The 58,857-nt window shown below is 51.0% G+C and overlaps 1 protein-coding gene across 1 annotated transcript; it reads right to left on the bottom strand.

Moving 5' to 3' along the window:
* Positions 1 to 2,138: 2,138 nt before the first annotated feature.
* Positions 2,139 to 44,587, bottom strand: ALDH1L1 (aldehyde dehydrogenase 1 family member L1). The gene is made up of 23 exons (XM_036323007.1): positions 44,354 to 44,587; positions 38,582 to 38,733; positions 36,589 to 36,823; positions 35,618 to 35,783; positions 33,465 to 33,566; positions 32,546 to 32,635; positions 31,584 to 31,721; positions 29,545 to 29,670; positions 28,656 to 28,747; positions 25,914 to 26,061; positions 24,060 to 24,179; positions 22,727 to 22,854; positions 20,116 to 20,266; positions 19,754 to 19,824; positions 18,732 to 18,837; positions 16,679 to 16,766; positions 14,513 to 14,606; positions 12,836 to 12,935; positions 11,368 to 11,466; positions 8,377 to 8,542; positions 5,630 to 5,735; positions 4,241 to 4,440; positions 2,139 to 2,442 (listed from the first exon to the last, which is right to left on the bottom strand). The coding sequence occupies exons 2-23, from the start codon at positions 38,706 to 38,708 to the stop codon at positions 2,387 to 2,389; spliced, it is 2,709 nt and encodes a 902-aa protein (XP_036178900.1). The 5' UTR covers positions 38,709 to 38,733; positions 44,354 to 44,587; the 3' UTR covers positions 2,139 to 2,386.
* Positions 44,588 to 58,857: the final 14,270 nt, after the last annotated feature.

Genomic DNA, 58,857 nt, shown 5'->3' with positions numbered 1-58,857 from the left:
GCACTTCACTCCTCGGACCAGCTCAGAACACCCCACAACGGCGGGTGAATGGTTAGAGTGCCCATCAGGCACTCGTCAGAGAATAGAAAGCAGAGTTAATAATTAATCGTGCTTATTTGAGGAAGCCTCCATAAAATTCCATAATACAGGGTTCAGAGAGATTCCAGGCTGGCACACAAATCCACACAGAGTGGGTAAAGCATTCCAACTGCATGGGGAGGGGACTTCTGTACTCAAAACCTGCCCAGATCTCACCCTGTCTCTCTTCATCTGGCTGTTCATCTGTATCCTTCCCATATACACTGGGTTATAGTGAACTGATAAACGTAAGTAAACGTTTCCCTGAGTTCTGTGAACTGCTCTAGCAAATTAATTGACCCTAAGGAGGGGGTCGTGAGAACCGCTGTTTTATAGCTAAATTGGGTAGAAGTTGGAGACCTACTAATTGACATCTTCAGATTGACATCTGGAGACTAATTGACATCGGAAGTGGGTGGGAGCAGTTTTGTGGGACTGAGCCGTAACGTGTAGGGCAGTGATGGCGAATCTTTTGAGCTCGGCGTGTCAGCATTTTGAAAAACCCTAACTTAACTCTGGTGCCGTGTCACATATAGAAATTTTTTTATATTTTCAACCATAGTAAAACAAAGACATATTTTTGGTATTTATTTTATATATTTAAATGCCATTTAACAAAGAAAAATCCACCAAAAAAATGAGTTCATAGGTTCGCCATCACTGGTGTAGGGCCTGGTATGATCTTTTGGGAGATAGTGTCAGAATCCAGTTATATCATAGGACATTCACTTTAGTTGGTGTTGCAGGAAATTGCTTGATGTGGGAAAACGCCCTCACACGTTTGGTGACCAGAAGTGTCAGAAGTGAAGTGTTCTATGTAAAAGTAAAGGAGACACACCGGCGAGAAATACATAGGAGGGGGAAACTGGGTGGTTTTTAAAATTATACTTACTTATAGTTTCAGGAAAATTTGCAAAGAGGGAAAAGAGCTTTTCTGGCCGTGACGAGGCCCACCCCACCCCATGACAGCATTCCTCTCAGGGAGGAGCCCCTTCTCCCCGCTCCAGAAGGGGAGAGGAAGCACAGGGGAAGCGCCTGGTGCAGAGCCCAGGGCCTACCTCATGGCTGTGAAACGCCCAGGTGCTATAAAATCACCACCGGCTCAGCCCTGCACCAACGGCCTCTGTGTGTTGCTTGCCCCACTGTCCCCTGTCAGACGACAGGAGGAAAGGCACGGCTTACAGGGGACGCTCCTTCAGTAGGAAGCAGCACGAAAGCACCTCAGATCGAGGTGATTGGGGAGCCATCCCATAAACACATTTTGGATTAAAAAAATAAAGGGGAGAAGACTCGGAGCCTAGTCTTGTGTATCTAAACCAGAGGTCTCAGGTAGAACTATCGTGGGCACCCTGGCTAAACCAAGCTCTATGTGTGTGTGTCTGAAGAGGGGGGGACAGTGTTTCTTGGCTTGATTTGGGTTTGGATAGGACTGTGCTCAAGGCGTTGCCTGCTCTTCTGCTGTGAAGGACTGTTTGCAGGGAGGCCAGGGTTGAACCCTCCAAATGCTTCCCACTGGGAGGAGCATGAAAGAACCGGCTGAGGGCCAGCTGCATTCGTTGGGCTCCGCTGCTGATGCCCTGGCTCTAGGGGTGTTTGAGGCAAAACAACGTGGATTCGGAAAAGAGGCAGAGGTGAGACTTGTCTGGTCTGATGTAAGTTACTGTGTTAAGGCAGGTCCACCACCCCTTTAAGCATCGCCCCTGCACTGAAATGCCAGTCTGGGGCAATAGCCCGCAGCAGTGTCCTCTGGTCAGCGATCAGCTGAGGCCTCTCTGCCCTGGGGCGGCTCCCACACAGGCCGGATTTGCTGCATCGGAGTCTGAGCTTCTTCAACCCTCCCCGCTTCCTCCCCTTGGTGTCTGGGGTGAGGCCTCTCAAACTCTTAACTCCTCTTCAGCACCTGCTTCCTGAGGCTGGAGCTGACACACACCCATTTCTCAATTTTGTGTCTCCCCCCACAGCAACTGGCTCTCCCGGGCCCAAAGCCTCACTGTGTGCCAGGATTTGCAGGGCCCCCCAGGGCACCCCCAGATGGGCAGGGAAGTCACACAGGTGCTGGCTGCTGCTGGTCAGAACATTTATTCGCCCTGGGGCCACCTTCTCAGTAGCCAAATGTTGCTCTGATTGGACTGGGGTTGGGGAGATGGGGTCCCCGACAGGGACAGGGGTTGCAGGCAGCAGGCTTCCACCAGCCAGTTCGGGTGGAGGTGCTGTGTACCCAGGAGGGGGCTAGAAGGACAATCGGGCTGACAGGGGAGGCAGGTCAAGCTGTGGAAGAGACGGAGGCTTCTTCGCATGAGACCTTTCTTCAGTACTCAAAGGTAACCGTCTTGACCCTCAGGTACTCATTCAGGGCCGCCTCTCCTGCAAAACAGCACCATCATCATCAGAGTACCCCTGCACGCATATTATCTCACAAAACCTGCAGCAAGTGAGTGGGGTCTGACTCAGCCTCAGGTTCAGGTAAGAAACCGAGACCTGGGGTCATCATTAGTAAGTGTGTGTGTGTGTGTGTGTGTGCGCGCGCGCGGGCGGGGGTGGGGTGGGGTGGGTGGGTATCCCAACAGGCATCAGAATACAGAACCAATCTGAGGTCACTGTTCCAGAGACTTCCCCAGCTCCAGCCACCTGCCTAAGTGGGGGCAGGGGGAGCCTTATCAGCTCCAGAGCAGCCCTGAGGCCCTCATGGTGCCTTCCTATTACCCAGGTGTGCAGCCTCTCCACTGATGCCTCCCAGCTAATCCAGATCAAATTGGGACTGGGAGAAGGGGTGCCTCACAGGGTCCCTGGGACCCCCGGAACTTGGCTGAGCTATGTGGCTGGTGTGTTTCAGCCCCACACACAGCATGAGAGGCCTGTGGCTGCCTGACAATTCCCCCACCTGCTAAGGCGCTCGCTCCAGAAGCCAAGCTTCCCTGATGCTGCTGCCCACACTGTTCTCACCACCAGCTGAGGCCCATTGAGGTCTCTGGCCCATCCCAGGTAGGCTATTTGGAAGGGCTGGTTTGTGGGCACAGGACACAGGGACAGTGGGAGGAAGGTCTAGGGGTGCAGGAGGCAGACTTATAAGTGACAGAGATCCTATCCTGGGGACCCGTGGCCTCCGTGGAGGATGATGGTCCTCGTGGATTTCTGTGGAGGACACCAGGAAGGTAGGCCAGGGGAGGCAAGGACAGAGGGGGCAGAGGTGATCAGCATGCATGTGCATGCGTGTGTATGCACGCGTGCACCCGGTTCTGCATGCATAGTATTTGTAGTCAGGCTTGGGGGGTATTGCTGGGCCCTTTCATGAGAGCCCTTGGAGCTTTCCTCAGGGTTTGAAAGAGGGAGGGATGGAAAAATAAAATTGTAACTACCCTTTGGTTTCAGCCTCAGCCTGAAGCTCCCTGGAGACCCTGAGCTGGGCAGGGGAGGCCGTAAGGGCTGGAGGCTTCTGAGACAGTGCTTGGCATCAGAGCTATGATCCCCAACTGCTGGCTTCCGGAGTGGCAGGATCGGGGAGTGGGCCACACCCTAGGTTACACAGTAGCCCAGGGAGAGCAGGTGCTGGAGCAGAACTCCACTTTCCCATCAGGTCAGGCCCAGCTTGCATTCTGCTTGCCACCTAGAATGACCTTGTCTCTATATAGGGACTCACACTGTACCACTGGGCACACTTGGCCCTGTGGCTTCTTCTCTCTCTGAGGATGAAGCCTGAGGCCAGTCTGAAGCAGGCCCCTGGGTCCCTCGATCTGGCTCCTGCCTATCCCTTGGGCCTGCTCTCTTCCTGCCGTACTCCCCCACCCCCACCCCCACCCTGCCCACACCAGCCTCTCTCTGCAGCTCTGAGACCAAAGCTGATGCCCTCAGGACCTGCCTCCCCTCTTCCAGGAACGCACATCCTCGGGTTGTTATGGCTCCTCCCACCACTGGGGTCTCAGGCAGGCCCTCCAAGGTCCCTGCCTAAAGTTGCCCTCCCAGTCTCCTCGCCCGGATTACTCTGACTTGTCTGCTTTCCAGCATCCCTTACTTCCTAGAAGGATCTTGTTTACTGCCTGAATTATCACTGTCCCTTCCCAATAAGAAGTGAGCGTCAACAACCATCTTTCAATGTTACACCCTTGCCCCCAGGGACAGGGCCTGGCACCAAGTGGCTTAAAGCAGATGTTTAGGGTTAGGTTACCCAAGTCTTTGCCAAATCCAGACTGCTTGAAGCCTCCGAAGGGAGCAGCCACGTCGGTCTTGTTGTACGTGTTGATGAACACGGTGCCTGCCTCCAGCTTGTCACTGACGTACAGGGCCTTGCCAATGTCCCTGGTGAAGACGCCAGAGGCCAGGCCAAATTCTGTGGCGTTGGCCCGAGACAGCACAGTGTCCATGTCGCTGCAGGGAAAATCCAGAAAGAACTTGGTGAAGGAGGGTTGGAGGACAGCGTTGGATACGGGATTCAGGGAGACCTGCATCCTCTCCCCCAAGGGGAGCCTGACCCCCTCCAAACTTCCCACCACTCAGGACCTTCTGAGGAGAAACGTGGAGGAGACAGGGCAGCAGAGAGAAGGGGACAAAGTTAAAGAGAAGAGGAAGAACAGAGTTGGATTTGCACACAGTCGGGCACAAGGACCCTTTGGGTCACCAAGGGTGAGTCCCTCACTTTACGGACAGGGGTATAGGGGCCCGGAGGAGGCTGGTGAGGCCCCCACCACACAGGGAAGTGCACATGCATTGGGTATCCCCCAGGGAGCCATGTCCAGGTGTCCCTTGAAGATTTAGCACAATATTTGCTCGGTAGATGGCAGAAAGGCATCTTATTCTAATGCAATCAGAATGTGATGGTAATTTTTATAATTTTTTGAAAGTATAGTGCATTAGGAGGAGATGTCATTTTGTAATCTATCCAAAGGCTCTTCTCTGAAAAATAACAGTCCATAAAAAGAATGTGTGGTAGTTCAAATATGGCCACAGAGTCCAATCCCTCTCTCTTTCAACCCAGGCTGGCTTGGTGAGTTGCTGGGCCAAAAGAACATAGTGAAAATTAGGTTTTAGGATTTCTGAGGCTGATCAATGGGTCTTGGGAAGCCTTGAAACATCCACCCAGCTTCAGTGTGGGAGGCCCTGAGGCTGCCATGGGGGAGAGAGCCTTCAGGAAGGCCGGACCCACTCAAAGACAACCACTCCAGGTATCGCTACTGAGTCCCGAACCTGGGACAGAGCAGAGGCGTTCAGCCCCTAACCAGATTGCAGATTCACGAGTGAAATAAATAACTGTCGCTATTCCAAGCCACTGTCTTGGGGTGGTTTAGTACACGGCAGTAGATGATTAGGACACAGCCCAAACACACCAGGAGAGACATCCAAAGGCTGAGGAATGCTCACTTGGGGACCCAAAGCCCTGCCAGTGCCCTGGGGCTCTCCTCACCTCAGTGGTTGACTCGGCCTCAGCAGGCAGCCGGGCTGCATTCACAGCCCCCCACCTGTCTGAGTTCCCCTCCTGAGTTCCCACAAGCTCATGTGGAGAACCCGTAACACGTGGCAAAACATCAGGCTCTTGAGAGACAAAAGCAGGACTCCCTACCCATCGGCAAACCGAGAGATGACCATGACAGGCCCGAAGGACTCTTCCTTGGCTATGAACATGTGGTCCTCCACGTCCGTGAAAACGGTTGGCTCGAAAAAGAAACCTGTGGGGGAGACAGAGGCCCACGGCATGGGGAGGCCCTCCTCCAGCAGCCTCTCCCCTCCAGGCGGGGTCCCACCAGCCACACGCACATCCCCCTCCAGCAATGCCATGTGTGATACCTGTGTGGTGATGCCACCCACTGTGCGTGGCTTTCCTGTCCCGGACATGTGAGCTCACTTCAGCCTCACAACCCTTTCAACTAAATGCTGCTGGGGAAATGAGGCTAAGAGGTGGTCTATGATAAAGCTGACATTGGGGTCCAAGTCTGCCCAAGACCAGCACAGAAGCTCCAGACTCTGACAAAGACTTGGGTTTTTCTGGTGATATTCAATCTGAAAATATATACAGATGTTTTTGGCTGGTGCAGCCTCCCAGATGGCTCTCCATTGGTCACTGTGAAATGGTGGGGGAGGGAGGTCCTGATGAGCAAGAACTCCCCGGACTGCCTCCCTTCTCCTGCCTGGCACCTGGATGTGGGCACTGACTCCCAGGTGCAGGGTAAGTGCTCTTGGCCAAGATACAGCCTCCTGCTCTCCTGTCAGCATGGATCCACCATGTATTCCCACCCAGACTGCCACCCTACAGGCCCTGGCTGCCTGGACAAAACCATTTCCGATGGCAAAAATGAGTTCTCTGACTGTTTCTCTGCTGAGACCCTGCTAGACTGAGATTTAATTCTGACTTAGGAAAAATCAACAGACTTCACATTTTCTGTCTCTGGTTTTTTAAAAAAATTAACTTTAAAAGTCATTCAGTTAATAAAAATATTCCATATTTTATATATTTATAAATATATTTTAACATTAGTTACCATTTAAAAACTGTGTTATGTATGAATACATCTTGACTCCTGTGGTGTGGCCTGTATTTGCCCACCAGGTGCTGGGAGCTCTGGGCTGGCCAGCTGCTGTCCCTCTCCCATCCCTTCTGCTCCTTTCTCTGTGCTGCTGTGGGGAGCTCTCTCATCCTCCAATTTCCAGTTGGGTTTGGCCACTAGGAGGCAGCCCCTGTCCCAAGGCACTGCCCTAACCAGGTCCCAGGAATTCACTCCCTCCTCTTGCCCTTCAGTTCAGACAGCGGTGGTGGTGAGGGTTCCCCATGGCTCTTGGTTCCTGGAAGCTGCACCCCAAGCTGCTCTTTGAACAGTGCTTTCATGTCTCCTTCTTTCATCCATCCCTGAGCTCTGGCCCCATGGAATTCCCAGTAGACTGGAGGGCGAGGAAGAGGTCGGTAGATAGTGGCAATAAAACTATTGAGGTCTGAGGTGCCCAGGAGTGCCTGTGGCACAGCGATGGCCTGGGCCTGGCTGCCATTTAAGCTGGAAAATACGTTCACCAGTATTTCCACGTTTCCCCTGATGGGGAAACCAGGGGGGTGTTTGCTAAGCAGAGAAGCGGCAAATGCAGAGAGAGAGAGAAAATGTGAGACGTGTTCAAAGGAGAGTTAAGCATGGCCAGAGCATGGGTCAAGGGCAAGCAAATTAGATAGAGATCAGGATGCTCTTGGTGGGAAGCTGAGAAGTTGGAGTTTGCTCTGCAGGAGACGGGGTCACTGTGGAAGAGTTCCAACATTGGGACGGCACAACCAGACCGCTGGCAGCCGCACAAGTAAAGGATTAGCGGGGTTCAAGCGATCTCAGAGGAAGCCACAGTGACGGTCCACGCAAGAGCTGAGCAAGATGCAGGGGGTCGACCTCATGGTGGCAGGGAGACAGGAGAAGCAGACAGATGTCTAGACTTCAGAGCATTTAATTAATTTAATTAAGAGTAGGAGGTCAAGAAAAGACAGGAGTCATGAATTCATTCTTTCCTTCCCTCCTTCGTTCCATCAAGTTAACTCAGGCTTGGTGTAGGCTCGGTGCTGACACGAAGGACCTAACGATGTAGAGGGGACACGCGGCTCCTGTGCCCCTGGAGCAGGCAGTCTAAGGGGAAGCAGCGCAGACAGTCCACACCTGTGGCTCCGGCCCCTCTGGCTCTGCTGACTTAATCAAATGGAAGGTTCTAGAGATACTGGTGTGTGTGTTTGGGGTCAGGTTGAGTCTGGGGCCGCTGTGATGATGTGATGGATTTGGTACCCTTGAGTTTGAAGGGCCTGGGGGACATGCAGGTGGAGGTGTCCAGGTGGTCAGGCGTCCTGAGTGAGGAGGAACCTGGAGACAGATATTTGGGAGCATCCGAGCCATTGCTGAGAGCGAGGTCCTCTAGGGAAAGTGTCTAACATGAGAAGTGCTTCAAACTCAGGACAGACTTGGGGATCTACCTCCATTTAAGAGGGAGCTTCCAGCAAAGAGCAACTGCCAAGAAGGAATGGCCAAAGATGGGAAAACCATGCACTCCAGGGCCATGGAACCCACGGGAGGAAAGAATGTCAAGGATGCAGTGATGTTAGTGGCAAGTCAGAGTCCACTACAATATAGATTAAAGCAGCCTTCACCTTGCCAGTCCCACACCTGGTTTGGCAGGTGTCCAACTAGCCAAGGCCACCCCATCCAAGAGACTGGATGGGGCCTGAGACCTGGGAGTCTGATTGTACAGGTACCAGGCCTTCACATACCTCCTACTAGAGCTGAGCAAGAAACCACAGGCCATGCTGCCTGCTGCCTCAGTTTGCCCAAGTGGGCCAGCAGTGCTCTGACTGACCTGGCCGAGGGACTTGATTCCCACCGCAGACCAGAGTGGCCCCTTCCTTCACGCCGCGCTGGCAGTACTCTATCAGCTTCCGAAGGTGGGCTTGGTGATTCTGCGGCCCATGGTTGGTGTCCCGGTCTAGAGGGTTGCCAATCTTCATCTTCTTCACCTCTTCTACCTGCGGAAAGTCCTCCCAGTCAGGTCTCACTCAGCGGCTGCAGTTTCTGACTTTGCTCAGTAACTGCCCCCCTTCCCATGTTTGCATTTTCAGGACCAACCATTGGCCCCTGAAGAAAGTCCACACGCCGGTTTCTGGCACTCAGGACATTCCATATTCTTGTTCCCAGCCTGCCTTCCAGGCTGAAATTCAAATGTATGCTCCGTGCAAGGAGACCTGAGCCCAGTGTCAGATGGACTGGGAAACACAGTTGTGCACGGACATGGGTGAATGGAAAAGAGAGGCAGGTGTGCCTGTGAGGGAGGGAGGCCGGGCTGGGGCAGCACAGTCTCTATACTGGTCCTGCACCCAGCTTCACGGACTAAGAAGCTACAGGAAGGCTTATCCCGGGAGTCCAGTATACGCAAGGCCCTGGTGACAAGGTGGGACAGGCGCGGAGTGGAATGGAGAACCCTGGGCCTTGAGTCCACCCCGCTCACCCCCACTTCTGCCTGCTTCAGAATCGAACTTGAAGGCCTCCTTCTCCAGGAAGCCAACATACAAGTAGGTCTGGGCTTTGCTACCTAGAGATGGCCTGGGTCTCCTCAGGGGTGTACCAGATGTATTTGCCGATTCTGGGGCTGGGATGGGGAGAGACAGAAAAGATCGGGGTGTGGGATGCTATGATAGGAAAAGGAATCCAGGTGAACATAGCCACCATGTGGGGGTGGAGGGGCAGCACCGATAGGGCTCTAGGCTAGAGTCAGCACCTCCTGCTTTTGTCACCCGCTTCTCAGCTCCTTCCTTGGTTCCCTAAGACCGAACAAGGACATCTCTGCCCTAACTGTAGCCTCTTCAAGGTAAGACCCGACTGGCTTCCTTTGTAGCCAAGGCCACTTCACTCCTGTGCAGGCTCCATACCCCCAGCCCAGCCTAATAGGATGCAGGAGGCATTCAATCCCCAACCCCTGCCCTCCGGCCAGGGCCCCTTAGCTCCTCTGACGGTCCTGAAGAGTCCCCAAGTCGGGAGAAGGCCTCGCTTGCTCCTGCCTGTCTCCCCTGTTTCCCCAGGACAGCAAGAGCAACCTTGCAGTGTCTCCTGGATTGTGGGGCGCAGTTATGGTGTTTTGGCCAGGTTCAAACCTCGGACTAATGAAAGGACAGGGTCCTCTCATTGCCACATGCAAGTCCCAGCACAATTGCCCTGCCCTCCAGCACAATTATAGCCAACGGCTGTGGTTGTAAGCTTGAACCTATGGTACAAACACGTGGCCCCATGTGCCTTGTGCTAGAGTTCAGGTGCATGTAGTTGAGTAGGGTTGGAACTCACGAGAATGCTGTAAACAACGTGATCACACCCCTACTTTGCCTTGTGGCATCTGCTATAAAATAAAGACACGGCTTGTGGACGCTGGCGCTGTCTCATCAGGGAGCAGTGTCCCACCGAGACCCAGCTTTCATTCTCTTATCTGTCTTTTCTTAATCCTTTCACCCCCCCTCACCACCACCACCCTCAGTTTACCTTTGGCCGCAACACTGGATGTGCAGCTCACTCCCTGCATTTGGGAATCCGAGCCCTGTCCTCCCCCAGTGGAGCTGAGCTCCACTCTCACTCTCGGGAGTCCTGCCATGGGCCCTGCCCGTGCCCGAGCACAAACTGTAGAATAGAGAGGACCGCAAGGACAAGGATGAGCCACCCTACGTGGTCGCCAAGTGCTCCCGCTGACCTGGCACCTCACCGCAGATGTATGACAAGCTCCGGCGAACCTGGGCTGGTGTCCACGCTGCCAGCCCGCAGGAGCGTGGGCTGCGTGAGCAGCTGTCATCTCCAGCTACTAGGTTTGGGAGTCGTTACACTCCCAAAAGCTGTTACACTCCCTTTTAGAAAATCTGTCCCTTTCTTCACCGCCTTTCCCATTTTCACCCAAGTATTCAAGATCTTCTCCAGGAAAGCCTTCCTAACAGCAGTCCCATCCTCTCCCCAGCCTACTCTCTCTTTTCCTCTCTTCCTAAACACGGTTTGTTTAAACCTGCACATAGAGCCTTTGCCCCCAGCATCCCCTTTCGTATCCACTGGGATTCGATTTTGCTCTCCATGACACGAAGGGCAGAGGGGCTCTTGGCTGAGGCTGAGCCAGCGAGAGGTCCCCACGCCCTGCTAGGCCTGAATGGATCCGGGTGGACCAGAGACCCGGAGCCACCAGCCCGCACTCTTCCCCACAGCCTTTTCCAACAGCACTGCCGGGGAAAGAGTGAGTCTCCTTTCTGTATCTATGCTGTGAGAAGGTAGGAGATGCTGTCAGCCCCCACTCATCCCCTTTACTGTGGGCACCCCCTCCGCAGTGGCCGTGAGAGGTGGCTGCTGACAGGTCTGAGAGCTGACAGGGGCTGCCTCCTCCAGCCGGTGGGCAGGCCACAGTCAACAGCTGTTGACAGGAGACAAAAGCCTGGCCCCTCAACCCCAGGGGCACACCTGCGTGGTGTCACTTGTGCTCCAAATTTCCTGTCTGTGGGTCAGGCCAAGGCTGGACGTCACCTGAGACCACGTCCTCCGTCCCCGTTCCCTCCAGGACCCTGGCATCTCCCAGGCTTTGTGTGAGAGCTCACCTTTGGTAGGCCACATGGATTCCTGGCTCAGGCTCCACTGCTAGGGACCTGGCCCAAGATAAACCCTTTGTGTTTATGTCAATCTCAGCTGCTGGGTTTCTAAAATAATAAAATCCAGTGAAACTCGATACAACTCCCCTGTTCTAGGTGGCTGGTGCCCAGCTCCACCTGGCCCAGCCCCTGCAGCCAGGTGACTGCCCGATGCACCAGCACCGCTGAGGCCCAGTGGCAGAACTTACCACCTTCTGCACAAACTGGTCGTGTATTGAGTCCTCTATGAAGAGCCGGCCCGCTGCAATGCAGTTCTCGCCTTTGTTGAAGAAGACGGAGCTCATCCCCTTCGGCACATAGACAAGAATACTGGATTACAGCTGCTCCCAGAGGTGCTGGCTCTCCACTCCCACTGGGCCCCGGTATCCGCTTCATACAGGAAAGGGGAGGAATGCCCATGTCCTGGCCTCCTGAGGTGGCCAGGCCCAGCCAGTGCTGGGCACATGCACTGTACCCATTCCTCAGTCACCTGAGAGGAGAGGCAAAGGGTGACCTGCCCTGGGGGACAAGGCCTGTGTCCATGTTGCAGAGAGTGGAGGAGAAGAGGAAGCGAAGTGGAGTGAGCCTGGGGACCCTGCACACTGGATGGGCTTCCTGGGGTGACTCAAGGGGGGTCAGAGCCCACACCCTTGGAGTTGAGTCTGGCAAGTCTGTTAGCACGGAGCGGGCAGCAGAGGGTGGGCAAAGGCAGGCAGCCAGCCCGCCGTGGAAGGGATGGGTTGCCAACCCAGCCTGAGGGAACTCCTGGCAGGAGTCCAGGATAAATGTGCACACAGGCCCAGGGGAACCTGCTTTTGGGACCTGAGGAGCTCCATGTGGGGGACCAGGGGAAGGGCGAGAGGCTGGCTGCGCGGCTCTCCTGAAAGCTGGGACTGCCTTGCCCCAGATCCTGGGCCAAGATCTTGAGCTGAGGGGCTGGCCTCCCTTGGTTTCCCCATCTGGTGAGGCTGGGCTCCCTTCCGTGTTCGTGCTGGGTGTCACATCACCCTCCACAGTACAATAGGGCTGAGATGGGGTGGGGGCATCTCTGGGCGCCTGGCTGAATGGGGCCTTACTGTTCAGCCAGGGGACTGACTGAGGCATAACAATGACAGGGGGCAATACTAACGTAAGAAGAACTGACGCACGGCCCTGCCACGTGCGGCCGCCATCCTAAGTCCTTCAGACATAACCGCTTGTTTAATCCTTGTAACAGCCATAGGAGGAAGGTCCACTATCCTCCCATTGTACACGTGAGACCACAGAGGCCTAGGAAGGTTAAGCAATTTGCCCAAGACTGCCCAGTGAGTCTGTGGCAGAGCTGGGCAAGTGTGGACACAGCCGAAGGCTGGGGTGGATCGCTGTCAGCAGGGCTGTTCCCAGGCCCAGGGCTCTGCCTTGCTTTTCTGGGGCAGGAAAGGTTGCTGCACTGGTTCCAGCGTGTTTCCTGATCCAGGAGGCTGATTCCCATTATCCTTACAGCTATGAAACTTCTTGGGAAATTGGCTTTAGAGGGTACACGTCATTCCTTGTCCCCAAGACCCCTCCGGCCACAGCCTATGCTTGCGGTGACACCACAGTTTAGGTTAAATGCGTAAGTTTGACTGAAGAATCAGAGAAAGCCTCCTCCCCACATTGCTCCCTGTTCGCTCCCTCACCCCACAGGCCAGCCCTCACCATCTGCACAGCCTTGCTGAGGTCACAGTCAGCAAAGATGATGAGGGGTGACTTCCCACCGAGCTCCAGGGACACCTTCTTCACGTTGCTCAGGGCACAGCTGAAAGAAACAGTGTAGGTGGGGTTGGGTCCATGCAGATGGGTACGCAGGGCTCGAGGAAGAGGGGGCCAAGGGCAGCTCCAAAGCATGTTTCACTTGAAAGAGCAAGCAGAGGGGTAGCGGGAGCCCCATGGGAGACCAGGCCCAGCACCTTCCCCATCCCTCCCTGGCCGACTACTCCTTGCTGCCGCCCTGACTCACTGGCTCCCACTGTGCTTCCTCCTCTTCCAACACCCGAGCCCACACCCACCTCAGGCCTTGCTCTCACTGCTCCCCCTTCTGGTCACTCCTTCTTCAGATGTCCCTGAAGCTCATTTCTCACTTCCTGCAGGCCTCTATTCCCAAGCTGTCTTTTTAGGGTGCCTGCCCTGACAGCCCCATGTAAAACCCAAGCTCCCGTCACCACGGTGCCTTTGTCTGACCCCATCCACTTGAGCCTAAGGCCCGCTGGAGTGGGCAGGCATTTGTCTGAGCATGAACTAGGTGTTCCATGTCAAACTAATAAATCAGACACAGAGTCATCCTCCCTAGGGCAGCTGTAGTACTGTAGGGCTTTTAATGATGGGTGCCAACAGGGAGTAGCTGGGGGTCCTGTGCCTGTTGCCTCAGTGGACACGAAACGGACCTACTGATACTGTCCTCAGTGGACTGGGCCAGAGGAAAACAAGGCATCACACAGGGCAGGGGGCTCCTCACTCAGGACTGACTGCAGGAGGAGGACTCCTCTGTTTCAGGCACCAGCCACAGGGGCGTGGAGAGGATCCCGGGAAGACAGCAGCCACAGAGCCACAGATGCTGCTCACCAAACCCTTCTTCCCTGGAGTTCTCAGAGTGGACATTTCCTGAGTCCTCCCTCTGAACTTTCACACGCGCATTTGGACATGACTCTCACCTACATGTAGAGACTGGCCAGCTTTAGAATCAGAAAAGGTAAATGAGCTGCTACTACTACTGGCAGTTACCTCCCCTACTTTGTCATCTGTCTGTCTGCCTGTCCATCCTTCAGTCCCTCGCTCTCTCCACCGTCCTTCTCTTCAATACCAAGGCTTGCTCTGCTGCACTCAAAATGAATCAGAACAGCCAGCCCTGCCTGGTGCATCACAGGCTGCGACATCAGCCTCTACTGACCCTAAAGACATGACCCACCAGCCAATTGGCTGTGGCTCCTGACCCAAAAGTGGATGTTGTGTATAAGCATGGCGCCCACTTGAGAAGGGGGTCGCGGCCCAGGCTGGCTCTCAGAGGGCCTGTGCAGGGCTGAGGGGCACAGAGAGGCTCGTGGAGTTGTGGGGTCAAGGGCTTCAGAACTGACCCAGGGAAAGAGCTCTATCCCAGGCGCTCCGCAGCCACCTGAGCTCCAGCATCCCACCAATCCAAGTGAGCACCAGGAGCAGCTACCACCGGCCATGCCAAGAGTGTGCCACACACTAGAGATCAGAGCCTGTTGACCTGGCCTGTGGGCACTGGGCGCACATGGAGGCTGAGGAGCAGGATCGAGCTCACACACAGCACCGTCCAGTTCCAGACGCCAGAACCAGCGCCACATGGTGGCCTCTCCCACACACCCCACCACCTACCTTTTCATGATGTGCTTTCCCACCTCCGTGGAGCCTGTGAACCCAATTTTTCGCACATCAGGATGGTCTGAGAGTCTCTGGCCAACCAATGAGCCTGTGGATGGGAGTAGGCAGGGGAGGGGAGGGAGTCAGGGTGGTCTCCGAGGTGCTGGGGTGGAGAGGCATGAGCCCCTTTACCCTCACGTCCACCCCGAGGCCAGAACTCTGGGCCATGTTCTGTGTGCTTAGCACTGACGGTTCCTGAGGTTCTCTGGGTCTTGCTCCCTGTTAGGGCATAATTATATCTTCTCAAAATCCATACTGTATAGATGTAGATGTGAACAAAATCAACTCCATCTCTGTGTCCTGGATTTCATTTCATTGTTTAGCTTCATGCTGTGGCCTTTGACCGACCTCACTGTCTTCAGAAAGTATACCAAAGCTTTCTAGACGATTATCTGTGTTCCTTAAATGTAGCCATAAATATCTTTGTTAGTAACAGCCGTGAATGGCGTGACAACTGAGATAAATATCAAAGTGGTAATAGCATCCATTACAAACAATCACCTACCACAAGACCACCAGGCGGTATGGCCCCAGGTGATAGTGCATCCTTTAGCCCAGTGGTTCTCAACCTTCCTCATGCCGCAGCCCTTTAATACGGTTCCTCATGTTGTGGTGACCCCCAACCATAAAATTATTGCTACTTCATAACTGTAATTTTGCTACTGTTATGAATCGTAATGTAAATATCTGATATGCAGGATGTATTTTCATTGTTACAAATTAAACATAATTAAAGCATAGTGATTAATCACAAAAACAATATGTAATTATATATGTGTTTTCCGATGGTCTTAGGCGACCCCTGTGAAAGGGTTGTTCGACCCCCAAAGGGTCGCGACCCACAGGTTGAGCACCGCTGCTCTAGCCTGTCAGTTTTCAGTGCCCGAGTTATACTATAAAAAAGTACACTATCGGGTCTGTGCAGAGTTGCTGGGTCGTCCCTTCCACTCTGACCCAACCTTCCCATAAGTAGATTACCCTCCGGTAAATTCCGTTATATCCATGGAGTGGCCTGCTTCATCTTTGGATCTGAAGGTACCTCCTCACTCTGGTGGTCATTACCTTTGCCTACTGCTGGAATATGTGATGAAGCCCTGACCCCCAGTTTTTCAGATGTGACTGTATTTGGAGACAGGCTTTTTAAAGAGGCAATCAAGGTAAAATGAGGTCATCAACCAATCCAATCAGGGTTGTGATGCCTAACACAATCCGACTGGTGTCCTTACAAGAGCAGCTTAGACAGGCACACGCAGCGGAAAGGTCCTGAGAAGCCTCAGAAGGAACCAACCCTTCTCACACTTTGATCTTGGACTTTTAGCCTCCAGAACTATGAGAAAGCTATGTCTGTGTATTTTTAAATTTATTGATTTTGAAAGGGAGAGATTGATTTGTTGTTCCACTTATTCATACATACATACATTCATTGATTGATTCTTGTATGTGCCCTGACCAGGGATCAAACCTACAACCTTGGTGTATCAGGACGAGGCTCTAACCGACAGAGTTACTCAGCCAGGGCTCAATGCCTATTGTTTAAGGCCCCCAGTCTATGGCACTTTGTTACAACAGCCCAAGCAAACTCATACAGTCCACATGTAGCTTTCAACCTATCAAGGTAGACACCCAAGGGTGCAGGCAACCAGATTTCCAGCTTTTACAGGGTCTCCAGCAGATACCCAAGGATTGCCTGGCCTGGCTGTGGGGGCGGTGGTGTTCCAGCATCACAGACTCCAAAAGGCCTTCCTTGGGAATGCAGCCTGGCCAGGAGGGCCCAGGCATGGCAAGACGGGGTGTGGAGGGCCCAGGTATGCAGACCCAGGCATTCACTACCCCACCTGTTTGGAATGCTTGGAAACTAGCTTGCCCCTTATCCCATGGCCTTCCACTTTACCGCAAGCCCTGCATAAACCTTGTCCCCAAATGTGGCTAATTCCTATTCACCCTCAGATCCCTTTTTCAATTAGGCTCCAGGGTCACCCCTCCCCCTTCCCACTGGCTCTGCACTGGGCTGCTCACCTGCCAGGGCACATAATACAGTAGGCCCTGTTCTGACCAAGTGTATCTCCAGCTGCCTGGAGCCCTGGATCCCCCAGATGCCCATGTCCCCATTCACACCCTTACCAGATCCTGGGAGGATGTTGATCACGCCCTTGGGAATGCCAGCCTTCAAGGTCAGCTCTGCAAACTTCAAGGCTGTGAGCGGGGTCACCTAAGGAGGCAGGAAAGAAGATTGGGTCAGAAGGGATTGGGAAGTGGGGCTCTGCCCTCTTCTCCCAGCAGCCTAGGTCGCAAGCAGGGAGGGGCAGCCATGGCAGGAAGACCCCTGGGGGAAGCCACGTTCATGCCTCATCATAGTGGCACCACCAACCAGTCAGCTTCCCTCATGCTCCAGCTGGGAGCCAAGAACAGGGCTTGCTAACCTCGGTACCTTTCGGCACCTTCTCCTGGCAGGACTTCCGCCCCTCAGCCAGGCCTGGACCCTGTTCTGCATGTGTCACTGTTTACACTGAGCCATCAGGGAGTGCAGAGTCTGAGGACTGCCCAGCAGGGCATCATACGCAGAGCGCTGCAGGGCATACCCACTTCCTGCCTCCTCAGAAAAAAACGGCTCCTTCTCTGGCTGTGGTGCCACCTTAGTTGCCCACATGCTGGGCTCTGGCAGCACCTCAGCCAAGGAGAGCCTGGTGCTCCAGGGTCCAGCTGTGACTCTGATAACCACTCCACTGCTGGGGGTGGTGTCCTGCCCTTGACCAGCCAGCAACTGACCTTCTGGAGGAAGAAGGAATTAATTGGTGACCCAGGAAACTCTCCTGTCTGGGTAAGGCTATGCCCCACCCACCACCAGGCCTCAGGCTCAGGGGCCAGACCTGTGAGGTGTGGGCCCTGGGAAGGTCTTCGTGTTTCCAAGGGCAGTGGGCTAGTGAGGGGGTCTTCCAGGGACAAAGCTCCCCCCATAAAAAGGGGGGAGGCTGAGGGTCCTCTCAAGGGGTTGTTGTGATGCTTAAATAAGCACATGCATGTAAATTATTACTAGTATTAATTCGTTATATATGTTAAAATGCTCAAGGAGTGCCTAACTCCAGGCACTATAATACTACAAATGTCAACTATCATTATTTTTTTTTTACCTTTATATCCTTGGGGCCAAATTGCCCCAAAGAAGCTGGGGAAGTGAGAAACCTCCTGGGCCCACTGTTGAGAGCTGCCTGCTGGTGTACCTCACATTCAGTTCCTGACTCCCCTGAAGGCATCAGGGAGGGGGCTGTTACTGTCAACGCACAGATGCAGAGGCTGAGGCTCAGGCATGAGGGGGTATCTTCACCCCTGGGGGCCCTTGCTCAGGCCCTCCGGACCTGCATGAGCAGCCTCTGACATCCTACCTCTGTGCCTTCTGTAAGGGGCTGGGGTGGCAAATGTACAAATTCCACTGCTCACTCCACTTCCCTCCAGGACTTTGGTCTCTGAAGCCAAACAGGAGACCACAGCACCAGCTCTCTAACAGACCCCTGCAGGCTGTGAGACCACTGCAGGCTGTGAGACCACTGCAGGCTGTGAGACCACTGCAAGCTGAGAGACCACTGCAGGCTGTGAGGTCACGGCACCTGCTCTCTAATAGACCCCTGCAGGCTGCCTCAGAGCACAGGCACAAAGCAGGGTTTCCGCTCCCCAATCCAGAATTCCTGTGCTGTGGAGAAATACCTGGCTCCACTCACCAGGCAGCTGCAAACACAAGCACAGTTATCCTGACACAGCGACCTAAGGGCTAAAAGAACACGAAGTCTGCTTATGGCACTGGCCCTTCCAGCTTCCTCCTCTCTCCCAGGCCTGCTCTCCACTTCAGGGCCAGGCTTCCTGATATGGCACCAAAGGTCCTGCTGGAGGCAGCTCCCATCTGACTCTGCAGGCCCTGATGGGGCAATGTATCAAGTCTGGCAGGAGCCCCTCTTCCCAGCGCACGATGGTATGGGACACTGAACGGTTTCTGATCGGAGCTGTGAGACCAGTCTAGTGATGCAGTTTGCGGGGCCCACAGCAGGCCGGCTCTCATCAGCAGTATCTTCCTTTCTTGAGGAGAAACCAGGACTGGTGTGGGCAAAGGGCGAATGGCCATCTGACTGCTCCCTTCCAGGTGCCTCCCCATAACCTCTGCAGCCCTCGGCCTGCCCATACCCACCTGGGCAGGCTTGATCACCACTGTGTTCCCAGCAGCCAGGCAGGCGGCCGTCTTCCAGGAAAGCATCATCAGGGGGTAGTTCCAGGGGATGACAATGCCACAGACCCTGCCGTACAGAAGAAGAAGGCCTTCATCTCTCCACTCGGCTTGGTGCCCACCGCAGGCCTTCCAGCTTCCTCCTCTCTCCCAGGCCTGCTATCCACTCCAGGGCCAGGCTTCCTGATATGGCACCAACGGTCCTGCTGGAGGCAGCTCCCGTCTGCCTTTGCAGGCCCTGACGGGGCAGTGCATCCGGTCTGGCAGGAGCCCCTCTTCCCAGGGCACGATGGCATGGGACACTGAACGGTTTCTGATCGGAGCTGGGAGACCAGCCTAGTGATGCAGTTTGGTAGGGCGTGGCACCAAGCAATGGGGGCAGTGACAGCAGGCAGGCATGGGTAAGGACCTGGCAGCTAGAGAGAGGGCCCAGGGTGACACGGCAGGCAGGAGGGCCTCCTCCTGCTGGGTTTGAATCATTTCCCCAGTCCCTAGTCTTGTCTACGCTGACTGGACACTTCTCTTTTTCCTTCCACTGAGCACTTGTCTCTGCTCTTGCCCCTTTCTCCATCAGTATTTCTGTTCCTTGGGCTTCGTAGGAGTCTCTCATTTTAAAGCACATTAATTATTATACTGTTTTCAGATGCATTTTTTAGTCTACTCTCTGTTTTCCTCCATGACCCTGACTGATATAGGGTTTTTGTGGTGATTACATAAAATTAGGGTTATAAAGTAGTTAAAATAGTGCCGGCCACAGAACAGGCATGTGGAAGTGGAAGCTGTTTTTATCCCGAGAATAGGAATTTTCATCAATTTTTATCATTGTTTTTTATCTCCAGCACCTGAAATGTCTGGCACATAGTAGTTGGCAAATAAATAGATGTTCAATAAATACATAAACAGAAGACGCTATCAGTGCCCCACACATTGTGTTGCATGAAAAGCACCTGGGGTGTGGCCACTCTCCACTCTGTGCTGGGACTCACCCAATTGGCTCCTTCCTGGTCAAGGTCAGGTTTCTGTTGGGTCTGGCCTGGTTGATGGGGATGGTGGAGCCCTGGAAGAAGCATGGTGGGGTGAGGGTGAGGGGGTGTCAGTGGGAAGTACCAGCCCAGTTTCTCTTCCCTTCACTTTGGGCAGCCAGCCTGCCGCTGAGGCCCAGGGAAGAGCAAGGTTTTGTCTGTGTCCTGACACCCCCACTACCCAGATGGGTAGGAGACCCAAACCCCTCAGCTTATGTATAATGCTGTTTACAACATTCAGAGTAATGTGCTGCCCTCGGGCTTCCCTGCCGGGCCGGGCCTGCCTGTGTGAGCTCTCCTGCGGTGGGAAGGCGCCTGGTCCCCACCTGGATCTTGTCACACCAGCCAGCAAAGTAGCGGAAGGTCTGGATGGACATGCCCACGTGAGTCTTCAGGGCCAGGGTGTAGACAGCGCCTGCATCCAGAGCCTCAATGGTGGCCAGCTCTTCCTGATGCTGCTCCATGAGGTCTGCCAACCTGGCCAAGGCATGGAGGAAGGGGGGAAGATGGGCTCAGGCCTGGCACACCCTGGCCTGCTTTTTCAGGGCTGTTCTTCAAGGAGTCAGGAACCCTGCCCTGCACACTCAGATGTGCTGGCCTCAGTTTCCTCATCTGTGAGATGGAACAGTAACATTTACTTCGCTGGATGAGTGTGAAGATGATGTCCTCTGTCCTGCTCTCCGTTCCTCTCTCCCTTGCTTCCTCCCCGAAATATCGATGGATTGACTACTTTATAATAATCCTCACACTTGATCCTGCAGAGGAGGCTGCCTGCCTCCAACAAGGAGGTCCCCATCCCAGAAGGCCACCCTCTCGGTCTCGGGGTGGCCTCCACCAGGGGAAAGCCTCTCTGGCTTCCAGCACCAGCTAATCCAATGGAGGATGCTCCCAAAGCTGGCATCTCCAGGGATGGAGAGGGAGGGATGATGGGAGCGATGCAAGGGAAGGCATGTCTACACAGTCCTCCTGGAGTCTGAACACTCCAACATCCAGTTGTTCTCCCACGGTTCTGGCGGGTCTGCTGCTGTGGACAGCCTAGGAGTTAGAATAGTGGCCCCCTTCCTGATATGAGGATCGAAGGTATCCAAGGGGTAGGGTGGACGGAGAAAGGTGGAGACCACCTACCTAGAGCAGCCCTGTCTTGCACAATGGGAAGTACCAGCCCAGGATCAAAGCCTGCTGACCTGTTTCCACTCTGCTCTTTTCTGCCTACAGCCACTGGCAAGGCTCTAACACCCCCAGGCCTGGTCCAGTCCTGCCTATACCTCCAGTCCTCCCAGTGGCTGCCCATAACACGCAGGATACAGCTCCAACCCTGTCCTGACACCTCCACCTGATCCTGACCCTCACGATCCCACTCCGGCAGCTGGGTGTGACTGGCTCCCCAGATTCTCAGGGAGGTTCTGTCTTATCTCCCTGGGGTTCTGGGGAGCTTACAAGTGACTTTCTCTAACTCTCCCCTCTGGATCTATCTTCCCAGCTCCTCCCACAATTGCATCATGTCTTATTCCTATAATATATTCCATATTCCACAAAAACCATGGTAGTCCTACTTCCCTCATTGAACCAGGGGTGCTCTGCAGCCATTTCTCAGGGAAATTCCAGGGCAGCAATGGGCACACCTCTTCCCTGGGGACTAGGAGGCTGCATGGGGCAGGGAGCAGGTCACCAGGAGTTCTCAGGCCTTGACATGTCTGTCCATCCAGTTGAGTCTCCACTTACAGCTGTGCATGGCACCACCTCCTCACTATCTTTGTTGTCAGTGGGGTCATCACATGTGCCACCAGATGGAAAGAGAGCATCTCCAGGGAAAGGCACTTTCTTCTGGGCTGGCACCGTCTACCACAGGGTCCCTGTTCCAGGGCCAGTAGCTCACCACTACCAGCCCAGGCATGCACGCTTCATAGCTCTGACTGACCTTCAGAGGCTCTAGGTCATTAGCCAATGGCTGCCTAAAATTGATGGATGCTCCAAGAAATCTTGAAACTAAAGGCATGCTTGGCATGCCCAGCCTCCATAGCCCTCACCTGGCCCCAACCCCACCATATCTATTCCATTTTGCAAGTCATGCAAGCCCCTCTCTCTGCTTCCCTGCTGCGGGGGCTGCCTTGGCATGTTTGACCTCTGGAATGGAAACAAAAGGCATTCCGATGGCATGGCCAGGGTGGGGCCTCTCCCGCCAGATGACCAGCACTGATGTGAGGGTCATAGGTATTCAGGGGGTAGGGTAGACTACATCATCACCAGGCTCCGTGCCTGAGGGCTTCCCCAGAAACCAGATCATCAAAGCCAGGTTCCTGAAACCGGCTCACCAGGCTTTTGGATACTGCTCTGTTCGTCTGTCCAGCACCCTCCCTTCTGCTGGAAACATCACCCCACCTTTCTTGGGGGTGACTGCTCCACCTCCACTCAGACCACCTGGTTCTAGGGGAGCAGCTCCTCTCTTCCAGGCCTCATTCCATCCTGTGGTCACAAGCCAGAGCAATCCCAAGTCCTTCTCTAAGACTTCTGATTGGAGCTAAGGAGGGAGGGCCATTTACAACCTGACTTTACAAAAAGGGGGTGGGGGGAATGTGAGGATGAGCCCGTCCCTGCTGTTGTCGGCCTCTGTGCACACCAGCCCTGGGCTGGTCCAGGTGAGCATCCTGTCTGTCTGGGTCTTCCCAGAACCAGCTGTTAGCTTTGCCAGTTTGTGGTTCCACTCCCTCACTTTTGCACCTCCTCATCTTTGCTCACACTGTCCCCTCTACTCTTTCCCCTGAGGTCACTTGCAAAATCCCTCTTGCCTCTCAAGTCACTTCCTCTGAGTAGCCTTTTATGAGCCTCGGGTCTTGGGGACCTGTCTGGAACCCCAATTCTTCTTGAAAGGACCTGAGCATCCATCCTCGCCCTGAGCTGAAGGTGGTGGGAGCTGACAGGTGGGTGGGTGGCTCTCACCTGTACAGGAGCCGGCCCCGGTCCCGGGCACTGATCTTCCCCCACAATCCATTCTCAAAGGCATCTTTTGCAGCAGCCACTGCCTTGTCAACATCGCTGACCTGGGCCAGGGACACCTGGCAGATGACCTGTGGTGGAGCAGAACTCTGAAGCCTTCCCTGGGCTCCGTGGACACAGACACGCCTGCCTGCTCCCCAGCCACCTGGGTGCACTCAGAGAGGAAATTCTACCAATGGAAGGGCACTGGGAGGGTGCAACCAGAGTAAGATGAGGCCTGGGAAAGGTCTATTTGTGTTTGTACATACCAGGGACCTTCTCATCACTTTCTCACTGAGCCCACATAGGGCAACAGACTTGGGCTGCCCACTAAGGCTGAGCATTTTCAAACCAAGAGCATAGACGCATTCATTTAGTGAGTCCCAGGCAAAAGGTTTATTTTTTAAGTGGAATAGGCTAGACATTGGAGGTGACTAGACCTGTCCCCAATCTGCATTGCATGCCCTAAGGGTACCCATATGGATGCCCTAAGGGTACCCATATGGTCTACAGCATGGGCCTGGGTGCAGGTGGGAGAGAAGGGCTAGAGGGCGAAGGCCAGGGCTTTCTTGCTGGTCACTACAGACAGCACCTGCTGGGCAGCCCTGTCCACACACCCTCTATCCCAGGACTCCCAAAACAGGCTTTGAGGCGCTGACAGCACTCCATGCTGTTGCCAAGGGCACTGTACCCTTTGTCTGTGTCCCCACACCTTGTCCGTCTCTTTGTGAAGCACTTTCTTTAAATTTCCCTCCAATGAGCCACGTTGAGTGTGCTACCTATTTTCTGCAGGGACCGGAGCGATACTGTAAGATGGGGCAGGATAGAAAACGTTTGGTAGACACCTGTAAGAGTAAGTGTTGTCCCAAGTATATACACGTGTGAGAATGTGTGTGTACATGGGTCATGGTGTGAGAGGGTCATAGTCAAGAATCCTGACAAACATAGGATTCAAGGAAGAATTTCCAGACATTAGGGTACAAATATTCAAGAAGGTGGGGCCATTCTGGGATAACTGTTGAAGTGTGGAGGGGAGGGAACGGTTTGAAATTTATTCCAGTCCTAGAGCAGGCCCTTTAGAGTCCTGCCCCAACCCCCCCACCAACCCGTCCACACTACACCTCCCTCTATGTCATTCTTGTAGGGAGGACTGGCAATGGACTGCTCTTTTGTGTCCAAGCAGAGGTCCCCTGGGCCAGGACCCGCCGGTGTCAGATAGGGGAGTAGATGGGAAGGCACACCATGGATGGGGGAGCAGGGGGGGGGAGGAAAAAGAAGGTGCTGGGCCTGCACTCACACTTCCATCTGTCGGGTTGATGGTCTCATAGGTCTTGGCACCCTCGGCATCCACAAATGTGCCCCCAATAAAGAGCTGGTGGGGCATTCGGAGGGTCAGCTTGTTCACTGTCATTTCCACCTGGAAAGAAAGGTTTCACAGGCTTTAGCTGTAGTGTGGATTCTTCACAAATGGGCATCATTGGCTGGCACAGACCCACATGGAGACACAGGAAACACAGATGGATAGACAACCACTGGCATGCATGTGTGTGTGCACGTGCACACACACACACACACAAGCACACACACAAGCACACACCCAAGGGGTCTATTATATGAGAAGTCTGAGGATCTGAGTGGTAAGAGGAAATGAATAGAATGGGCTCTGAGGCCAGACTGCCTGGGTTGAAGTCCTAGCCCTGATACTTACCTGCTATGTGACCTCAGGCTGTTTGCTTGGCCTTCACACATAGAAAGTAGGTGGACAGGCCCTTGTAAGCCGCCAGACATGACACCAGCCCCACCACTCACTTACCCACATATCTGCAATTCCATGCTGAATGCAGGAACCTCTGGGAAGCCTGTTCATCAGTCATCTGTTCACAAATCTATAGCCAACCTGAGGTCCATCCTGACCGCCTGTGTTTTCTTCATCAGGTTTTGTTTCAAACTACCAGCCAGACAAACTACCCCAAAGCTAACTGCTGTAGGAGTTTGTACCAAGATAACCTAGAGATAATTTTCAAGAATATCTTTAAGAAACACCCTAGCTAGGTGGCTCAGTTGCTTGGAGCATTGTCCTGTACACCAAAAAGGTTGCGGATTTGATCCCTGGTCTGGGCACACATGGAAGGCAACTGATCGATATGTTTCTCTCTCTCTTTCTCCCTTCCTCTCTCTAAAAAAATCAATAAACATATCCTTGGGTGAGGATTAAAGGATAAATAAATAAATAGTTTCTCTAAGAAACAGACTTGCAATTACTTCATCACTCTTCCATAATACAAGTTAAATGTATAGCAACATTTATTTTCCTTATTGGGAAAACACTCCCAATTCTTTTCTCTCTTGCTTTCTTTTTTCCCTGGCATTTCAACAAAAATAATTTAATGCAGAGAATTGGTAACACAGGTGATGGAAGAGCTGAGAAGCCGTGAGTCAACCCAGACATCAGCAACAGCACGAAGTCACTGCCCTCACTAAATTACAGCGACAAATGGAGGAGAAGGTCGTACCAGAACCAGGGTCTAGGGCAGGGGTGGGCAAACTTTTTGACTCGAGGGCCACAATGGGTTCTTAAACTGGACCGGAGGGCCGGAACAAAAGCATGGATGGAGTGTTTGTGTGAACTAATATAAATTCAAAGTAAACATCATTACATAAAAGGGTACGGTCTTTTTTTTTTTTTTTAGTTTTATTCATTTCAAACGGGCCGGATCCGGCCCTCGGGCCGTAGTTTGCCCACGGCTGGTCTAGGGCCACCCAGGGGCACCAGAGTCGAGGCAGGTAATCTAGGAGGGGCTGTGGGCACAGCAGAGATGCAGCTGGAAAACCCAACAAAGGAGAAAGAGGGAGAGAAATGCTCGGGAGAGGCCTCTTCCTATTGTCCTAGTCCCGTGTCTTGGGACTCAGAACTTACCCTACATACTGAGCCTTAGACAGCAGTTTCCTCTGTTGAGTTTGCCCCACTGCCCTGGCATCCTCGGGTTCCCCAGAGCTGCCAGGGAGAGCTTGGGACACTGAAAGGTGGGCACGTGGGGGGTCCTGCCTTCCTGTACATCCAGGTTACCCCCGTGTGTTCTGTTGGATCCATAGCAGTAGATGCCTGAGGGGTCTGTCGGGTCATGCCCATGTGGGGAAGCCCAGAACTCACGTAGTCAATGATGCACTCGCTCTCTTTGTCATCCCCTCGCAGCTTTCTCACTAACAGCTGGATGAAGTCCTTGAAAGTGGTTGCCATGTAAACGTCTTCATTCTCCAATTCCACACCATCGCACAGCTCTTTCACCTCCTCCACCAGTCTGAAGGAGAGGAGGTTTTTAAAAGTGGGAGCATGGGAAGAGGCGTGGCAGACCTGCGCTATTCTAGCAGCAGAGGTGGTGGTGCCAAAGACATTTCTCCCAGCAGCCACAGCATGAGTGTTAGTCTAGAATTGGGGTTAAGATCCCAGTCCATGGACTCAGGAGGCCCTGGTTTCAAGTTCTGGCTCCACCACTTACTAATTTATGACCTTGAGCAAGTGGCAAACTCTTCTGAGTCTAAGTTTCTTCACCTGTAATATGGGAATAATAAAAGCTCTGCTACCACTCTGTGATGAGTAAATGAGATAATCCAACTATTAATAATAATCTTCAAAAGATACTGTTAAAGATTAAAAAGCAAGCCACAGATTGAGAGAAAATATTTCTAAATCATATATCTGGTAAAGGGCTTTTATTCAGGATATATTACAATTTCTCAAAACTCAACACTAAGAAAAAAACAACCTAAGTACAAATGGTCAGAAGATTGATCAGATGTTTCACCAAAGAAGAAACATGGATGACATATGAAAAGATGCTCAATATCATTAGTCATTAGGAAAGTGCAAATTAAAACCACAAGCTATGGCTGCATACTCATTAGAATGTCTTAAAATTATAAAGCCGGACCTTACCAACTGAGTTCTCATACACTGCTGGTAAGACTGTAAAATGGTACTTTGGAAACCACTCTGTAAAGCAGTTGCTTAAAATTCAAACATATACTTTCCATTTCACTTGTAGGTATCTACCCAAGATAAATAAAAGCCTACGTAAAGACTAAAGATGATAGAGCAAGAAACCAAAAATTCATCCCTCCACCTACATAACTATTGAAATGGTAGAACTGTCTGAATCAGATGTTTTGAAACTCTGGACTCAAGTGAACATTGGAAGTATCCAGGGGAGACAGCATGAGGAGGAGGGAGGTAAGTGTTGGCAAATTACAGCATGCCTCTCTCTGGCCAGTGATTGGTTCATGACTCCACCAGAGACAGTAAATTCAAGTCAAGGACTTCTGTGAAAACTGCTGAAGGAGCAATCCCCTTTTCAGTGGGAAAGCTGGAAAGGCAAGAAATGAGACCAAAGCTACTGTGCAGCCATCTTGTCACTATGAAGAAAATCCCTGCCCCCAAATGAAGCAACAGATGGTGACAAGTCAATGACATAATTTGACTCTTTGGAGTCGTCAATTATTATGCCTAAAGAAAGCTACTGTAGACTTTTGAACTTTCTTTTTTTTTCTTTTTGGCTTTTTTGCTCAAACCAAACTGAATAAATTAATTACTATTGTTATAAGAAAAGATGTTCTAGTGTATTCCACATCCTTCTCTCTTTTTTATTTTTAAATATGTTTTTATTGATTTTAGGGATCAAGCCCACAACCTGGGTATGTGCCCTGACTGGGAATCGAATTGGTGAACTCTTGGTTCATGAGTTGATGCTCAATCACTGAGCCATACTGGCCGGGCTCTTTTTCTTTTTAATCCTGAACCTTCTGTTTATACACTGTTAAATGGAAGGCAGGACAATTCATAGGAAGTTGAGGAATAGGTAAACTAATCTATGGTGAAAGATTGTCTATGGGCCATGGGGCTACTGACTGGAAAGGAGGAGGAGGGAACCTCGTAGGGTGAGACTGGTGTCTATCTTGATCAAGATATAACTTATGTTATATCTTTCATATATAACATCATCTATAGTTTATATATTATATAGCTTGTGTGGGTTACACAAGTTAAACCAAAGCCTACCAAACTATCGTCTTAAGATCTGTGCATTGCACTGTACATGAACTTATACCTCAATTTTAAAAATATTGAAATCATGATTCCCTTACCCCCAACACATATCTAGTGGGAACACTTGTGAGGTTAGACTCATTTGCTCAGGCCCAACCTGCCTGTCCTCCCCCACCTTCTGCATACTTTGGCTTTCACTGGAGGCATTGGAGCTTGTGGCAGTTTTAAAACAGTCATACATTAGCTGATTCTCTTCCCATTGAAGGGTTAGGTCTCTGTCCCTGCCCCTGAGTCTGAATAGGCTTGTGACTGCTGAGACCAATCAAGTCAGGAGCAGTGACTCGATGGGGAGGCTTTCCAGGCTGGGTGACGACAGGTGCTACCACACCTGCATTGTTTGCTGGCACTCTTGCTCTCAGCACCGCGAAAAGTCCAAGTCCCCGAGCCACCACACGCAGGTGCCTGGTCAGTGGTGCCAGCAAAGCAGCTGCCAGCCTTCCTGGCCCAGGTGCCAGCATGGCAGTGAGAAGCCAGCTAGCAGTAGTACATCCCTACTCAGCTGTCCTAGCTCCTGCCAGTCCACTGACCTGTAGTCATTCAGGGTGGCCTGCCAGGCCTGCACTCACGGGCCCTTTCTGGATCACTGACCTGCTAACCATGAGTATAACAAATGGTGGTGGTTTCCCGCCATTACGTTTTGGGCTGATGAGTGGCACGGCCTCAGACACCTGGGATAGGATCCCTCTCCCACCCCCTCCCCCCCGACTCTACCCCCCTCGCCCCCGCCAACACTCCTGGCCTTTACCAAGCATTTCTTTCCCTCTTTCTCCTTTGTTGGGTTTTCATATATACCTCACCACATCCACTGATGCGGCACCTGACTTGAAGAAATCGGTGGAGTCTTCTACCTCCAGGACATTGGGGAGAATCCGTTTCCAGGCACTCTGAAAAACAGGCGTGGTGAGAACATAGGTCTCAAGGGAGCTGGGAGCAGGTGTCAGCTGGGTGACAGCAGCCCCTGATGTGTGCACGGTACCAGGCTTGGCTCTCGGTCCACTCCAAGGTGCAGCTGCCTCAAGGAGCCTGAAGGTCCTGGACTGACCACCCCCTGAAGTGTTTAGAACTCTACGTGTGTACACACTCTAGAAGTACCTGATTCTTTTGATGACTGTTAGGCTCTTTGCCAACATTTTTTTAGATCCTAACAGGTGCTACTAAATTGACCTTTTTCATGCGCATGCTCTCCTCTACCACTCACAACATCCACGGAGGTGGGTTTTATTCCTTCCATTTCACAGATGGGCTCAGCCATAGCAGCTTTTGACTCAAGTCCAGCTCTATAAACACGTAATCTCATGCCACTCCGAATGCCACCCAATTGTAACCAGAGGGTCAGTTTGTCCAGCTGGCCCTCTAACCCCAGGGCAGACGGACCCCAGGGAAGACCTTGGGCTTGGCACCTGACTCAGCTATTCCAGGGGCTTCTGTTTCATTGTCTCCTGTTGACAATGAGTCCCTAGAAGAGCCATAGATAACTGACCAAATCTCAGGCTTCCAGAAGTAGAGGAAGAAGGGGCAAGAGGACATAGAAAGCCCCAAGACAGGATAGAACCAACACTGGGCCTGGGGCCAGCACATCCACAGAGAGTGTGCAGAGCCTGACTCCAGGGAGTGTGAGTCACAAAACACATGTGCAGTGCAAGACCTGCCCAACCAGACGGTAGCCCTGAAGTGGTCTCACCCGCACAGCCTCCATGGTGACCAGTTCTGCCTCCGTCAGCTCCAGGGCGCTGCTGTCTTCTCCCCTGAAGAAGTGCGAGGCCGGGATCATCTTGCCATCCTCCAGCTGGATGTTCTTCACCAGCAGCTGCACAAGAAAGGATGTTCAGGGCCTGTGGTTGCCCTTATGCCGGGAAGAGAGCAAGTCTGCAGAGAGCGCTGTGCTTCACCTCCAGCCCCCACCGCGAGAAAGGCATAGGGAGTCTCAGATGCATGAGGAGGCGTTCAGAGTGGGGAGGCTGCTGTGTAAGGACACAGAGGAAACTGGAGCTCACGCTCACCTCTCCCTGTCACCCACCCCACCATGCTCTTGTTCTTTTACGTGTAATGGCTTTATTATTTCTATAAAATCAGTGCCCGTGCATTAGACAGAATAATTCCAGCACTACTTTGAAAACCAATTGAGAAAACAATTCATCACCAAACTCCCCAGCTCCCAAACCCCATGAGAGCATCTGGCGAAGGTCATATATGCCTCTCTGGGGGACAGAGGGGCGTAACGAGGTAGGAAGAGGAGCAGATATACTGTTGGGTAAAGAAGGACATCTCTGTTTGATAAGAAGTCTATAAGAATGGCATATACCACACATGTCCTAATAGATCTAGTGCCAAGTCCCATGCCTGACCCCCAGCCTGCTGCCTTTTGAATATGTTCTGGAGCTTTCTGTGAGCTAAAGCCCAGCCATACCCAGCTGGAAATTCCCGAGAGACGGTTCAACCACGGGTTTCCACCAAGGCTGCCCCTTTGCTCTGCTGTGCCTGCGAATATCACAGAGGACGGAGCTGGTGCCCTTCCCCCATAACAGGGCCCTGCTGCAAGCGTGGGCTCTTAGTGGCCTACTTCCGTACCCGTGTCCTCCCCTACGTGGGCAGATAAGCATGGCCCTGCACAGAGAGGCCAGGGGCTATGCCTCTTTGACCCCCACCCTAACGCGGGGGTGCAGAAACTGAGAATTGAGTCATGTGAGGATGCCGGGACATGATCAGCTGATGTAAGTCACACTGCAGAGCCTGTCCTGATTAAGGCTGGACTGCTCCAGGACCCTCTGTCCTAGCCTGCTCCCCGAATGGTCCAGAAATCACGTGCACAAGATTTCCCATCTCAGGAACCGCTTCTAGGAAATGTGATCCAAGACAGACCTGGTCTTCCAACCGCATTTATCAGTCATGATAAATTGGCCTGCACACACACACCAATGCAGCCAAGAGTCGGCATCCAGGTTTTGTTGACATCCCCTAACATGTTTGCAGTCCCTTGCCTGTCCTCTTTCTCCCCTGCCCTGGTATCTTAAGGCCCCAACCTGCTCAGCAATGCACGGAGTGAGCACTAATAGAGAACCATGGCCAACTGGTGGGCCTCAGAGCCAGGATTTTAGGGTTTCAATCCCAGTTCTGCCACAAACTGGGGTTTTTTAAAAAAAAATTTCTGTGCTTCTGTTTCCTCCTCTGTAAAATGGGTATAATATTCATATCTCATAGGGTTGTTGGGAGAATTAAATTTAATACATGGAAATGTTTTAAAGCTGTGCCCAGCACACAGAAAGTGCTCCATAATATTAGCTGTTTCTGAGCTGCAGAGTCTGCTAATACAAATTGAAGCATGCCCTGTGCCTGGCATGACTCCAGGGCTCTTCAAAGAGAAGGAAACTGAGACACAGTGCTCTAATGACCACGCCAGTGGCGCTTGGACACTCTGCAGGACTAATATGAGGCCCCAAGTTCAGGACTCCCTGCAGAGAGCTTCCCCTGATCCTGAAACTCTCACAGGACACCCAGCTCTGGGTAGGTAGGACACCTGGTCAAAAAGAGCAAAAGGCCAGCCTTCCTGGAATAGGGAAGTGGGCAGACCCAGTGTCCAGGGGCACACATGGACTCCTAGAGCTTGCCATCTTATTTTCTCCAGAGCAGGCTGGGGTCTAACTGCAGGGTCAGAACCCCTGGGCAGAAGTCTGTGTGGCCTTGAAATCTCAAGGGACATGTGGCCCGCAGCAGCACTGTTACCATTCTGTCATCATTCCCGAAGAGGATCAATCCCGCTTTGGTGACCACCCCCGGCCGGTGGGCTCCCGGGATGGGCAAAGCTTCTCCTTCAGGCACCAGGCCCGCGGTGTTCAGCATGGAGTTGAAAAACGTCAGCTTCTGTTTCGAAACAGGACAGGAAAACCAGAAGGCAGTGAATGAGAAGAGGCCCCACTGCTGGCAGCCTAGGCAGGACTGGGCAGGGCAGGGAGATGAAGTGGGGGCGGGGGACAGTGCTATGCGGGCCTAAGACTCTGCCTCCAGGGGCACAAGCAAGGCCTTGGCAGCCTCTGGAGCCCTTAAGCCCAGTGTGCCCCTCGGACCTTTGGTATTGGCCCCAGCCTCAGATCTCAGGCAGACAGATATCTGCTCAAGACACCACAGTGAGGACACCGGCCCTGGGGTGCCACCAAGCACTGGTCACTTTGAAAGGGGTCCTGTGGTGGTGAGGGCAGCAGGGGACTCCCGGACACAGTCTGGGTGGTTGGTCAATGATCAGGGGTTAGGACAGTCTGGGACTTTGTGGAGGACAGGATTGCCCTCCATGGGGTGCAAAGTCCCTGCTTATGGTCTTGCCAGACCCTGACCCCTCAAGAGAGTCTATAAGCACCATCTGACTTGCTTCCCGCCCAGCCCCTGGCCTAAGCCTGCTGCCCCTCCCCCTGGGGCTAAGTCTAAGTCAGTGGTGGACCTGGGGTCCCTATGAGCTCAGAGGTGAGAGTCAACCAAGACAGATCAACCTCAGATTTGCTGCAGGGCCTGAAGGCCTTGATCCTTTAGCCACCAGATGGTGGGTAGGTCCCATGGTCCTAGGGGAGGGGCTGAAGTGGCTGGGGCACTCGGGTGGGGTTGGAGTTCAGGGCAGTGGCTATTTGCCAAGCAGTTTTGCAGTCAGTGGGGCACACCGGTGCACCTAGCTCAATCCCAGTCACGCATGAACACACCTGCCCACAAGCCTCTGTCCAGGCGCCCGGCACCTTGTCGTTCCCACGGATCCAGTTATGAATGGCCTCTGCTGGCTGCTCCCAGTTGATCTGTGAGGCAGGACACGGCTGCTTAGCAGGTCTCTCTCCACTTGCTGACCACCTGGGTAACACCTATGCCCTGCCCTCCAGCCTGTTGGCCCTTGGCAGTAGGTGAAGCCCAGGGAAGAGAGCGGGGAAGTCCGGCTTCTCAGACACTAGTCTGAGTTCCTGAGCCGGGTGGGTGTCTCCCTGGTACCCGTGCTCTGGGTGCTCTCTGACACTCTGACTTCCGCAGGTTGAGTAAACATAAACTAATGGTTTGGGGGAGAGACCGTTCCATTGTTAAGATGGCCAAGGCCTTACATGCAGTCCCCGGCACAAAGTGCAGGCCCATCCCATAGTGCCCTGCTGCCCACAGCTCTTCCTGGCCTACAGGACTCACACAGATCCCATATAGCACCCCATAAGCCCTGAGCAGAGGAGCAGAGATACAGCCTGCAGACTCCACTACTGTGACAGCTTTGAGGAACTGAATTACCTCTCGTTCCTCAGCTTAGAGACTGCCAGCCCTACAGCTGATTTCACACACACACACACACACACACACACACACACACACACACACACACACTTCTCTCTGGGGATCCTGCCTGCCCATTCTTTCTAAAGAGAAACAGAGAAAAACCCAGAAAGGACCCTGACCCTGGCCTGTCTGGGTGCCGCATGCCTTCCCCCATCCACAGCTTGGCTCACGCTTCCCCACCCTGGCAGCCCTCTCTTCTGGCCTTAAACAATTACAATCTGGCTGCCCAGCCAGATCCCCAGCTTCCTCAGGATACCCTCCTCACCCCAGCCTGAGCATCGCCTGGCTGCAGGGTGGGCAGTCCCTGGCACTCACCTTGGCTGTTTCCTTCTTCTGGATGCCTTCGTAGGTGGCTCCTTCCTCAGGCTGAGGGACTCTGGGGGCTCTGCCCTCCGCAATCAGTCTCACAGCCTGCACCTGGGAGACCCGGTCGGTCAACATTTCCAGTATTAGGACCTTCCCCTTACTCCCAATCCCTGGGTTCACACTGAGTCTGGACCCTGCCCCACACTAATCACACATGCCTGGCACACCACAGGCAGCCAGGAAATATCTCCTGTATGAAGAGATGGAGCTAGTCTGAATCCAATTCCAATCTGTACAATGGGCACTAACCCCCACCCTCTCCACTACACAAGGTTTTGGAAGATTACATAGAACACACACACACATTTCCATGTTTTTATCTAAAACCTTCCCTGCCTGGTAAGGAGAACGGGTCGTGAGCCTCGCGATGATTTTGGAGGTCTGAGATTAAGCAGGAAGTAGTTTCTCTGTTCAAGAGAAGAGGAAGAGGGTGGGAGGAGGACTCAGGATAGGAGGAAGGGCAGCCAAGAAGCCTGAGCTCCTTGTGAGGAAGGGGCTGTGGAGAGCCCCAGACACAGCGAGACTAGGAAGGGATGGGGGTGTCAGAATGTCGAAAGCAGGACTGCCCAGTGGAACGCTCTGTGGCAAGGCACACATTCTACATCTGTACTGTCCAACACAGAGGTCATTGGCCGTGTGTCGTTCCTAAGCACTTGACATGTAGCTAGTGAGACTGAGGAAATCAATTTTTAATTAGAATTCATTGAAGTTAATTTAATAGCCGCATGTGACCAGTGGCTGCCCTATTGGACAGCACATCCTTAAAGGATATTTTTAATTGTTTCCTGTGAGATGTGCAAGGTAACCCCTTTCTCTGTCTCTCATACAAAATCTTCAGCAAGTTTACTTTGCATGGGAGAGAATACAGAGGCATCTAGCCCTGGCTGGTTTGGCTCAGTGGATAGAGTGTCAGCCTGTGGACTGAAGGGACCAAGGTTCGATTCCAGTCAAGGGCACATGCCTGGGTTGCAGGCTCCATCCCCAGTAGGGGGCGAGCAGGAGGCAGCCAATCAATGATACTCTCATTGATGTTTCTATCTCTCTCTCCCTCTCCCTTCCTCTCTGAAATCAATAAAAATATATTTAAAAAACAACAACAAAACAAAACAAAACACAGAGGCATCTAGTTCTACACACCTGAAAAGTAAAAGGTGGCCGCACACCAGACTGCTGACGTCTGGGTGGCAGTGGGCACTTTCAGGGCACTGTTATGCTCATTGCTACCTCCAAACAGCAAGTGCTGTCCCTCCGGGGGACTCCCCCTGTCTGACTCCTGCTGCCGCTGGAATCTGTGAGAAGCAGGAATGCTGGCCATCACTGGCTGGCCCTCTCCCGCTGGACACACACCAACCCCTTTGGAGTCAGGTCCCACGGGGTCTGCCTGCGAGCCAAGCATAAGTGTCTCTGACATCAGTCATTCTTGTCTCTTCCTCTGGTAACACTGAGTTTTCTTGTGGAAAAATCTCAGTCCACAAGGACCAGCCTTCCTTCCCCCACAGGCCACAGCAGGAAGCCTGTGACTGAGGCTAGCCAATCAGAGTACCCCATCATCCTGGTCAGTGATTGGCTCTGTGTGATCACATGACCCCCAAATCAGCCAATCAGCCTTCTCTGATTTTTCATTCATGATTTCTAGGAGAAAGAGGATTTCTCTTTCCCTGGAGCCCAGAGGTGTAAGCCTTGTGGTTCCAGTGACTTTTTTTCCTCCCATTTGAGGGCAGTCAACCTAAGAATGAAGCTAACCAAACAGACAAACAGATTTAGGGTGAAGAAAAGAGAGAAATAGAATCTTAGTGACATGGCTTAAGCCTCTGGATTCAGCCATGCTTGACACCATCCCTGCCTTTAGGCTTCTCTATTTAATGAGCCCAAAATGTCCCCGTTTTGGCTAAAGCTTTTTAGTTGTAAGCAAGAGTCCTGCCTAATACAGTATATTAAACGTCCTAATCATGCCTCCTTGAAACTGTGAAGTGAGAGCTCTCTCCCTCCAGAGCCCTTGAATTGGGGGTACAAATTCCCAGCCAGCTCCAGGGCAGGCTGGGCCTAGAAAGGGTGTCTGGGACAAGCAGGCACATGTGGCAAGGCCAGCTCCCAGCTCTTACCATCCCTTTGATGCCTTCAGGGAAGAGGAAGCGGTTATACAGAGTGCTCACGGTGTCGTCCGGGAGGATCTCACACTCCCTCTGGAGCAGAAGGTCCCCGGTGTCCAGGCCATCATCTGCCCAGAAGACGGTAAACCCCCCTTTTTTATCTCCGTGAATGAGGGTCCTAGGGAACAGAATGAAACCCTGAGTCTAGCAGCAAGGACCACAGAGAAGGACGACTTGGGAGCAGCCTGTATAGACCCTGCCATCCCCCAGCACACCCTCTTGACCCCCTCCACCCCTGGGAGGATCGATGCCTGTTCTGGGGAGAGTGGGAAGGAGAAATAAAATGCTATTTATTGACACCAACCAGGCATTGCGGTAAAAGCCCGATATGCCTCATGTACCTTAATCTTCCCCACTGATATAACAGGCATTGCCCCCTTTACAGACAAGGAAACAGATCCAGAGAAGTGAAGAGATGTGGCTGTAGAATTCCAACCAGACCAGTCTGACTGCAAACCCACTCTCTTTTCCCAGCTTAGCTGTCTCCCCACCCTGACTACTCATCTGAACTACCCCACCTACCAGACACATCACCGTTCATTGTCTTCTTAGTACTTCTCATCACCCATCTTTATCTCTTTCTAAGTGGGGTGCTACTGAGAGGGTGGCAGTGGGTGGAGGTTAGAGCAGACCTCTGGACACATCACCTGGTTGGTGGTCCTGGTAGCCTACTGGGTGAGGCCCCCTGACACACTGTTTCTGAGACCCCGCGGCAAGGTGGGATCATGACTGCCCACGCTGAAGCTTACTGTGGGAGTGCACAGTACTTAGCGAGGCTTATGCCCGTTCTCTGAGTGTTCTTGCTGATGGTTAACACTTAAACCAATCCGGTGGGTGGATGCCACCTGGCAGCACAGCTAGGCACCTGCATGGCTAAGGGAGGATGACGATTCAGGCAGAGGGAGCTGTTTTTGCCACCTTACCAGTTGATGGCCGAGGCCCCTCGATGCCGGGGGAGCAGACTCGGGTGGTAGATGATGGAGCCATGGCGGGGGGCATTGATGACCTCCATGGGGATGAACTGGCTGCAGAAGGGCAGGACGTTGAGCTCAGCACCCAGAGCCTGGTATTTTGCCACCACGTCAGGCAGAGCTTGTCCTTTCTCCCTCCAGCGGGGGAACTTAAACACGGGCACTCCATCCTTCTCGGCCTCCAGGCCTGTGGGACAGGGAAGGGGAAACCAGCCCCTTTTTGCACCCACCCACACATGGCCACCTCTGCCTTCCCAGCAAAGTAACTCCTGCCTCTTCTCTCTAGGCCTGTCCCTTTCAGCCTTCCCCACGGCCCAGCCAGGCTCCACCCCACAGCACAGAGGGGGCAGCACTAGCCAGGAGTGAGGTTTCAGGGACTGCTCTATCTGGTCGGACTTCTGCTGACAACCAAGAGATGACATCTGAGCCCCTCCCTCTGTCAGACTCCTGCCTGACCCCCAAAGGCTGGCCTTTTGCCCTCAGACCGCTCCCCAAGGCCTCACACCATGCCCATCACCAAGTTACTATTTCTCTACCCTGCTCTCTGGGGAGGGGTCTGGGGCCTGCAAACCACAAAAGCACTGGCAATACGGGTGCAGGAGGGACAGGGCCAGGCTGGAGAGGGAGAGGAGGGGAGGAGAGGGGAGGAGGGCTCCTTCCTCTCTGTGAGCATTACCCCAGCCTCACTTCTTCACCCAGAGAAGCAGCTGAGTCCTTTGCAGTCTTCCCAGTATCTGCCTAACTAGCCTCAGTGCACACAACCCCCTCTTGCTGGTGTCGGCACTCCAAGGTCCAAGTCCCAGCCCTCATGCCCCTCTCCCCACCCTGTTACCAGCCCCATGGCCAGCACACCCTCCTCTCAGGTCTGAATTACAGCCCAATTCCAAGTGTTAGAAGTCACAACTTCTCCCCTCGACTTTCCTTAGCCTTAGCGGCGGCAGCTGCCTCCTGCAGTCACTATACCGGCACCTCCAAGTTCTCTTTGCCTGCCCCTCTTTAGCACCCATTGGACACCTGCTTGTACTTGATCCTCTGTTCGCCCTGATGTCTGGCCTCTGACTGGACCTGGCCCACTTCTAGCCTCTCCATCTGTACCCTGGCATCCAGAGGTGTTGGAGGGTGGGGTCAGTGTGAGCAGACTGGACTGTGCCTGCACAAGCTGTTCCCACTGGGACCAAGGGAGTACTTCTGCGTGACATCTGAGGTCAGGTCAAGTAGCAGCCCCAGCCTGGGTCTAGGCTCAGGAGCTGGTGTCAATGGTCACTTCGTGGCCGGGGCCGGGCCCAGGCTAGGTCATGGGTCAGATCTAAGAACGGGGCCTGCACTGCTGTCTGGGGAGACTCAGCTCTTCCTTATGAACCAAGCCTTGTGTCTGGTCAGCCCCACAGGCCCCTTTCCTAAGCCCGGCCCCCTGTTCCATGTCTGTCAGGCCTGAGAAGACCCGAGAGTGTCCCTGGAGAGTCTGTGAATCTGAGCTGCGGGCCCTGCATCTTACTGGGCTGCTGAGTTCCCAGCTCAGCCACTGATTCTCAAATTGCTCCTCCTAGAGCCACAGGCATCAGCATCACCCGGGAACCTGTCAGAAATGCAAATTCTCAGGCCCCATTCCATCCCCCTGAACAGAAACTGCCAGGGTGGGGCTTAGCACTATGTGAGTCAGCCCTGCTCAGTGGCGGGGACACAGTGACACCTGCCTGGCATCCCTTTCAGAGCCTGGGGGCTAGGGTCAGGGAAACATGGAGTCACCAGACAGCAGGGCTGGGAGCAGGTGGAGTGCTCCCGTGGCTCTTCTCCAGGATGGAAGCCCTGCCTCACAGCTAGGTGGGTAGGAGGTCTCCAGGGCCACCCGTGGCCCCACCACTAGATCCTGCGGGCTTCTGCTCCCATCCACTGCTGCCTGCCTTCTTGGACACCCCCATGTCCTGCTCCTAGACCACCCACTCACCCAGGGGGTCCGCCTTCCCATTCTTGTCTGGGACAGTGAACACGCCTACGACCTCATAGCCTTCCTTCCTCAGGTGGCAATAAACTTCCTGGCCAAACAGGCTCTGCCCGATCACTGCGATCTTCATGGCAGCAGGGGTGGGTGGGAAGAACCTGGGGAAAGAATAAGGTGGCAGCATTAGAAAGGGCTCGCTGGCCTCCAGCAAGCCGACCCTGGTCCAAGTGTGGCAGCTGCAAAGCGCCTCACATGCACCCCCTCCCCCAACCTCTCAGCCCCCTTTCTGGGGCTTCCTAGTGGCGAGCCACTGCAGGGAGACCAGAGGGAAAGGTTTCCCAAGGGAAGGGGGCAGATTTTAGATGTTACAGTGGGGGAGACGTACAGAGATTGTAGAATTAGGAATTCCTACTTGAACCCCTCCAAATTGGCATGAATATTGGGCGTCACATTCCCTGAGGTGTATTTGAACATATTTCAGGTACTAACCAGTCTGTGACCTTGGTCAAGTCACAGCAAGCCTCAGTTTCCTTGCTCGTTATTGAGAAGGATGTTACGTGCCTCAAATGACTTTCAGCCTATAAATGAGCCAGGAAGCAGCAAGGGGGCCTGGGCCTGGGGGCCTATTACCTTAACCTCACAGAAAGGCACACGTGCTGGACAGGCCCTGAGGACTGAAGGTGTAGTGGAAAGTGAGAGGAGGAGGGGGTGCCACTGGCCAAGAAGAAGGAAGGTATGTGGAATGACGCATACCTAGATCATGCAAATGTCTCCAACGTTTGCTCATTCATTCACCGCGCGCATATCTGTAAAACCTATTATTCTCCTGGTACATTGCTTTAAATTGTCCATTCACAAAATCATACATATTTTACAGAAAATTTTATGAAAGTAACAAGCCTCATACATACAGAAAAATGCACAAAGCATTGGTATGTAGCTCAATGAATCCTCACAAACTGAACACCCTTATAATCAGCACTAAGAAAAGGAATTACTTCAGAAGCCCCCCGTGAGCCTCTTCCAGACACTACACCCCACTTAGAGTAAATGAACTTTTAACAATATCAAATACTTTTGCCTATATATCTTTTTCATTTATATAAGTGGAATCGTACATTGTAATGTTCTGTGGATTTATCCTCCCTTCACATTACCCATGTTGTTGTACTGTGCTCATTCTGCTTGCTGCATAATATTTCATTGTGTGAATGTAAACACAGGCATTTATTTATCCACTCTACTGTGGGTTGGCCTTTGGGTAGTTTTCCAGTTTGAAGCTATTACCAACAGGGATATAAAGATTCTGCCACACGGTTCTTCCTGCACATAGGTACACATTGCTGTGGGATATGGACCTTGGAGTGGAATTCCTGGCTCACAGATATGAACATGTTTGGCCTTAGCATACTCTGCCAGTTTTCCAAAGTGGTTGTACCAATTCCCACTTCCATGTGCCCTGCATTGCAGCCTTGTGCCTTTTCATCTCAGCTATTTTGCTAACATGAAATACCGCTGCAGAAGACACTGTTAAGCGAATAAAAAGAAGCCCTAGAGGAAAACCATTTGCAAAAACATATCTAATAAAGGTCTGGTATTCAAAATATACAAAGAACCCATAAAACTTAACATAAAAAAACAACAAACTACCCAATTTAAAGATGGAGGAAAGACCTGAATAGACATTTCACCAAAAAAAAAAAAAAAAAAAAAAAAAAAAAAAAAAGATATACAGATGGTAAAAAAGTATATGAAAAGATGCTTAACACCATATGTTATTAGGGGTCACAAATTAAAACAATAATGAAATACCACTACACACCTATTAAAATGACTAAAATCCAAATCATTGATCAATACCAAGTGCTGATGAGGATGTAGAGCCATGGTGGGAATACAAAATGATACGGCCACTTTGGAAAATAATTTGGCAGTTTATTAGGAAACTAAACATACTCTTTTCATGCAATCCAGCAATCACACTCCTTGGCATTTACTTAAATGAGTTGAAATTTTATGTCTATACAAAAACCTGCACGTGGGAGTTTATGGTAGCTTTAGTGTATAATTAGTAAAACTTGGAAGCAACCAAGATGTCCTTCAATGGGTGACCGGATAATAAACTGTGGTACATCCAGACAATGGAATATTGTTCAGTACTAAAAAAACCTGATCTATCAAGTCATGAAGAGACATAGAGAAACCTTAAATGCATATTACTCAGTGAAAAAAAAAACAATATTAAAAGGTTACACACTGTATGATTCCAACTATATGACAGTCTCAAAAGGGCAAAACTAGAGGGACAATGAAAAGATCTCTGGTTGCCAGAGGTTTGGGAGGAAAAGGAGGAATTAACAGGTGGAGCACAGAAGTTTAAAAAAAAACTGTTCTAAAAAAAACTTATCTATTAATTTAATTAATTAGATAAAATAAAAAAATCTAGCTCTATGGTTCACATCTTACTCTAAAATACAGTTCAATTGGGTTTTAAAATATTTAAAACTAGAGGCCTGGTGCACAAAACGTATGCATGGGTAGGGGCCCTAGGCCTGGCTAGTGATCAGAGCCAATCATGGCCTTCTGGCTGCCAGCCAGAGCCTTTCTTCATTCTGCACCACCCCCTGCTGGTCAGTGCATATCATAGCAAAAATCAGTCTCCCGGTCGAACTCCCATGGGGACAATTTGCATATTAGCCTTTTATATATATGGATATTAAATATAGGAAGAAAACATTAAAGTATTAGAAAATGCTGGTAAATTTTAGGCTTTACAAGCCTGACACTATACAAGAAATGTAAAAGAGAGTATATGACAAATTTTCATACATGAAAATTTTACATGTCTCTGAAACAATTTGCCAAATAAAAACTGCCAATAGACAAATAAAAACATATTCAAATCACAAGTAATCAAAAAATGTAAACTAAAACAAGGGACTATTTTTCTCATAAAATTGGAAAATATTTACAACAATAGAAATATCCGATGTTGGCTAGGCTATGGAAAATGGACACGCTTATATACTGCTGATAGTGGTATATGATAGACAACTCAGTGCACTGACAAAGTGGTCCGAACTCTCGGGAGGAAAATTTGGCAATTAATATCCAAATCCTAAAAATAATTCTTCTGACTCAGCAATTTCACTTCTAAATTATGTTTGGACAAGCAAATAAAGACATGAGTACTTTACAATAATGAGACATTCACACTGTTTAAGCCATGCTGCTGTTAGAAATGGCAACATAATCTGTTTCACTCCCAGAAATTTATGAGCTAAAACACTGAAACAAGTAACACATCACTATGATTTTTAAGGTATATGTGCAAGCACCTGTGCTTGTGCACTTGCCTGAAGAATTCAAACAGAAATGTTAAAAGTCACTGGATGGAGTTTTTTGGGTCTGGGGTGTTTTGGGGGGTCAGAAGGAATGACTGCATTTGTCCTTTTCTTACCAGAATGCTGTTTGGTTTTTGTTTTTGCTTTTCTTCAATCCTCACTCGAGGATATGCTTTTATTATTATTATTATTATTATTTTTAGAAAGAGGAAAAGAGAGAGAGAAATATCCATGTGAGAAAGAATCATCCATTGGTTGCCTCCCCTATGTGCCCCAACTGGGGATGGAATTGGTAACCTAGATATGGGCATTGACCGAACTGATCTACCAAGTGGGGGTGTCCAAGAAGGGAAGGAATGAGGTGGCAACATTAGAAAGGGCTTGCTGGCCTCCAGCAAGCCGACCCTGGTCCAAGTGTGGCAGCTGCACCGAGCCTCCCATGCACCCCCTCCCCCAACCTCTCAGCCCCCTCAACCTTTTGGTGTATGAGAAGATGCTCCAAACGACGGAGCCACCCAGCCAGGGCTTCTTTTTCTTTCCCTACACTGGGCATGTATTCCTTGTGGAAAAACAAAGGGGAACAAAACAGCTCCTTTGGAAGCAGGTAGGGTCCGGTAGCCACCAGGTGAGGCTGTCGTCACCGTTGAGGAGTGGTGAGAGGGGGTCTCAGCTAACCATTAGCCCCTGGCCCTCCGCGAAGAAAGATCAGGTGCCGCAAGGGGGAGGAGCTGGGAAGAAGAGACAATGGAGCCTGGAGCCTGCGTGGGCAGCCTGGCCGCCTCCCAGCCTGTGCCTCCTTTCAGAGTTGACACCGGTCAAGGTCCTTGCCCAGGCGGTGGTGTGTGGGGACGCTGTGGGCTGCGCTGGCAGCGGTAGGAATGTAGCGGCTTCCCAGGTCTCCTACCCCAGACCCCACCCAGGACTGGGTCCCCAGGACCCAGCTACTAGGCCCTGCGAGCGAGTGGAGCTGTGCCGTGCAGAAGAGCAGCTCCAGGTCACCTGCTATGTTGTAGCCTCTGGCCCACCAAGGAATGCAGCTCTGGACCAGGGCAGGGCTCAGCTGAGCTGCCAGGCGGGCGGCCTTCATTCCCCCACAAGGTGTCCCGTTCCTCTAATTGCCATTTGGAGGGTCCAAAGCCGATTCCTCTCCAGCAATCGTCTCTTCAGCTTGGCACCTGGCTGGCAGCCCACTTGTCCTCCCACAGCCAGGGTCCCCTGGGTCCTAGAGCAGGGTATCGAGAGCACTGGAGGCTGTAAACCTGGCTTCCCCACGGCCAATAGCTTTCATCTACCAGCCTCAGTTTCCTTGTCTCTATAAGGCAGTGGTTCTCAGCCTTCCTAATGCCGCGGCCCTTTAATACAGTTCCTCATGTTGTGGTGACCCCCAACCATAAAATTATTTTTGTTGCTACTTCATAACTGTAATTTTGCTACTGTTATGAATCATAATGTAAATATCTGATATGCAGGATGTATTTTCATTGTTACAAATTGAACATAATTCAAGCATAGTGATTAATCACAAAAACAATATGTAATTATATATGTGTTTTCCGATGGTCTTAGGCGACCCCTGTGAAAGGGTCGTTCGACCCCCAAAGGGGTCGCGACCCACAGGTTGAGAACCGCTACTATAAGGGCTTGTTTCCCAACATTGTTGCAAAGGTTAATAATCAACTTTCACAGAGGGCCTCCTACGGCCAGATGGTGCAGAAGCTCAAGGAATTCTCAAGCAACCCTAGGAGCATGGTACTACTGTTTATCGCCCTTCTCAATTTCAGCCCAAGAAACTAAGATTCCGAGTTTAGGAAACTTGCCTAAGAACACAGAGAAGGAGGGAGTGGGGAGGGAGCCAGGGCCCACACCTGTTAAGCCCTGCGCTGGGAACACTTGTAAATTCCGCCTCTGTCCACCTAGGCAGGTGGCAAATGAGGGGCCCCAACAGGTCCGGGCGGGCCTGGGCTCGGAGCGGGGCAACCCCAAGAACTAAGTCGTGGGGTCCAGGCTCCTCTTGCACAGAACCAACCATAGGGTAGTTTTCACCGTCCCTGGCACGGGGCCCGGCACTTAGAAAAGGGCGGCACGTTGTCCCTCTATCACGCACCATCCCTGTCTTGCTCCTCTTCTTTTCCAAACCTGCTTTCTCGTGTGCAAACATGGTCTGTAACGCCCACCCAAGGGGCTCGACGTCCTGCCCAGGGACCCTACCCAGCGCCCTGCGGCGGCCCTTTAGCCTAAAGACCCCACACCAGGCTGGAGGCTCCGCTGCCCCCAAGGGAACCCCGAACCCAGACCCCAGGCCCCCGCATTTCCACGGTGAGGTTCGTGGGCCCCGCGGGAGCCCCTGAGCCTAGAGTCCCCCGGAGCCGCGAGCTGGATGGAGCAGCCTGATTTCCTGGGGAGAAGGGGCGGATCGGGGTGCGCGGGGACTCACCTGGCTCGGAAGGAGGGGCAGCGCCGCGGGCCTGAAGGGACCTCTGAGAGCTGGGCTCCTGGCGCTGGGGCTGCCCCGGGAGGCGGAGAGGTGGGACCTGCCGCGGCCAGTCCCGGGCCGCGTCCAAGGCCAGAGCCGGGAGGGAGAGGCGCCGGGCGGGGCGGGGCGGGACGCGGAGCCGCTGAAACTCTATCTGGACGGCGGTGGGAAGGACTCGCCAAACCGTGCGGCGCAGGCTGGGCGCTTCTCTCACCCCCGGGGGCTGCTGGCTACGGGTCCTTCCAGAATCCACAGAGCGTGGGTTTGGAAAGGAAACTCTTGCCAAACCCGGCAGTTTTCACCCACTCACTCAAAAACAAAGCGCCAGGTGCCTACCAGGTGCTGTGGACACAGGTAGAAAACCAAACGAAACCCTCGCCGCCTGCGCCTCCGCGCGCCCGATAGAGGCAGTAACTGCGCGTCTTGGCGCCTATGGGGTTCTGCCTGCTCAGTGTCCGCCCGCCCTTCTCGGCAAGTCCCCTCCTCGCTCTGCTCCCACTCCGTCTGGATGCCAGGACCCCTGCCCTGGCTCCCGACCTGACCAGTCCTGTCTCGGGCAGGGCTATGGTTTCCCTCCGGACCAAAAGCAGCCCCAGGAAAAAGAATGCGGAGGAGAACAACCCTGCCCACTGTGTCCTGCCTTCCAGCCTGTGCTGCGCTGCCTCCTTCCACCGGAATGCCTTCCTCACACCCGCACTGGACCCCTCTGTGCCCTTCCTGGCCTGGCTTCTTTCCAGGGCTCTCGCTGCCTGGATTCCAGCCACCCGGACCCCTCCCTCTTCAGTGCCTGAACACATCAAGCTTGCTCCAGCCTCCAGGCTTCTACAATGGCCTCTGCTGGAACGTTCTTCTCTCAAATATTACAGAGGCTTGCCCTCTCTCGCCTTCGCATCGTGGCTTACACATCAAGTACCTGATGCAGGGCCTCAGAGAAGCTGTTCTAGGTCACACGGTCTGAAGTCCCTCAGCCGCTCCCTGTCACATCACCCTCTCTCTGTCACATCACCCTCTCGTACCTCCTTCACAGCACTCACTGTGTAGCTGAGTTTTCTTGTTCATTATTTGTTTATTATCTGTCTCTACCACTAGCTTCTACGCTCTTTGAGGGCAGGAAACTGGTGTGATCAATTCACTGTTGTGTTCCCAATACACAGTGATGGCACCTCGTAGAGGCTGAATGTTTGTTGAATGGCTTAATGCCCACATGCCAGCAGGAACACCCAACACTGAGGTGGCCCATCTCTACGGAGCCTTCTAGCTCATTCTCGGAACTGTCCCCTGATCGTCCTGCTCCAGCCCCCAGGACTCCTCACTATCCCTCACATACACCAACCTTCTTGCCTTATAAACTTCCCACGTGCTAATTCATCCTCTTCCCCAAGGGAATCTCATTCATATTTCAGGGGTTCCTACTTAAAGGTCACATCTTCAGGGCAGCTTTCCCTAAGCACACACCACCGGGACAGATTATATGACTACAGAGGGGCCTCTAACTTCCCTTCATGCACCCCCTTCCGTTTTAATTTTATCCCAGCTTCTGGGATTATTTGATTGACATGCCTCCCCCACCAGGATATGAAGGCAAAGACTATCTTGGTCCCCAGGAATTCCCTCAACACTTAGTGTAATGCCTTGTGTTCCGAAGGTGCTCAATGAAATTTGTGGAATAAATCACTGGATGTCAGGGGCCTGGAATGGGAAAGTGGTGTGAGCAGAACTGAAGCTAGAATAGAGAAGGCAGAATAATAGGTGGCAACAGGAACCACCAAAAGGATGACTAAGAGATTAGACACCCCAAAAAGGTGCTAGAAAATCAGAAAAGAACCCATAGTCTTACAGGGTATAAGGAGCAGGGAGGGGGCGAGTTAAAGCAGAAAGTTTAGCAACGCTGCCACCTGCAGTAACATGGAAAAAGGAAATGTGCCAAATGAACTGGGTAACCTGGTAAGGACATTTCAGGCAGATTCTTGAAGTTGTTTCCTAGCTTCTTCTTGCTGCTTATATTAAAAAGCGAGAAAAGAGAGATAAGCCAAAAGGGCTGTTAAATAAAAGGGACCAAAACTTGCTGGCTTAAAAAATTCCCAGCTTTTCCAAATATCAAATGATGCTTAAATTAACTAACAACTTCCAGGCAATGATGCAGTCCAGGGCCATGCCAGGAAAAGATGGTTTAAAGATGAAGCCAAGGGGTGGCTGTGAAATCCTTTGTTAAGTTCTTAAAACATCAAAAGTGGCACCTCAGAGTATTCAGTTAAGCAGGAGGACTTCCAAGAATCTTGAAGTTGTCATTTAGCCAAAGCCCAAGGTAGAGAAGAACTAATTCCAAACAGATGCCAATTGTTCAGAGGAGTGAACCTCAATAAGATTCACGGAAAACACGCACAGTTTTTTAAGAGAATTATTTTGGTAAAACAGTGCCAGTTTGGAGCTTGGACTAAAAGAATGAGCGATAGTACAAAATAAAAAGACTTCTGGAGCTGCCCGCCCCAATTCTACTGGCAATAAGCAATCCCAGAGAGTACCCGGAAGCAAACATGGGCTGCATTTCATGGAAACAGACGGCATGACTAGAGAGCAGAGCAAAGATCCCAAAGGTGGAACCAGAGAAGCCCACCTTTGCACAGGAATATCTAGAGTGGTTATGCTATGCCTGTCCCACCATTGTATGCTGGGGAGGGGGGTGTAGGAGTGTATGCTGCAGGGGGGCGGGGGGGGGGGGCAAGAGTAGAGACAACTTGTCTCTGGAACTCACGGGTCTATAAATTGAGAGCAACTAGCAGGTGCACTGAAGGAAATACACCCAAGGAGCCTCCTTCACATAAGAACCTGATTTGGATGCAAAGATTCTGGACTTGGAGCTCATTCTGCAGTAGGAGGGGACTGCTGGCGAGGGGTGGGTATTGGGAAGGGTGTGTGTATGTTTTGCAAGTGGGAGGACAGTAAATAATTTGTGGCCACTGGGTGAACTGTAGTAATTTTTAAACTCTTTCACATTCTCTCCGTCAAGAGGAGGAGTACAATTCCTTGAGCCCTTGAGCATTTACTGGACGCAGTAACTTGCTTCTAACAAGTGAAATAGCGCAGAAGTGACAATGTGTGGCTTTTGAATCTATTATTCCATAGACCAGGTAGAGAAATTGGGCCTGTGGTCAGAAGTGGCAGAAGACAGCTCTTCTGTATCCTCGAACTCTATGAAAACCTCTGAATGGGTCATACTGAGCACCCCTTGGCCAGTTCAGTTCACTGTGCCAGGAACGCTCCTTCCCTTCATCTATCTAAGCTCATGCTTCAGGGATTGGCTGATGTATTATCTCTTTTGGGAAGCTTTCCCCAGCCCTTCTCCCTCGGAAATTCCCATATTTATAGCACAGATCACATTCTAATATAATTTTCCAAATGCTTGTCTGTCTCTCTCAACTGTAAGGCTCCTGAGGGCAAGGACAGGGACTTTTTCATCTGTGGAGCCCAGAGCCCTGCATGGGACCTGACTCAAAGGCACCAGTGGCTGAGTGTGGATTGAGGATGTGCCCAACAGAGCGAGCCTCTTTCAGAACTTTCTGTGGATCCCTAGGTGGCTGGGAGGATAGTGGGTGCTTGCACAGTCCTATGTTCTGGTTAAGGGGATGGGGCTACTGTTCCAATCCAGGGTCAGTTTAGAGGATGAGTTTGCCCGGGGCCACATGGGTGGGTGACCAGGTGGCTAGAGAGGTGGGTTTGCTTTCTGTTGTGTAAGGATGATTCAGCTTGTCCTTTGGGAACTTAGTAACTGGATGGTGCTATGTGTACCCTGCAAAGGAAACATTAACTTGGCAAGGTCTATGACCTTTGGGAAATCAAAACAGGTAGGACACATGACCTGAACTTTCTTTTCAAATTTGGGGCCAGTGTTCCCCTTTGCTCAACTTCTGTGGCCTCCTATTCAGATGCAAAGTGAGACCACCCCATACTTCCACTTTGCCTTGTGAATTACTCACTGTATCACCTGATGTCCCATCCCTTCGAACCTTCCCCCAGTGGGAACCTGGGATTCAAGATGGCTTTCCTTGATGATCCCCCTGGAATATCAAGGCCAACATGTGATTTTACATATTGTTTTAGTCCATTCTGGCTGCTATTACACAATACACACTGGGTAGCTTATAAACAACAGAAATTTATTTCTTACAGTCCTGGAGGCTGGGAGTCCGAGATCAGGGAACCAGCATGGTTGGGTGAGAGCCCTCCTCTGAGTCACAGATTTCTCTTGTGTCTTCACATGAGCTCCATATGGTTTCCATAGGGGGCATGGAGCATTTGCCACATCCAAAGGAGGACAGTGTGGAGAGAAGGCTGTTGGAGAGGAGTTGTGACCTTGGGCAAGGACACAGCCAACTACAAGGGAGAGCCAGGAGAATAAAAACCCATCTCATTCTCTTCCCTCTCTCCTCAGATCTCCTTCCAGGACTCTCTCGTGTTTGGGTAACTGGCAGTCACGGATAAAGGGGCCAGTAGAAGCAGTCCTTCCAGGTCAGACTCCCGAGCAGCAAGTAGCAAGGACAGGAGGAGCGGATGAGCAGATACCATCTAGTTAGGAGAAAGCCCACCCAAGTTTAATGGAGGGAACTTAATATGAAACCATAGTTACAGAAGCATTAGAAGAACTCAGGGTGCAGACAAGAAATAATGAGTCAACCCAGAGCTTAGCAGCAGACAAGAAGCTGAAACCCCTAAGGCCAGGTGGTCTGACAAAGGGAAAATGAGGTCACTGGTGCCATTCATATTGCCAAACCCAATGCACACATTTTTACCCCCATCTTGACCTCTCCATAGCAGTCAATGCTGTTGGTAACCTGTGTCAATCATGAGCCTGGTTATTCAAAACCTTTGCCCTCATCTGCTCTGCATTGCAAAGCTCTGACATTGGAGTCATCCAGCAGGGGGAGAAAAACAAACATAAAAGAGAACCACCTAGGAACTGGGACCAATAGGGTGGCCCAGGAAGAGCTGAGATCAAGGTCATCAGGCCTCTTCTGGAAATGCAGCCTGAAGCACAGATGATGCTCATTCTTTCCCGTCTCCCCCAGGGCTTCCCAGAGCTTCCCAGGCCTTGAACACACTGGAAGGCACTCACTTGACAGCAGTCAAGAAATGTGGTTCCCTGAGGCCAGGCACCTGCAGTATGGAACAGGGTGAGGGGCAAAGGAGAAACAGAGGAGTGAGTAACAAGGCACATGACTGACACAGCGGGACAAGAGCTTTGACTGCTACAGAGAGGACAAGATGGGGAAGATAGTCTGTGTATTATATTTGGCAACATGAAAGGTATTGGTGATGTCAGTGAACACTGTGTCTGAAGTAACAGGAGCAGAGCCATCTTGGAGGGAGTAAGAAACAAGTGTGCGATGATAAAAACATGGAGGCAAGCACTTGTGGCATTTTGGGCTGTGAAGAGGAAGATAATGAGAAAGGCCAAGATGGGAGAAAGACTTGGAGTCAAGGAAAAGGGTTTTTAATGAGAGAAACTTACCAGTGTAAAAAGTCTATGGGAAGGATTCGGTTGAGAAGGAAAAACTGAATGTACAAGGAAGAAAGGGAAAAATTAGTAGTGTCTGTGGTCCCTAAACAGGTGGGAAGGGAAGGCATTTAAGAACAGATTCACGGAGTGTTCTTCAATGACACTAACCAGAGGGAAGCAAGGCAGGATGGATTGGGTGGGATGGTTAGATGGATATGTGGATGGATGATGGGTAGATGGATGGATATATAGATGGATGGAAGGAAGGGAGGAAGGAAGGAAGGAAGGAAGGAAGGAAGGAAGGAAGGAAGCAAGGAAGGAAGGAAAGGAGGAAAGAAGGAAGGAAAGAATGAAGGAAAAAAGGGGATATGGATGTGTGGATGGGTGGATAGATAGACATGTAGACATAGGAATGAGTGATGAATGGATGGGTAGATGAATAGATGGATGGCTGGATAGATGAATGATGGGTTTCCTTTGCCTGTTTCATGTTGGTTCAAGATGATAGATCTCACCTCAGAGCTTTCCTTCTCTCTCTAAACAACAGGTGAGACCATCTTGTGAGGTAGGAGGGGGGAAGGTTGTTGGTTTGTGAAAGTTTGAGAAGCCATGGCAGTGTTGAAGGCTTATTTGATATTGGTGGTCATGATTAGGACCCATCTGTACTATTTTGAGACCCTTTTCTAGCAGCACCAGGTACTCAAAGAGGAGGTACTACAGAAAAGTAAAGAGAGCTTTGTGTTCATCCACAGCTGGCAATTTTCCCAGATGATTTCAGTGAAAAGCAAAGGGCAGTAGTGAACTGCTGTATCTAAGCTGGACAAGGAAATTGCTGATTGGTGAGGGAAATTATAGAGGTCAATGAACTAGATAGAGGTTCCTTAAGGCCAACAAGTGGTCATGCTGGGACAGTTGAACCAGAGGCTGAATGAGAGAACATGTGAGCAGAAAATGGGATGCCTAAATCAGTGGCTCCAGAAGTGGAGGGGGCCTAGGTGACCACAGTTGTAAGATAGGGTCATGAGAAGGTTATGGCAGCAAGGGCCCTTTTGAAACTAGCATTAGGAAGAAGCACACATTTTTATATTCCCTGTAATTGATGTCTTTCTATTTTTGGACCAGCAACTACCATTTTTAATTGCTTTAGTTTTCATGCTTTATATTTCAATTTACTTTATTAAAAACTAGAGGCCCAGTGCACGAAATTCATGCACTCAGGGGGGGTCCCTCAGCCCAGCCTGTGCCCTCTCACAGTCCAGGACCCCTCGGGGGATGTTGGCTTAGGTCATGAGCCCGGCTTCTGGCTGAGTAGCGCTCCCCCTGTGGGAGCACACTGACCACCAGGTGGCAGCTCCTGCATTGAGCACCTGCCCCCTGCTGGTTAGTGCACGTCATAGCAATTGGTCATTCTGCTGCTCAGTTGATTTGCATATTAGCCTTTTATTATATAGGATAATTACCTACCCTATGATCCAGCCATTTCACTCCAAGATACTTTAACCAAGCCAATAAAATATACATCCACACAAAGACTTATAGAGTGTTCACAGCAGCCTTATTCATCACAGCCAAGACCTGGACACAACCCAATTGCATATTAACAGGAGAAAGAATAAACAAAGTGTGATATAATTATATAGTAGTATATGGCTTACTAGTATCAATGAAAAGGAGTGAATAGATGTGTCAACATTATGTTAAGTGAATAAAGCCGGACTCAAGAGGGTGCACACTGTATGATTCCATCTATGGCAGCGGTTCTCAACCTGTGGGTCGTGACCCCTGAAAATACATCCTGCATATCAGATATTTACATTACGATTCATAACAGTAGCAAAATTACAGTTATGAAGTAGCAACAAAAATAATTTTATGGTTGGGGGTCACCACAACATGAGAAACTGTATTAAAGGGTCGCAGTATTAGGAAGGTTGAGAACAACTGATAGGATAGCTAAAGTCAGACAAAACCAATCCATGGGGTAAAAGTCAGATAGCGGTTAACTGGGACAGGGTGCAAGGGAATTGACAGGAAAGGGTCACCAGGAAACCTTCCTAAAGCTTTGTGGGTGGTGGCTACAACAAGTTATGCAATTTTCAAAACGCATTAAACTGAACACTTAAGATATGTGTATAGACATTATTAAATGACTATAAACTATATATGCTCAGTATAAAATGTAAACCAATCCAAAGGTGGATAAAGAATAATTAATTCTCCCCACCCCATCCCCCGCACACATTCACCCCCTTTGGTCTTCCCTGGCATAACTGATGTAATTACTATTTATTTTACCAAATTGAAGTCATTGTTACTGTGCTTGTTACAAGGCATCGGCAATGCCTTTTCTCATTAAAAAATGCATCACACACCCGCCAGTGTGGCTCAGTGGTTGAGTGTTGACCTATGAACCAGGAGGTCACGGTTTGATTCCTGGTCAGGGCACAAGCCCAGGTTTCGGGATCAATCCCCAGTGTGGGGTGTGCAGGAGGCAACTGAGCAATGACTCTCTCATCATTGATGTTTCTATCTCTCTTTCCCTCTCTTCCTCTGAAATCTATAAAAAATATTTTTTAAAAAATGCATCTCAGTTTCACTTTCCTCCCATGCGGAAGATTCTCATCCCAAGGACACCGGGAGTAATCACCACTTCCTTTATCCCACTCCACCAGACAACAGTGTAGGAATAACTGTACTGACACTTCTGACTATTTGATGACTAAAAAGAGTTTAAGAATTTTTTTAGGACTCCTCTTTATATCTTCCAAGCACTCCATTGAGTGCATGCACCATCATTTCCTTAAGCTCACAACTAATGAACATAATGACTGCAGGTGGGCATGCCATGGTGTGGTCAGCATCCTGATGCACATCACACGGGGTTTCAGGACCCCCACCCCAAACCACAATACTGTAGCAAATATCCTTATGTGCCAGAACTCATTCTGTAGGCTACTTTCCCAAAAGTTGAATTGCTGCATTAATGGTATAGATTGTTTTGATCTTAATAGAGATGATCAAATTTGCTTTTTAAAAATATTATAACATTTTCACCCCCTCCTTACACCCCAGTGTAAGAGAGCAGGTGATTTACCAACACTGGATGTTATCTGACTTTAATTTTTCTCCATCAGTCCTGCAAAACTGGAATCGCACTATTGTTTTAAGACTGCAACAAAGCAGAGGAAAGTATCATCTTTTAGGGTGTTTACTGATGTTCTGAATTCCTCCTCTGCATTTGCCTGTAATTTTCTTGCATTTTCCTTTTTTATGGGGGGGGGGGTGGGAGGTGTCTTTCTTGTTAATTTATAGAAGCCTTTTGTATATTAGACTTACACTCTTTGCCTACCTCATATCTTTTCTTTTCGATAGGTGAAAGTGTGCATACACACATACCGAGGAAGTTAGAGACCCTGTAAAGGACATAAGAAAGCTCCAAATCATAAATTAATATCATCCAATAAATAAGAAAGGCTCTTACATTCTGAAACAAGAGTCTAGTGAAAAATAAATGATTTGAGACAGTCTCAAGTAGTGGTACTGTGTACCTTCTTACTCATGGGCCCCCTCTCACCCACAGAAGGTAAGCTCGGCCTGCTCTGCGTAGGAGTTGCAGGACCATAACAACCAGATGGAAGGGACTCTTGTTGCCATTGCACTGAATGGAAAAAGCATGTGTCCGTACAGATGGGGCGACACTGAAAACCAAAATCCAAACAAGTCATCTACAAAGAAATGGGGGTGCAGATACAGCCGTGTTCTCAAAGGCAAGAACCAATGGCCCTCAAAATTCTGAGGGAAATTACTTTCAATCACATATTTTATTTCCAACTCAAAGTGAAACTGAGAGTGGAAGGAGTACTTTTTAAAACAAACGAATACTACACGTTTTTTTAGGAGCCATTGGAGTACAGGATCCAGAAAAATCAACAAAATAAACCAAGAAACAGCAAGGTCTGGATCAAGACAACCAGGGGACCAGTACAAGAAATGGGCAAAGGTTGGTCTCAGGGTGACAGGCCAGACAGCAAGGAGTCCACATGGAGAGGGGCCCAGAAGCGCCAAGACAGGCAAGGACGGATCCTCCACTCGGGTGAAGCATCTGAGGAGAGTGTCACTATGCCTGCAGGTGTGATGGGGCATTCTGAAAAACTTCCAAACAAAACTCAGTACAGTGAACACGAAGCAAATTTAAAACTCTACAAATAACAACAACAACAACAACAAAATTGGACAAGAAAAAATTCCTACTATGGCCTCTACAGTGCATAGTATCACATAGTCATAACAGATTATTAATTATATAACAGACTACTCATTTTACCAAAATTTTGCTATGCCCATATTGGGAGGCTAGGGGAGCAGGTGGGAGTGGGGAGGGAGAGATGACAGAGAAGCGGAAGGTCACTGTAAAGGACTAAATCCTCATTTGCCGTAACAGACTCTCAATAGGACATTTCAAAACTTGTTCCTTGAGCAATAGTATAAGCACATTACTTGGATATAGTGATCAACTCAGTTAGTATTTAACTTGTAGTTGTGAAATACTTCTACATGGCAGGCACTGCTGCAGGCACTGGGGACCTGCGGGTGGGAAAACCAACACCTGAAGAAGGGAACACGATCCCCCACAGGAAGCAGAGCCAACAGAAGTGGACGGTGGAGTGTGGAGAGCTGGAATTTTTGTCAGAGGCTTTTAGTACTGCTTGGATGTTTAATTATGTCCATGTATTGTTTTTATAAAAACAAGCATAATAACTTTCAGAGACTCATTGATTCCTACCCACTTTCTCCCTTACCTTTCTCCTCTATAGGGACTAGAAAATTAAAATAAAGGATTTCCTCTCTTCTCTCTCTCTCTCTCTCTCTCTCTCTCTCTCTCTCTCTCTCTCTCTCTCTCTCTCCCTTTTCACTTCAAAGTGTGGATGGGCTCTCTCCGCTAATCAGAGGGGCGAGTGGAGTGAGGGGTTTCTGCCGTGTATACTTTTCTGCCTATAGATTTTTAAATTCCTCTGCCGGGTATCTTGGTACAAATTAATTTTCAAGGTCCCCCTTTTACTTTGTTGTGGCTTTCTAGGAATTTGTGAGACGTTCCTGGCACTTTTATCTTTCCAAGCCCTGAGACTGCTGGCTTCTCTGTTTAGGGAGTGACATAAAACTGCCTTTATCCCCTTTCCCCCTTTTTCCTGCATTCCCTCATTAGGGAGGCTTTTAACCATTTGCTCCCACGTGTCCTTGGTTGGGGGAAGATAATGGCTTGTTATTTATTAGCCAGCTGCAAGCTGTCCAAACTGCTTGGCCTTGTTCAATTTTCTTGTCTCAGTTTCCCTATTCCTCCTGCCCTGGAATGTTCCCAGCTTCTTGCTATCCTGTAACACACCTATCCCTCCTCCCCCCCCTCCCCCTTTGGCCTTCACCACACTATTTTTCTGTGTTCATGGGACATTGCCAACATTGTCCAAGGCCCTTGGTGGGCAGTGAAGACCTACACAGTGAGGCGAGCCCGCAGGCTCTGGAGTGAGATCTCTCACGGGGCTGATGTACTCATTGTCTCCCCTCTGGTGTCTTGTAGTTAGCTGACTCCTGTCCTTCATTTAGATACCGACTGGAAGTGCTTCCCATTGTCCCCTTTCCTAACCCCAATATAGTTCCTTCCAGCTCTGAGCAGCGTCTGAAATTGTCATGTTTATTAATGCAGTTTTACTCACTGATTTGCCCTGTTCCAACTCCTTGAGAGCGGGACCATGTCCTACAACAAAGCCTGGCACACAGTAGAGGCTCAGTAAATGCTTGTGGGAAGAATGATGCCCTATGCTCTGACACTCATTCCCACGAACCTGCACCTAGGAGGGTCATGTGTACAGGAGGCTGGTGGTGCCCGGGCCCAGCAAGCCCCACCTGCCCTCTCTTCCTGGCCTTCCCTTCAGTTTCAGAGGAGAGGTGTCCTTCACCTCCCTGGGGTTCCCCAGCTCCCCGGGCTCTCAGATGTCTAGGAGGCCTCCTTTATCCTTACTCTCTCTTTCTCCACCTTACCACCCTCCATTGATTGTTGCTAGAAATCCCTCCTTCACCTTTGTCTCACCCATCTCCTCCCGACCTTTGTCATGTAAACCTCTGAAATATAGGCTCTTCTCAACTTGGGACTTGAGGAAAGATTCCCAGAGTCAGTAACCATTAGAAATACTGCACAGGAATTTGTCTGTACTGCTCACAAGTGGGTTCATCCCAGAGAGAGGATTCATAGCTTTAGAGTCTTACCTCCAAAAATTAAGAATCTTGGGGTGTTTACTCCATGTTAGTTATGAAAGCAACTGTTTATTAAAGACTATATTTCCAGAGGAAGGGGTCTTCAGAGGCACTTGCCAAGCCTTGTGTCAGGAACTCGGCTTTGAAGGCTGCATGCCTCTTCCTGGGAGGTTATGGGGCCAGTTCTGGGCTGGACACTTAGAGAGGGCGAGGGCCCTGGAGGGTCAGCCATGCTCCTGGGAAGGAGGGTAGGTGCATATGGGGGGGTGGGGGGATTGATGATGGTTATCTTTATCTCAACTATAGGTACCATTGCATGGTTCTGCCAAGCTCTTTCCCTTTAGCCACGAGGCCAGCAGGCTCCAGATAAGACCTGCTGGAACTCCTTCAACTGATCCATTCAGGCATGCATTTTAAGCCAATAAGCATTCACTAAGTCATATCCTGTGCTTCTGAGGTCTTTGAGCACAGAACTACAGAGGGACAAGAATCCTATATAATAAAAGGCTAATGTGCAAATTGTCCCCACGGGCGGGAGTTCAACCAACTGGGAGTTAGATGTGCGCTGACCACCAGGGGGCAGCGTGGGACATGGTGGGTGCTGGCAGCTGGTGGCAATGGAGGAGCTGCTGGCCCCATGGCAGGATGGTGGAGAAGGTGAGTGGGTGGTGGCAGGCAGCCGGGGGAAGGGAGGCCCCAGCCAGCAGCCAGCAGCCACACTGGGCCTCTGATTACTCTAGAGCACTCATATAGTATCTACTGTGTGCCAAGCACTTTTCATATCAAGCAACTGTTTTAAGCACTTTTCATATCAGTCAACATCATGCTTCATTACAGAACATGAGAGGCATGCTCATTAAGTTCAGGAACTAAACATAAAAAATGAACTGTTGTTTTTATTGTACAATTTTGGGACAGTGCAATGAAAAAAATCAGAATACATAAGTATTAGAAGAGACAAAGTATTGCTAGGTACAGATATGTTGATTTTGATCCACAGACAATCTAAGAGAGTAAACAGACAAACTATTAATTAGTAAGTGAAGTCCCACAAGCTTTATGGAGTGGGATGAGCCTCTTCCTATCTCCTCTCTCTTCTGAGTCTCGCAGAGCCTTCTGAAAGTCGGGGACCCCCTGCCTGGGCAGCTGGAAGGTAGGTCATGAAGAGCCAGGAAGAGAGTGGATATGAAGAAACTGCGATCACAGGGCACTTTGGAGAATGTAAAGATGGGTGTTCACGTGGGACGTTAACAAGATTTTGACAATCTAGTAGGTGCATTATCCTTATGGTCCGAGAAGAGTGGCCGGAACTAGAAGGCAAAGAATAGCAGGAGTGGCCCCTGAGGAAGGGAAGGTGGGGCTGAGAGGCAGCACATTCAGTGGCAGGAACTTATGGTCTCCCCTCGCCCCATTTTTCTTCACTCCCCATACCTAATCCCACTTCCGATAGCGCTTCCTGATTATGCTTTGGAAAACTGCAGGTCTCTATTGCATGCAGTCATGGTGAAAAATCAGTCGGGGCGTTTCCTAGGCAAGGGCCTATGAAACAAGCCAGTGAGACTCTGGGTCCCAGGCAATCTGACTCCTGTGTGGCTGCCCTGTGCCCCCTGAGAAGAGTACTCGCCGGGTCTGACCTCACTCTGGTTCTGAAGAGCTGAGTTTTCACTTTTTCTTTGATTCTGTGAGCTACCCAACCCCCTCTTTGATTCTTGTTCCAGTCAACCAGACACAGTTTCTGTTGCTTCCAATTAAAGAATTGCCAATGGCAGCAGAGAGGTGAGGCTCCTGGGGAAATGGAGAGCGACACATGCCAGGCTCTGGGTCACAGACCATAAATAAACATCTCACTGTCTTTACATAAAATCCACATAAAGTAGCCATTGTTACCCCAATTTGCAGATGAGAACTTGCTTGATCAATGTCACTGCAAGTGAATGACAGAGAGAAAGCCGTAATCTAGGTTCTGTGTCCTACGGTGCGTAAATAGATTTCCCCAGGCCCTGTAGCATGTGCCCATGAGCTTGCCGGGTCTCCAGCCACCTGGAGTCAGGTGTTTGTTCACCAACTGGTTCAGGCCTCCCTATCTCCCCGCTTCTCCCAGTGCCGGACCTAATCTGTACAGAGGCCTTGGAAGGCATCCGGCTTTCATAAAATCCCAGTCAGGTCTTACCGCTGAAACAATGTTGTCATTCAGCATTTTGACAAAAAAACAAACAAACACAAAAACACAATTTGGGCAATTTGGCCATGGTTTCATTTCCATATCTCTCTCCATTCTAATCGCAATCTTTCCCAAATTGTGTTCCAACTTTTTTATTACATGCTTTCCCGATTGGAAGTCCGATTTTTCAGCTCACCCAGGGGACTCCAGTGCACAAGTTGGCTCTTCGTTCATAATTAAAGTCAGTTGGGCTGGAAGCATTTCCAAGAGAGGCCAAAGTGCTTGCTGGCCACATTGGAAAATGAACTGTTTGACAGGTTCTAACTCTCCAGGACGTGGGGCCAACAGAGCTGTGAGGGCTGAGCAGTGCTGGCGCCTGGGGGTGCGGGGTGGCAGCCCCCAGTCCTTCCCCTCCTGGCTCAGAGAGAGTGACCATCATTCCAGACTTGGCTTGCGTCCCAGCTGCACCACTGCCTGGCTGGGAGAGCTCAGCCAGGTGACTGAATTTCATCGAGTCCCCTTTTTCTCATCTGTCACATGATTTATCTTTAAGGCTCCACTTGA

The sequence above is a fragment of the Myotis myotis genome, unplaced genomic scaffold, assembly GCF_014108235.1.
Source record: "Myotis myotis isolate mMyoMyo1 unplaced genomic scaffold, mMyoMyo1.p scaffold_m19_p_9, whole genome shotgun sequence".
NCBI classification, from domain to species: Eukaryota; Metazoa; Chordata; class Mammalia; order Chiroptera; family Vespertilionidae; genus Myotis; species Myotis myotis.
Note: the sequence above shows the minus strand (reverse complement) of the source record. Positions and strands in the feature narration are given on the sequence as shown.

Excerpts from the sequence above, each read along its gene's own strand:
- ALDH1L1 (XM_036323007.1), bottom strand. The coding sequence starts at position 38,708 with ATGAAGATCGCAGTGATCGGGCAGAGCCTGTTTGGCCAGGAAGTTTAT. Across the intron at positions 36,824-38,581 it reads TGGGAAGGCGGACCCCCTGG|GCCTGGAGGCCGAGAAGGAT; the intron begins GTGAGTGGGTGG and ends CCTGTCCCACAG. Across the intron at positions 20,267-22,726 it reads CGGGGCCGGCTCCTGTACAG|GTTGGCAGACCTCATGGAGC; the intron begins GTGAGAGCCACC and ends TGCCTTGGCCAG.